Raw genomic sequence first — 72,089 nt, 5'->3', positions numbered from 1 at the left:
GTTCAGCTACAATTTGCCAGAAGGTACATCTGAGATGCAAGCCTAGATTTAATGATTTGATGAAAGAAAACCCTTCTCGGTACCACTTCATCATGAAGCTGTACAACTGGGGATACAAAATGCAAAACATGCACTGTGCACAATTTCTCCAATCACAGCCACAGAAGCCTGTAACTTCTTCTGGGTTGTCTGGGTGTCTTGGTGGCTTTCCTCACTCTTCTCCTTCTTGCACAGTCACTCAGTTTTTGAGAACTGTCTACTCCACACAGATTTACCACAGAGTGCCATACTGTTTGTATTTCTTCATAACAGATGTAAATAAAGTTCAAAACATATTCAATGACTTGGAAATGTTCATGTATCCATCCCTGTCTGAAGAACACTGGCAAAAAAAAAAAAAAAAAAAAGATTAGTTACAGGTATTATACCAAAGGGGTCCATCACTTATGCAACCCATCATCTTGGCTTTTATATTTTTAATTAATTTATATCAAGTTGTAGAGATTTACTTTCAGTTTGAGTTTAAGGAAGATAATTGTAGAATTTTTTTATATTGAGAAGCCTGATTTGCTTTTTGTATTTGAAATGCCATAAACAAATTAAAATGCGTGAAATGCCAAGGGGCCGAATACTTTTGCAAGCCACTGTATTGGAATACTTATAAATATAAAAATGATTGTTTTAGGGTTCTTCATATTTATTTCACTCTCTCATATATTTGTCCATCACCCATTTCATCCTCACTCTGGGAATCAGTGTCAATGCTTGTGCCGCTGTAAATCTTGCTATTCTAGGTCTGTTGGCCATGCTTCCCAGCAAAACAATAAAATATAATGATTAGAGGTGACAAATTACAATAACATCTGAAACTATCATGTCGAAAAGCTCATAGATCTTCCCAGGGGGTCATAAGTTGATCCGCACAAGTTTGGATTCTACTTGCCACACGGATCGGCCTATACTTGCAAAATTGTATGAACAAATGCAAGACAAATTGATCGACAAATTCATGATAGGAAACCTTTTATCTGATTAAAATTAGAAAAATGCTGCACAAAAATATATTCCCGGGGTCATAAATGACCTCACTCAACTTCATCATGGAGCTATGTAACTAGTGAGGCAAAATGCAAAACTTACACGATGCACAATTTCTCCACTCCCAGCTACAGAAGCCTATAATTTCTTCAGGGTTATCTGGGTGACTTCGTGGCTTTCCTCACTTGTCTCCTTCTTGCACAGTCAGTCAGTTTTTGAGAAATGCCTCCTCCAGACAGAGTTACCATATAATACCATACTGCTTGTATTTCTTAATAACTGATGTAAATGAGTTCCAGGACATATTCAGTAACTTGGAAATCCATCCCTTGACTTCTTTGAACAAAACTGACTGTAAAAGTGATGATTTACTTTTAATATTCATTTAAGAAATTTTGATATGCAGAAGCTTGATTTTTATTTATTTATTTTATTTGCTCATTGGGTTCATATGCTTTTTCTTACCATTGTAAGTAATAACGATCTCAAGTCAGCAGTCAGGTTCAATGATTGTCCTTCAGGGTTACAGTTCAGGAACAAAATGAGTTATAAGTTAGTGTCAAAAATAATTAAGTAAATTCCTTCAGCTTCTCAGTTTTCCACTTGGGGTCACTACAGCAGATGTGAGATCAATCTACATGTTGGCTTGACGTCTTTTACACCTTATGCCCCTCCTGATCTTAACCTTAAAGATTTTAGAGTTTGGTTTTGCATTAAAATTAAAGTTGCTGTGGGGTCCTCGTGGAATTATGTGATGTTTGAGTGCCTTTCAAGTGTGCGTTGTGAAGCTATGCCCCCCGTCCCCCTTATTTAAGGTATTCAAGTAAAGATGTTTGGTGAGGGGAGGTGATGGTCTAGTGATCTAGTGGTTAAGCGTTGGGCTTGAGACCAAAGGATCCTCGGTTCAAATCCCAGCCTGACCGGAAAATCACTAAGGGCCCTTGGACAAGGTCACATCGGGGTGAATGTGAAGCATTATTGTAAAGCGCTTTGAGCGTCTGATGCAAATGGAAAAGCACTATATAAATGCAGTCCATTTGGTGTTTCACACACAGATGCAGTACTCGCAAGACTCCTGCATTCATGCATTGCGTGAATCCTCTGGACCCATCAGTCAAATATGTTCTACTTTGGTCTCTCACCCACTCAGACTGCTGCAGTGTGCAGGAACGCATCAGCAAAGATGATGTGAGCGTGCAATACAAAGAAGAGCAGTGATAACAGAGGAGACAGGCACAGAGAGCAAAACACAGGGTGGAAAAAAGGAAGAGGAAGCAAAGAACAAGCAGAATTAAGAAGCAGCGCTGCAGCTCCTCACAGGAGTGAGGGGAGGTAAATCTTCACAGATTGTGCAGTGATGAGAGGAAAGAGGAGCAGGGCCGAGGGAATAACACTCTGGGATCCTCTTAGTTAGCTGTCAGGCCTCATATCTCATTATGAGTCAGAGCTGGAGGCTCTCAGGCAGTCAGGAAGAGGTCAGCGAAGCTCCAGAGATGCAGAAAAACACTCAAGCCCTCAACCGACTTAATAGCACAAAAATGGAAAGATATGCAGAGAGACGAGTGCAGAGAGGACCCTCACAGTGCACCACTGACTGCAGCCACTACAGGAAAATATTCCCATTTACATCCTTTATTAAGCGTTACCTCAGTTGTGGACTTTTCAGGAGGAGAGGATCTGTGGTGGTGTGAAAACATGTCAGGAAATAACACTTTTACTTTTTATGACAAGCGACACCACTCATACATATGATGCATAATATATTAAACTTTATTCATTTTCACATAAACAACAGCAGAAGGCTAAAGCAGTTTTTTTTATTAATACTTGTAGTTACTGTTGTGCACCTGCAGGGGGCAGGTGAGCTTCACTTGTGAAACAAACATGCTGGGACGCCCATTCAAGTTTATGTGTAGAATATATTTAAATGAGTCAGGTCTTGCACAAAGCCGGAGTTGCTCTTGGCTACTAAATCATCTCATTCCTGTCTAGTGTTATAATGTATTTATTGATCCTTAACAGCAGGATCACAGCTTTTTGGGCAGTTAAAATATGAAAATAACACATTATGACTTTGCTAACAAGCATTGTAACACAATATTCAAAAAAAGCTTCAGTCAGTGACAGTGAGGGGATGAGGGCAGACTGAATGTGCACAGCCAGCATGCAGCATCTCACACACACACCTCACACACCACAGTCAGCTATGCATAATGCAGCAGGCCGACTGTATAGACTTCAAATGCTCACTGGGATTTAGAGGCAGTGGAGTGTCTCTTGAATCACTAATATTTCGATATTTGCACAGATTTTAACCTGTGACTGTGCTTTTTTTTTTCTTTTTTTTTTTCATGCCATTATGTGGTCAGTGTGAGTAGAATGTAATTTATTTCACTGTATAATTGTGCAAAATCTGTTTTTAGTTAACATCTCTTGTTAAGTATACAGCCGGGGGTAGATTTAAGTTTGACATTCTCAAAGTCCCACAGCTCTGTTTCTATGCATGTGGAAACTACACTGCTATTAGTGTAATTGCTCCCATGCATTGTAGTACTTGCGTCTGTCTGTCTGTGCTTTCATCCATGTTTGAACCACCTCTGATTTGGACCCAACATGGTGAAATGACTGAGGGTCAGCCAAGGACAAAGTGACTGAATTTTGAGAAAAATCTCTTAAAGGTCACGGTCATAGGCCAAGGTCAACATTGGGGACTGATACTCATAGATATGCCATATATGACAACATATTATCACCCCTCTTTTGGTGGCATGACTTTGACCTTCAAAAAGGTCAAAGTCATAAGTGTTGAACTCAAACAGTCTGGAGCCATGATGGATTAAACATGGGCTAAACTAGCCTTCTTCTGCCTTTCATGGATATGCATCCTGGAGGCTCATGGTTTGAAACCTTGAAACCTTCTACTATTGTGTCACAGTTTTGTTTTAACCATGATTGAATTTTCAAAATATTCAAAATTTTCCATTGTAACATATAACATATTTTAGTTATCCTTCGCATTTTCATGTAGTTAGTAATGTTGTTGTACCTGCTGTGACATCACCAGAAGTGATGCGGTTGTACTAAAGTTACAGTTGTATGCAAAACTTTGGGCACCCCTGATAATTTTCATGATTTTCCTTTATAAATCATTGGTTTTCTGGATCAGAAATTTCAGTTAAATATATCATATAGCAGATGAACACACTGATATTTGAGATGTGAAATGAAGTTTCTAGTATTTACAGAAAGTGCGCAATAATTATTTAAACAAAATTAGGCAGCTGCATAAATTTGGGCACCCTTGTCATTTTATTGATTTGAATACATTTAGCACCAATTATTGGAACACAAAATTGGTTTGGTAAGCTCTTTGACCCTTGACCTCCTTACACAGGTGAATCCAATCATCGTGAGAAAGGGTATTTAAGGTGGCCGTTTGCAAATCTTTCCTCTAAACAACTCTCAAATGACCTGAAAACAAAGATTTTTCAACATCGTGGCTTAGGGGAAGGATACAAAAAGCTATCTCAGAGATTTCAGCTGTCAGTTTTCACTGTGAGGAACATAGCGAGGAAATGGGAGACCACAGGCACAGTACTAGTTAAGGCCCGAAGTGGCAGGCCAAGAAAAATCTCAGATAAGCTGAAGCGAAGGATGGTGAGAACAGTCATAGTTAATCCACAGGCCTGCTCCAAAGACCTACATCATGATCTTGCTGCAGATAGCGTCTCTGTGCATCGTTCAACTATACAGCACACTTTGCACAAGATGCTGGATGAGAGAGTAATACAGAGGAAGTTTTTCTGTGTACATGCCACAAACAGAGTCGCATGAGGTATACTAAAGCACATTTGGACAACCCAGCTTCATATTGGAATAAGGTGCTGTGTACTGATTAAACTAAAATTGAGTTATTTGGACATAACAAGGGGCGGTATGCATGGCAAAAAAGAACACAGCATTCCAAGAAAAACACTTGCTACCTACAGTAAAATTTGGATGTGGTTCCATCATGCTGTGGGGCTGTGTGGCCAGTGCAGGTAGTGGGAATCTTGTTAAAGTTGAGGGTCACATGGATTCCAGTCAATGTCAGCAGATTCTTGAGAACAATGATCATGAATCAGGAACAAAGGTGAAGTTGCACCGGAGCTGGATCTTTCAACAAGACAACGACCCTAAACCCTGCTCAAAACCTACTAAGGCATTCATGCAGAGGAACAAGTACAATGTTCTGGAATGGCCATCTCAATCCCCAGACCTGAATATTATTGGAAATCTATGGTGTGATTTTAAGCGGGCTGTCCATGCTCAAAAACCTGAGATGTTTTGTAAAGAAGAATGGTCCAAAATACCTTCAACCAGAATCCAGACTCTTATTGGAAGCCATAAGAAGCGTTTAGAGGCTGTTATTTCTGCCAAAGGAGGATCTACTAAGTATTGATGTATTTTTTCTGTTGGGGTGCCCAAATTTATGCACCTGCCTAATTTGTTTAAAGAACTATTGCACACTTTCTGTAAATCCTATAAACTTCATTTCACTTCTCAAATATCAGTGTGTTTGTCTGCCATATAATATATTTAACTGAAATTGCTGATCCAAACAACCAATAATTTGTAAAGGAAAATCATGGAAATCGTCAGGGTGCCCAAACTTTTACATACTACTGTATACTACAGGTGCGCTACAGTTGTTTTTGCAAACAATGCATGGAATAAACCCGGCCTCTATGTCATCAAGTGCATACTACATCACATCTGTGTGCAGTCATGATCTTCACACTCCTATTGGTCACGGACGGTTAGAGACCATGAGCTTCAGAGGTGCATATCCATTAAAGTGAGAGTGGAGCTTAAGTGTTACATGTTAGTCCAGGGTTAAAGTTGTTAAATTTTGGACATAACTGGTCAAATGTCAAGGCTACACAAACCCATATATGATGGCATCACTGAGTCGCAAACAGTTTGCAGGACTCTGTGTCAAATCTGTCAGGCACGGATCCTGATAGACTTTTGTAATATGTCATAAACATTCATACCTTTTCTGTTTTTTTAACCACTGAAGGACTTGCTTCCTCTGAACCCCGTTTCCTCCCTGACATTCCTAATGAAATTACAAAGACCTGATTTGTACTTGCTGTTAACTATGGAAACGTGCACCAGCTTTCCTGTAGTTTAATATCAGGAATCATGGTACACAAACAAGAAGGAAAGGAAACTTCCTGGTTGGAGAACCTGGAGTGTGTAGCTGTTCACTGTCTGTATAATGATGTGCTTGGGGGGGGAAAAGAAGTAATACTGTGCTTGTGTTGCTGCAGCTGTGTATGGTTCAGCACATCATGTTCCAAAAGAGAAGCACAACTTGTCCCTAAGAACCTGTTAATAATTCAGAAATACATCCTTAAAAGACAAGATGATCGAGGCTTCCTGATGAGCAAGTACTTCTGTTTTTTAGTGTACTCCCTGAAAATAAGATGACAGTTCAGAGAATATGTATCTGAAAAAAAAGGTTGAATGGGTTGTTGGGTTCAAATGTAGCATTACTGTGACTCGTCGTGTGTCATAGGCTGCCTGCGTGTTGTGAGCGAGGTTCAGATTTTGTGCCGGATCACTTGCTGTGTTACTGTACACATATGGCTATGCCAACCAGAAAAACACAGAGAGAGAGAGAAAGAGAGAGACAGAAGATCCAGCTCAAAGGACAGAAAGAGAACAGTAGAATAACAGGCGCTGCCAGTCCCCACAGGAAGCCCTGCTGAAAAGGGTTCAATGTGCTTTGACCTTGCAAGAACATAGGGACTACAGGTTGCTGGATCATGGCTTCAGCATCCAGAGCAGCACCACTGGACATGGCACTTCAACACTGGGGGTGTTGTTATGTTCAAAATCATAATGATAACTGCAGGGTCAATAGAGGTACCAAATTTGTGAAGTTGTAAGCTTTCCGTAAGGATTCCGTTGCAATCCTACGGGCTGTTGTCTACTTGATATCCTAGACAATCCGGCTATGTTTTGAGGTCAAACTAGTTCACAGGAGTTTGCATCCAATCTGGATCGAGGTTTTACAAACATGGACACAACTCAACTGGTGAGTCACCCAAATGGAGAACAGGAATTCATTAGAAAACCCTGAAAGCTCTCAGGAATTGCACTGGAGTTACCAGCTTTCACGGAAGGAGGTGTTTCACTTCAGAGAATCCTCTGAATATTATCTAGAGGAATCGTAGTGCACGGTTCTTGGTGGATAAGTAGCTGAGAAAGCAGACTATGATGGCACTGCGGGTAGACAGAGAGCCATTTGATACATGAATCTATGAGCAGGTGACACAACATCTGTGGTCTTGCAATCCTCAGTGGAATTAAAGCTTGTGATGGTAGCATGGCCCAAGCAGTGGGTCACCCCTTTGTGTCTGGTCTGCTTGAGGTTTCTTCCTCAAATCAACAGAGGGAGTTTTTCTTACCGCTGTCACCCGTGTGATTGCTCTGGGGGTTGATAAGGTTAGACCTTACTTGTGTGAAGTGTCTTGATGCAACTTTGTTGTGATTTGGCGCTATAAAAATTAAAATAAATTGAATAAATTGAAATTGAAAGCTGTTGACCTGACGCAACCATCTTGGAAAACTACACCAAGTTCCACTGCTACGAGAAGTTCACTGCTGACAAGTGATGACACGATATTGACAGAAAACTTTGCTGTGCTGTCCATTTGGGCTGGTTACTATAAGCAGTTGTATTTGGCTGATCCTCCTGCTGGGATGTTAGACCTCTACAATTCCAAAGTTCTGGTGCTTGGTCCCCAGTCAACTGCGACCTACCAAGTATGAGTGAGATTGAATAGATGGTGAAACATCTGCTGGGTGAACCTGCAGAGGTCTGTGCTATAAACTTCTTCAGTTTACAGCAGACAGATTTTCTCTTAAAATATCAAAATAAAAATTGTACACTTTTCTATGACCCTCCAAAAATGTGCTGGTCATTCTGAACAAACTGAACACCCTGGAAAATCTGATCTGTAGTTGCTGCAGTTTAGAAAATACAGCTGCATTTGAAGTAACACTCGGGACAAAAAAAAGGGTGTGGTCATTTTCAGACTGTTCATCCCAGATAGAGATTTTGGCTCATATCCCAAGATGTTCATTGGGGTCATATTAGTCTAGAACAGTTGAGTTCTCCTCTCCTAAATGATGTGCACATGTCTCAGCTAGGTCCTCTACTAGTTCTGCCTTTGACGCGGAGACATGTCTGAAAAAATCGTGAAGTCATGAGATCGTTGGACAAAGGAGATGTTCATCTAAATTTGCTGGTTCTGCACAGTCAGCTCGAAGCCCAGCTCAGGTTAAATTTCGAATCACAGCAATGGTCCAAGTACTCTTTCCAAGGCTTTGGATAATTAGTGGAGCAAACAGGAATAAACAGCAGAGCGGCGCTTTTATCAGAGGAGATGAGAACGCTGCTGCAGTTTGTGTTTTTGCAATCATGCTTAACGATTCCTGTGGACATCTGGGTAGAGGAAATTCCTCCACGAGATAACAAAGATGGTGTGCTTCGTACCATCACACTCGCTGGACCTTCCTGAAGTGAGCCCTGAGTGATAGCTTTGTGCTGTTTGTCTATATCTGATAGTGTATGTGCGGTTTTGACTGTGACATTCCTGACATGGTAGGCGGGTGCTGCTTGGACGCTCTGCAGGTCTGTTTGTTAGAGTTGGCATCAAAGGAGAGCCGTGTGGCACCAGGGCAAATAAAACATGAAAGGAAAAAGTTGGATAGTGCTCTTATGAGAAATAGAAGCAGATTATTGTCAGCTTTGCAGCTACAGTACAGTAAACACACTCCCACACGCTCACCAGGCCCAGACTACCATTTAGAAACCTCTCCTGAATTGGCCCTAATTATTGATGCTCTAAGTGCACACTAGCACAACTTCGACTTTGATTAAAATTTAACAACTGGCATAGCAATGTCAATCCCACCCTTCTTCAGCCTGCAACAAACTCCAGGGGGATTTATTCCAATCAGGACACTTCAAGGTGTTGTCAAACCATTTCCATGTTAACCCTCTGGGGTCCGAGGGCATTTTTTTGGACAGTTCACGCCTGGCATAAATGTTTTATTATTGCTGTTAACAGCTCTCCCTGCATCCCACAATCAAGTTTTCAGATATGGGGCCATCCTGGAGGTGACCTCTAATGAGCTACAGGGGTCAATAAAGACTTACACGGGGTCAAAATTTTAAACTCCTCCAATCATGAAAACTACACCACATTATTTGTCTGATCATAACAATTCCTAAAAGGTATAGTTTGGTCTATCTATGACTGAATGTTCTGGAGTTATGAGGTAAAAACAGTAAAAATGGTGACAACGGTCAGTTTCAATTTCTCCCTCAAAACTTGCAACAGCACTTACAAATGACGATAATTGGCTCATAAGCCAATTTCATTTATCAAGTCCACTGTTACTGGAGTTATGTGCAGAACTGTGGCCGAGAGTGCAATACCGCGAGGAGCCAGGCAGTTGTCTGTGCCCACACAAGTGCTGACCATGCTGGGCTTCCTGGCAACAGGGGCATTCCAGCGGGAGCTCGCCAATCGGTCAGGAGTATACCAGTCAATCTTGAGCTGAGTCATGCCAGCTGTGTGGAACGCAATCCTCTTAATGTCATCCAGGTACATCACATTCCCTTACAATACAGGTCAACATTACAACGCAATTTGCAGTGAGAGCTGGTTTCCCTAATGTAATCAGTGATATTGACTGTACACATATTGCTATAAAGGTGCCATCACATGATAAATTTGTTTTTGTTAATAGGAATCATTTTCATTCCATCAATGTTCAATAGATACGTGATGTGTAAATGCATTGGGTTAGGTTGAGAACAGGCTAAAGGCTGGCACATTGTGTGGTGGGTGGCTGCTTGCTGAGGAAATAGTTTATTTGTGTAGTTGTTATGAATAAAAACCAGTGCAGGTGCATTTGGCCATGTGCGCATTCAAATATGTTTGTTGCTATAAATTTTTATGTTTGTTTTGTGATGATGAAACTAGAGCTGCAGAGCTTCTTAACAGGCTCCCGAATGCCGGCCTGTGTTCAGTATTTGTCAATAAACTCACGTGTAAAGTTATGAATGTCACACACTATCAGCCGCAGCGCACTTTTTTTTTAACTTCAGTGTGTACGCGATGCTCTGAGCCCACAGCATTTACAGCCTCACACACACACTCCCACTCATTTCTTTTCCATTTCATATTTATCCCGTTTGACAGGGTACCAATTAAAATATCCCTGCATGTCTCCACTTCATTTCCATTCATCAGTAGTTCACACTATGTATAATTTCTTTTCTTTGTTCATGTGGAATGACCAGACACAGAGGGGAATCGCACTTCCCAGGGCCTGTTTCAATAAATTTGCATATTTAAATGAGGACATGGACAGGGAGGAGTTTGGTACTTCTGCATGTGTGCCCACTTGCACGTTGATTGGGATGCACAAACGGTACGTGCTTGGATCCATGAGTAGACACACTTTTATACGAAGTCTGTTAGAAAAGTATTGGACCTTTTTATTTTTTTCAAAAACTATATGGATTTGAATCACATGTGATTACATCAGACAAGCTTGAACCCTCGTGGGCATGCAAGAGTTTTTTCACGCCTGTCGGTTACATCATTCGCCTGTGGGCTGGCTTTGAGTGAGGAGTGGTCCACCCCTCCCGTCGGAATCTCTTTGTCTGAGAACTTCCTGAGAGACTGACGCTTTGCTTGATCAAACTTTTTTCAAAAACTGTGAGGCACATCGAAGTGGACATCATTTGAGAAATTCAGCTGGTTTTCTGTGAAACTTTTAACGGCTGATGAGAGATTATGGACTGTTGCTGTCGCTTTAAGGACTGCCCACAGAGCGGGACGTCGCGACGCGCCCTGAGCCGCCACTGTCTACTTGTTTCGAGCTGAAAGCTTCCAAATTTAAGCCTCTGTTGACCCAGGACATCGTGACAGAACAGAGAACTTTCAGAAGAGGGCGGAATCAGCAGTTTTGTTGTGTGGGCTGCCAGAAGAGGAGGTACTGCTGGCCCACCACCAGAGGGTGCCCTGTCTGGAGTGCGGGCTCCAGGCACCAGAGGGCGCAGCCGCCTCACAGGAGCAGCCAGGGTGACAGCTGTCACGCATCACCTGCAACAGCTGTTACCAATCATCTGATCGACAGGAGTATATCAGCAGGACGACGTCTCCACCTCTTTGCCGAGATATCGTTCTACCTGGAAGGTAATATTCTCAGCTCACTGTGTGACAGTAATCTTTTGTGACTTTGTGCGTTATATAACAGACTCCTTTTCCAACGAGAGGTGGAGGTAGTTTTCCTGCCGTGCGGATTGCTGGGTGCAAACGCGCCCTCATTTAACTGTACTTTGTTCCTCGCCAGCAGTACCAGGTCGAGCCTGCCCACACGACACCTTTGTGAATTGAATTTTGTCCATTGTTGTAATCTGTTGTATTCGTTGTGCACGTTCGCAACAGTAAAGTGTTGTTATTTGACCTATTCCATTGTCCGTTCATTTGCGCCCCCTGTTGTGGGTCCGTGTACTTACACTTTCCCAACAGGATATCTCGGCCAACGTCATGGATCCCGAGGGGCGTCAACCGGCTGTTGAACGGCCAATAGAAGAACAGGGCGCACAGGCGCCCGCAGGAGGAATGATCGGTGAGTTGCAGCGGATCCTCACCGTTTTCACGGCTCAGTTGGATTTAATGACCGAGCAGAACGTCCTCCTTAACCGCAGGGTGGAGGCTCTCGCCGCGCAGGTGGAGGCGCGCCCTCAGGGCGCTGCTGCGGCTCTCCCTCCTGTCGACCCTGTGCGTAACAGTGACGTTCCACTGGTCGTTCAACGACCCCTCCCACCTTCCCCGGAAGCATACATAAGCCCTCCAGAGCCGTACGGAGGTTGTGTGGAGACGTGCGCGGACTTCCTTATGCAGTGTTCGCTCGTCTTCGCACAACGTCCTGTCATGTACGCGACTGATTCTAGCAAAATAGCTTATGTAATAAACCTGCTTCGCGGTGAGGCACGCGCTTGGGCTACAGCGCTCTGGGAGCAGAATTCACGGCTCCTTCAGACATATGATGGGTTTGTGAGGGAGTTCAGAACAGTGTTCGATCACCCAAATAGAGGAGAGACCGCTTCAGCCGTGCTGCTGTCAATGAGACAGGGGCGCCGGAGCGCAGCTGCCTATGCAGTCGACTTCCGCATCGCGGCTGCGAGGTCCGGCTGGAATAGCACTGCCCTCCGCGCCGCCTTCGTAAACGGACTGTCGTTGGTCCTCAAGGAGCACCTGGTGGCTAAGGACGAACCGCGGGATTTAGATGGGCTTATTGATCTCGTTATACGATTAGACAATCGGTTAGAAGAACGCCGTCGGGAACGAGACGAAGGCCGTGGCCGGGCATGCGCCGTCCCTCTCCCTTCCGGTTCCGACCGAGTTCCGCCCTCCCCACGCTCCACGGCCCCTACGCTTCGTGTGGTTACAGCTCCCCCTGCTGACGAAGCTATGGACACGAGCAGGGCCACATTTAGGGCACCAGATAGACAGAGGAGGCTGGCCCACGGAGCGTGTTTTGTTTGTGGCTCGATAGAGCATCAGGTAAGGGACTGCCCCGAGAGGTTAAACACCAACGTCCGCCCCTAGAAACTGGGCTAAGGGTGGGCCGAGATATTCACGTGGGACACACCCATATTGCCACACGACTCCCAGTTACAATCCTTTATGAGGATTTAACCCTGAAGGCCCCAGCACTGGTGGACACGGGCTCTGAAGGGAATCTGTTAGACAGCAGATGGGCCAGGGAGATAGGGCTCCCTCTGGTGGCGCTTACCTCGCCTGTGCAGGTGCGAGCACTAGATGGCTCCCTACTCCCTCCAATCACACATAAGACACCACCAGTAACTCTGGTGGTGTCAGGAAATCACCGGGAGGAGATCGAGTTTTTTGTGACACCTGCTACCTCCCGTGTGATCTTAGGGTTCCCCTGGATGTTGAAACACAATCCCCGGATCGATTGGCCGTCCAGGGTAGTGGTTCAGTGGAGCGAGACCTGCCATCGGGTATGTTTAGGTTCCTCGGTTCCTCCCGGTTCCCAGGCTAAGGAGGAGGTCAGAGTCCCGCCCAATCTAGGGATGGTGCCGGTGGAGTACCACGACCTTGTAGATGTGTTCAGTAAGGATCTGGCGCTCACCCTTCCCCCCCCACCGTCCGTACGATTGTGTCATTGATTTGGTTCCAGGCGGTGAGTTCCCGTCCAGCAGGCTGTACAACCTCTCCCGACCTGAGCGCGAATCAATGGAGACCTACATCCGGGACTTTTTAGCCGCCGGGTTGATCCGGAATTCCACCTCCCCGATGGGTGCAGGTTTCTTTTTTGTGGGTAAAAAAGATGGCGGACTTCGTCCATGCATTGATTACAGGGGACTGAACGAAATCACGGTTCGCAATCGATACCCGTTGCCCCTGTTGGATTCAGTGTTCACGCCCCTGCATGGAGCCCGAATATTCACCAAATTGGATCTTAGGAATGCGTATCACCTGGTTCAGATCCGGAAGGGAGACGAGTGGAAGACGGCATTTAACACCCCCTTAGGTCACTTTGAGTACCTGGTCATGCCGTTCGGCCTCACAAACGCCCCCGCGACGTTCCAAGCTTTGGTTAATGATGTCTTGCGGGATTTCCTGCACCGATTCGTCTTCGTATATCTAGACGATATACTCATCTTTTCTCCGGACCCTGAGACTCATGTCCGGCATGTACATCAGGTCCTGCAGCGGTTGTTGGAGAACCGGCTGTTTGTGAAGGGCGAGAAGTGTGAGTTCCACCGCACATCTTTGTCCTTCCTGGGGTTTATCATCTCCCCCAACTCCGTCGCTCCTGATCCGGCCAAGGTTGCGGCGGTGAGAGACTGGCCCCAACCCACCAGCCGTAGGAAGCTGCAACAGTTCCTCGGCTTTGCAAATTTCTACAGGAGATTCATTAAGGGCTACAGTCAGGTAGTTAGCCCCCTGACAGCCCTGACCTCACCAAATGTCCCCATCACCTGGTCGGATCGTTGCGATGCCGCGTTCAAGGAGTTGAAACGGCGCTTCTCGTCTGCACCCGTTCTGGTGCAGCCCGATCCTAGTCGCCAGTTAGTGGTTGAAGTGGACGCCTCGGACTCAGGGATAGGAGCTGTGCTTTCCCAGAGCGGGAAGACCGATAAGGTCCTTCACCCATGTGCCTATTTTTCCCGCAGGTTGACCCCGGCCGAACGGAATTATGACGTCGGCAATCGAGAACTCCTTGCGGTGAAAGAGGCTCTTGAAGAGTGGAGACATCTGTTGGAGGGAACGTCCGTGCCATTCACGGTTTTCACTGACCACCGGAACCTGGAGTATATCAGGACCGCCAAGCGGCTGAATCCCAGGCAAGCCCGCTGGTCACTGTTCTTCGGCCGTTTTGACTTCCGGATCACCTACCGGCCCGGGACCAAGAACCAGAGATCGGATGCCTTGTCCCGGTTACATGAAGATGAAGTCAAAACGGAGTTGTCGGATCCACCGGAACCCATCATCCCGGAATCCACTATCGTGGCCACCCTCACCTGGGACGTAGAGAGAACCGTCCGGGAGGCCCTGGCACGAAGCCCGGACCCCGGAACTGGGCCGAAGAACAGACTTTACGTCCCACCAGAGGCTAGGGCTGCAGTCCTGGACTTCTGTCACGGCTCTAAGCTCTCCTGTCATCCAGGGGTGCGAAGAACCATGGCAGTTGTCCGGCAGCGCTTCTGGTGGGCGTCCCTAGAGGCCGACGTCCGGGATTATATCCAGGCCTGCACCACCTGCGCCAGGGGCAAGGCTGACCATCGCAGGGCTTCGGGTCTGCTCCAGCCGCTGCCCGTGCCCCATCGCCCCTGGTCCCACATCGGCCTGGATTTTGTCACGGGCCTCCCGCCGTCCCAGGGCAACACCACCATCCTCACGATAGTGGACCGATTCTCCAAGGCGGCCCACTTCGTGGCCCTCCCGAAGCTCCCGACGGCCCAGGAGACAGCGAACCTCCTGGTTCACCACGTCGTTCGGCTGCATGGGATCCCAACAGACATCGTCTCCGATCGCGGTCCCCAGTTCTCCTCGCACGTCTGGAGGAGCTTCTGCCGGGAACTGGGGGCCACGGTGAGTCTCTCATCCGGGTACCATCCCCAGACCAACGGGCAAGCAGAACGGGCCAATCAGGAGATGGAGCAGGCCCTGCGTTGCGTGACAGCCGCGCACCCGGCGGCCTGGAGTACCCATCTGGCCTGGATCGAGTATGCCCATAACAGCCAGGTGTCGTCAGCCACCGGCCTCTCCCCTTTCGAGGTATGTCTGGGGTACCAACCTCCTTTGTTTCCAGTGGTTGAGGGAGAGGTCGGTGTGCCCTCGGTCCAGGCCCACCTACGGAAGTGCCGTCGGGTGTGGCGTGCCGCCCGTTCTGCCTTGCTGAGGGCCCGGATGAGGTCAAAGGCCCATGCAGACCGTCAGCGGACCCCGGCCCCTGCGTATCGGCCAGGGCAGGAGGTGTGGTTATCCACCAGAGACATCCCCCTCAAAGTGGACTCCCCCAAGTTACAGGACCGTTACATTGGCCCTTTCAAGATCCAGAAGGTCATCAGTCCAGCCGCAGTGAGGCTTCAGCTGCCGGCCTCACTGCGGATCCATCCTGTATTTCACGTGTCCCGGATTAAACCACATCACACCTCACCCCTCTGTACTCCGGGCCCGGCACCGCCTCCTGCCCGGATCATCGATGGCGAGCCGGCTTGGACTGTACGCCGGCTTTTGGATGTCCGTAGGATGGGCCGGGGCTTCCAGTATTTGGTGGACTGGGAGGGGTACGGACCTGAAGAACGCTCCTGGGTGGAGAAGAGCTTCATCCTGGACCCGGCCCTCCTGGCCGATTTCTACCGCCGCCACCCGGACAAGCCTGGTCGGGTGCCAGGAGGCACCCATTGAGGGGGGGGTCCTGTTGTGTGGGCCGCCAGAAGAGGAGGTACTGCTGTCCCACCACCAGAGGGTGCCCTGTCTGGAGTGCGGGCTCCAGGCACCAGAGGGCGCAGCCGCCTCACAGGAGCAGCCAGGGTGACAGCTGTCACGCATCACCTGCAACAGCTGTTACCAATCATCTGATCGGCAGGAGTATATCAGCAGGACGACGTCTCCACCTCTTTGCAGAGATATCGTTCTACCTGGAAGGTAATATTCTCAGCTCACTGTGTGACAGTAATCTTTTGTGACTTTGTGCGTTATATAACAGACTCCTTTTCCAACGAGAGGTGGAGGTAGTTTTCCTGCCGTGCGGATTGCTGGGTGCAAACGCACCCTCATTTAACTGTACTTTGTTCCTCGCCAGCAGTACCAGGTCCGACACGCGGAGGCAGTGGCCACCTGGGAGTTCGGGACTTGGCGGCTCCAGTATTCCCAGGGTCCTGTGGCGGCGGAAACCGTGTGGTTCCGGTTCTACTTCGGAGAGGCGTCTCCTATCTTCGAGCCTGCCCACACGACACCTTTGTGAATTGAATTTTGTCCATTGTTGTAATCTGTTGTATTCGTTGTGCACGTTCGCAACAGTAAAGTGTTGTTATTTGACCTATTCCATTGTCCGTTCATTTGCGCCCCCTGTTGTGGGTCTGTGTACTTACACTTTCCCAACAAGTTTATCCGGACATTCCACTGTTAAAGGTGATTTTGTAATGAAAGAAAGTGCGGACGGGTCCGCGTGTCAGGACACAGCCGGCGCAGCGCAGCGGCACAGGAAAAACACCTCCGTTGGAAGCCTTAAGGACAAGTTGGAACATGTCCAGCTGTTAAACAATTTCTCAGATACTCACTCAACTGAAAGCCATCAAAAGACGCCTGGTTTTTACAAATGGTTATCAACATGGTGGTGTTTTTCCTGTGCCGACGCGCCGACCCGTCTGCACTTTCTTTCATTACAAAATCTCCTTTAACAGTGGAATGTCCGGATAAACTGCTGATCCCGACCTCTTCTGAAAGTTCTCTGTTCTCTCACGACGTCCTGGGTCAACAGAGGCTTAAATTTGGAAGCTTTCAGCTCAAAACAGGCAGACAGCGGCGGCTCAGGGCACGTCGCGATGTCCCGCTCTGTGGGCAGTCCTTAAAGCGACAGCAACAGTCCATAATCTCTCATCAGCCGTTAAAATTTTCACAGAAAACCAGCTGAATTTCTCAAATGATGTCCACTTCGATGTGCCTCACAGTTTTTGAAAAAAGTTTGATCAAGCAATGCGCCAGTCTCTCAGGAAGTTCTCAGACAAAGAGATTCCGACGGGAGGGGTGGACCACTCCTCACTCAAAGCCAGCCCACAGGCGAATGACATAACCAACAGGTGTGAAAAAACTCACGCATGCGCACGAGGGTTCAAGGTTGTCTGATGTAATCGCACGTGATTCAAATCCATATAGTTTTTGAAAAAAATAAAAAGGTACGTTAGCTTTATCACAGACCTCGTACATCTGAATTTTTTTTGTGCATACGACAGTTTGAGCGTACGCCATGTTTTCAGTAGGAAATCAACATTTAAACCTCTAGGAGATAATGAGCCCAAGGTGTGTAGAACTCAAGGTGGTAGAAGTGTTTCTGACTGTTTCAGACTGTTCTGAGGAATTGCACTATATGATGACTTGTTGCCTGATGCTTGTACAACTTCTCTGCCTGGTTTGATCATGTTATGATTTTATATTTTGTGTCTTTTTATTATTCTTTTTATTGCACATTGGGGGACTTTCATGAGAGGTGGGGATCAGCAGTTTTTCCAGACATTCCACCGTTAAAGGAGATTTTGTAATGAAAGACCAGCCGGCGCCGTGCGTCGGCACAGGAAAAACACCTCCGTGTTGATAACCATTTGTAAAAACCAGGCGGCTTTTGATGGCTTTCAGTTGAGTGAGTATCTGAGAAATTGTTTAACAGCTGGACATGTTCCAACTTGTCCTTAAGGCTTCCAACGGAGGTGTTTTTCCTGTGGCGGCACGCTGCGCCGGCTGTGTCCCGACACGCGGACCTGTCCGCACTTTCTTTCATTACAAAATCACCTTTAACAGTGGATTGTCCGGATAAACTGCTGATTCCGACCTCTCCTGAAAGTTCTCTGTTCTCTCACGACGTCCTGGGTCAACAGAGGCTTAAATTTGGAAGTTTTCAGCTCAAACCAGGCAGACAGCGGTGGCTCAGGGTGCGTCGCGACATCCCGCTCCGTGGGCAGTCCTTAAAGCGACAGCATCACGCCATAATCTCTCATCAGCCATTAAAATTTTCACCGAAAACCAGTTGAATTTCTAGAATGGTGTCCACTTCGATGTGCCTCACAGTTTTTGAAAAAAATTTGATCAAGCAAAGCGCCAGTCTTTCAGGAAGTTCTCAGACAAAGAGATTGCAACGGAAGGGGTGGACCACTCCTCACTCAAAGCCTGCCCACAGGCGAATGACATAACCGACAGGCGTGAAAAAACTCACGCATGCCCACGAGGGTTCAAGCTTTTCTGATGTAATCGCATGTGATTCAAATCCATATAGTTTTTGAAAAAAATAAAAAGGTCCGATACTTTATTGACGGCCCTTGTATACAGTGAGGAAAATAAGTATTTGAACACCCTGCGATTTTGCAAGTTCTCCCACTTAGAAATCATGGAGGGGTCTGAAATTTTCATCTTAGGTGCATGTCCACTGTGAGAGACATAATCTAAAAAAAAAATAAAAAAAATCCGGAAATCACAATGTATGTTTTTTTAATAATTTATTTGTATGTTACTGCTGCAAATAAGTATTTGAACACCTATCAACCAGCAAGAATTCTGGCTCTCACAGACCTGTTCATTTTTCTTTAAGAAGCCCGCTTATTCTGCACTCTTTACCTGTATTAATTACACCTGTTTGAACTTGTTACCTGTACAAAAGGCACATGTTCACACACTCAATCAATCACACTCCAACCTGTCCACCATAGCCAAGACCAAAGAGCTGTCTCAGGACACCAGGGACAAAACTGTAGACCTGCAGAAGGCTGGGATGGACTACAGGACAACAGGCAAGCAGCTTGGTAGAAGACAACAACTGTTATGATTATTAATCTCCCTCGGTCTGGGATTCCATGCAAGATCTCACTTTGTGGGTAAGGATGATTCTGAGAAAGCTCAGAACCACACAGGAGGACTTGGTCAATGACCTGAAGAGAGTTGGGACCACAGTCACAAAGATTACATTAGTAACACATGATGCTGTCATGGTTTAAAATCCTGCAGGGCAGCAAGGTCCCCCTGCTCAAGCCAGCACACATCCAGGCCTGTTTGAAGTTCACCAGTGACCATGTGGATGGTCCAGAGGAGGCATGAGAGAAGGTCACTGTGGTCAGATGAGACCAGAATAGAGCTTTTTGGAATCAACTCCACTTACCATGTTTAGGGGATGAGAGCAACCCCAAGAAAACCATCCCAACCGTGAAGCATGGGGGTGGAAACATCATACTATGGGGGTTCTACAAAGGGGACAGGGCGACTGCACCATATTGAAGGGAGGATGGATGGGGTCATGTATTGCGAGATTTTGGCAAACAACCTCCTTCCCTCAGTAAGAGCATTGAAGATGGGTTATGGCTGGGTCTTCCAGCATGACAATGACCCCAAACACACAGCCAGGGCAACTAAGGAGGGGCTCCGTAAGAAGCATTTCAAGGTCCTGGAGTGGCCTGGCCAGTCTCCAGACCTGAACTCAATAGAAAATCTTTGGAGGGAGCTGAAACTCTAAACCTGAAAGATTTGGAGAAGATCTGTATGGAGGAGTGGACCAAAAGTGTGTGCAAACCTGGTGAAAAACTACAGGAAACGTCTGACCTCTGTAATTGCAAACAAAGGCTACTGTACCAAATATTAACATTGATTTTCACAGGTGTTGAAATACTTATTTGCAGCAGTAACATACAAAGAAATTATTAAAAAAAATCATCCATTATGATTTCCGGATTTTTTTTTTTTTTTTTTTTTTTTTTTACATTATGTCTTTCACAGTGGACATGCACCTAAGATGAAAATTTCAGACCCCTCCATGATTTCTAAGTGGGAGAACATGCAAAATCGTAGGGTGTTCAAATACTTATTTTCCTCACTGTATGTGTGTGTGTGTGTGTGTGTGTGTGTGTGTGTGTGTGTGTGTGTGTGTGTGTGTGTGTGTGTGTGTGTGTGTGTGTGTGTGTGTAAATGATTATTTACTATTGAGAACTGCTGGTAATCTCATACACATAAAGTCCTTAGAGGATTGCCTTGCATCAGTGAAAAGCTGAATGTCCAGCAATTTCTTGCTTTTAAACTCGGACAAGATTGAAATGATGGTTCTTGGTCCAGCAAGACATTGGAATCAGTTTGACCAGCGAATGCTTGCCCTAGGCTCGTGTGTCATACATCACACTGACAAAGTGAGGAACCTTGGGGTAATTTTTGATCCTAAGTTGTCCTTTGACCTCCAACGGAGGGAAGTGCATAGGAATGCCGTCTGTGGACAGCAGGATGCTGGACTGACCGCGAGATGCCATGCCTGAAGCTGATGCAGAAGAGGTCTTGAATTCCTGTTTTCTGTTTCTTCTGCTCTGTAAAAATTTTGTAAAAACCTTGTAACTGTTAGAATTGCCTAAGCAGTGAGTCACCCGTTTGAGACTGGTCTGCTTGAGGTTTCTTCCTCAATAATATCACAGGGAGTTTCTCCTTACCACTGTCACCCATATGCTTGGTGATGGAAAAGTTAGACCTTATTTGTGTGACGCACCTTGAGGCAGCTTTGTTGTGATTTTGTGTTGTTCTCCCTGTGTTTGTTTGGGGGACGTCCCATCAAACCCAATCCTTGGTAAATGTTACTTTACCACTGAGTGCATTCATCATGCTGAAGGAATTTCAAATTTGATATAATTTTACTGATATCCCAAAATATTTAAAAGAGTTTTTTAAATGATGAACATTTTTTAGCTTTTGCTGAAAATATATATTTTTGTTATCCTGACTTCTGCAGAGACGTGTTGGCCTTCAAAGTTTTTATTTCTTCCTGAGAGTTTTCAGTGTATTGATTTTTATGTGTGTTTGTTTTCCTGCTCATTCCTCTGCGTTTTAAGATGTGTAGGTTATGTGGATCACTTCCTCGAGTAAGTTGCAGTGTTTCTCTCTGCGGTGCTCTGGATGTGGTTGGCTTCATGGAGACAGGAAATGCTGGTCGGTTCCTGAATTTGGACCTGATAAAACACGATCCTTTTTCACCACGAACCAGAACCACAGCTTTAAAATAATAAATGAGCCAATCTGCTATGATTAAAGGTCTGCTGGCTGCTGATCTAAAATCGGTTGATGAGCCAAAATGCACCTTAGAGATCCTGTTGTCCTCCTGCAAGAAGGGGGAGTTTTGCACCGCAAAGAAATACCTATATGGGGTTTTGTTGACATTCATATGGCAAAAATCACAAACACAGGACAGCAGGGGCACAGACACGAGGTTCGTCCTGAGTCATGTCTGTCAGACCGGATCCACACCACCCTCCCATGTGACAGAGCCAGTTTACATCAGTGGATGTTTTTGCCAACTCGGTCTGAGTCACTGTGTCTGCTGTTTTTAAAAACCATCTTGTGTGTGTGTGTGTGTGTGTGTGTGTGTGTGTGTGTGTGTGTGTGTGTGTGTGTGTGTGTTGGGGCAGGGCATGAAAAATATTGTTGCTTACCATATAAAGTGCTCAGTATGACATTTTTGGATTTTTGTTACATTCCCTTGTGTACAACATTCTGAGGTACAACTGCTGAGGGACCTGACTATTTTGATAGTTTGCATATTTGTGGTCATCGTGATGATTATTTTCTTTTCTCCTCCCAAATGATCGCTCATGGAGAAAGTTTCCTTCTGTCATACATTCGTTTCCAGCTGGTACAAGGTCATATTGTTCATGTCTGCACCTGTGACCTGTAGTACCGTCAGTATTATTAGACCGTTTAACCCCGTGCTCGCTCTCTGCTCTGGTGCACACTGTTAGTCACGACTCGCCGGCCTCAATCCTGCTCTCTGTTTTTCATTTCCCTTTTTATCTGAGCCTCTGGTGTGGTTGCTTTGCTGCTTTCACAAAAATCATGATTTTGGCCCTCCATAATGCAACCTCACATTGGCGGCTCTAGGATGGAGTCTAATGGGAATGCAGCCGCCGTACCCCCTTCCCCCTCTTTACCCTGAGTTCAGTCGCTACACAACATATCCAACCCCCCCCCCCCCCCCCCCCACAAAAACTCTCAACATTTCCCTCTGAAACACTGACATTTTCAGTCAGTTTCTCAGTTTTTCTGAGTGATCCAGTCCTTCGACCCCAAGATTCCAGAGCACCCGTGCAGTATTGTTTAGGCACTGCACTGGGATCAAATGAGCAGGTTCCCTACAATAACATACACGTCCACTGCACTGGCATTGCTCGATGCAATAGAAGTGATCAACAAACATGTGGACCAAAGGGAAATAATAATAGGTTTATTTATTGACCTAAGAAAGGGTTTTGACACGATCAATCACGACATATTGTTTCAAAAGACAGAACTGTATGGGATCAGAGGAGTGGCTCTGAATTGGATTAAAAGCTATTTAGAAAACCGGAAGCAGTTTGTTAAACTCAGGGACTGCTGTTCTTCGTATCTGGACATCATTTGTGGGGTTCCCCAGGGTTCTGTGTTGGGACCAAAGTTATTTATTTTGTACATTAACGATTTATGTAAAGTTTCGGATGTGTTCAGAGCAGTTCTCTTTGCAGATGACACAAATCTGTTTTGTTCAGGAGATAATTTGCAACAGTTATTATCTGATTTGGGAATGGAAATGATAAAGTAAAAGAGTTGGTTTGATATTAACAAACTGTCATTAAATTGGTCTAAAACTAAAATAATGTTATTTGAAAATGATCATTAAAAAAGACGCACAAATGCAGTTATATATATATATATATATATATATATATATATATACACTCAACAAAAATATAAACGCAACACTTTTGATTTTGCTCCCATTTTGTATGAGATGAACTCAAAGATCTAAAACTTTTTCCACATACACAATATCACCATTTCCCTCAAATATTGTTCACAAACCAGTCTAAATCTGTGATAGGGAGCACTTCTCCTTTGCTGAGATAATCCATCCCACCTCACAGGTGTGCCATATCAAGATGCTGATTAGACACCATGATTAGTGCACAGGTGTGCCTTAGACTGTCAATAAAACAATAAAAGGCCACAATAAAAGGCCACTCACCGCCTTCAGTGCTCGGTTGGATTTAATGACCGAGCATAAATATAGACGTTCCAATGGTCATTCAACGAACCCCCCCACCATCCCCTGAAGCATACATAAGTCCCCCGGAGCCGTACGGAGGCTGTGTGGAGACAAGCACAGACTTCTTGATGCAGTGTTCGCTCGTCTTTGCACAGCGTCCTGTGATGTACGCGTCAGACTCCAGCCGGGTGGCGTATGTAATTAATTTGCTTCGAGGTGAGGCACGCGCCTGGGCTACGGCGCTTTGGGAGCAGAATTCGTGGCTCCTAACAACATATACCGGGTTTGTGAGGGAGTTCAGAACAGTCTTTGATCACCCCAATAGAGGAGAGACCGCATTAACAGTGCTGCTGTCTATGAGACAGGGGCGTCGGAGCGCAGCTGAATACGCAGTCGACTTCCGCATCGCGGCTGCGAGGTCCGGCTGGAATACTACTGCGCTCCGCGCCACCTTTGTAAACGGACTGTCATCGGTCCTGAAGGAGCACCTGGTGGCTAAGGATGAGCCGCGGGATTTGGACGGGCTTATTGATCTAGTTATACGATTAGACAATTGGTTAGAAGAACGCCATCGGGAGTGAGACGAAGGACGTGGCCGGGCACGCGCCATCCCTCTCCCTTCCGGGTCCAAAAAGGTTCCGCCCTCCCCACGCTCCACAGCCTCAGCGCTCCATGTGGCAACAGCTCCCCCTGCTGCGAGCATCAGCAGAGAGACTGCCCCAAGCGGTTAAACACCAACGCCCGCCCTTAGAAACTGGGCTAAGGGTGGGCCAAGAAATTCACGTGGGACATACATGCATTTCTGCACGTCTCCAAGTTATGATCCTGAGTGGGGATCTAACCCTTCAAGCCCCAGCACTGGTGGACACGGGGTCAGAAGGGAATCTGCTGGACAGCAGATGGGCAAGGGAAGTAGGGCTCCCTCTAGTGGCGCTCCCTACACCATTGAAAGTGCGGGCACTAGGTGTCACCCTTCTCCCTTTAATCACACACAAGACACTACCTGTAACTCTGGTAGTGTCTGGGAATCATCTGGAGGAGATTGAGTTTTATGTGACTCCTTCTACCTCCCGCATAATTTTGGGCTTCCCGTGGAAAACACAATCCCCAGATTGACTGGCTGCCTGGGGTTGTGGCTCAGTGGAGCGAAACCTGTCACCGGGAGTGTTTAGGATCCTCGGTTCCCCCCAGTTTGACTGCTAATGAGGAGGTTAAAGCCCCCTCCAATCTGACGACAGTGCCTGAGGAGTACCACGATCTTGCTGACGTCTTCAGCAAAGATCTGGCACTCACTCTTCCCCCGCACCGTCCGTATGATTGTGCCATTGAATTGATCCCGGGCGTTGAGTTTCCGTCCAGTAGACTGTACAATCTCTCACGTCCTGAGCGCGAATCAATGGAGACCTACATCCGGGACTCATTAGCTGCCGGGCTGATCCGGAATTCCACCTCCCCGATGGGTGCTGGTTTCTTTTTTGTGGGCAAGAAAGACGGCGGACTCCGTCCATGCATTGATTACAGAGGGCTGAAAGAGATTACGGTTCGCAACCGATAACCGTTGCCCCTGTTGGATTCAGTGTTCACGCCCCTGCATGGAGCCCAAATTTTTACTAAACTTGATCTTAGGAATGCGTATCACCTGGTTCGGATCCGGAAGGGAGACGAGTGGAAGACTGCATTTAACACCCCATTAGGTCACTTTGAGTACCTGGTCATGCTGTTCGGCCTCACTAATGCCCCCGTGACGTTCCAAGCTTTGGTTAATGACGTCTTGCGGGACTTCCTGACCTGTCCCCTGACAGCCCTGACCTCCCCAAAAGTCCCCTTCACCTGGTCGGATCGGTGCGAAGCCGCATTTAGGGAGTTGAAACGTCGGTTCTCGACTGCACCAGTTCTGGTGCAGCCCGATCCTAGCCGCCAGTTTGTCATTGAAGTGGATGCCTCTGACTCAGGGATTGGAGCCGTGCTGTCCCAGAGCAGGGAGTCCGATAAGGTCCTCCACCCTTGTGCCTATTTTTCCCGCAGGTTGACCCCGGCAGAACGGAACTATGACGTGGGCAATCGGGAACTCCTTGCAGTGAAGGAGGCTCTTGTGGAGTGGAGACACCTGTTGGAGGGAGCTGCGGTACCATTTACGGTTTTCACGGACCATCGGAACCTGGAATACATCCGGACCGCCAAGCGTCTGAACCCCAGGCAAGCCCGCTGGTCACTGTTCTTCGGGCGTTTTGACTTCCAGATCACCTACCACCCCGGGACCAAGAACCAGAGATCTGACGCCTTGTCCTGGGTACATGAAGAGGAGGTCAAAACGGAGCTGTCAGATCCTCCGGAACCAATCATCCCTGAGTCCACTATCATGGCCACCCTCACCTGGGACGTGGAGAAGACCGTCCGGGAGGCCCTGGCACAGAGCCCAGACCCGGGGACATCCCACCAGAGGCCAGAGCTGCAGTCCTAGACTTCTGTCACGGTTCCAAGCTCTCCTGTCACCCAGGGGTGCGAAAAACCGTGGCAGTGGTCCGGCAGCGCTTCTGGTGGGCGTCCATGGAGGCCGACGTCTGGGAATACGTCCAGGCCTGGGCAAGGTGGACCACAGAAAGACTCAAGGACTCCTCCAGCCACTTCCAGTGCCTCATCGCCCCTGGTCACACATCGGCCTGGACTTTGTCACGGGCCTCCCACCATCCCAGGGCATGATGACCATCCTCATGGTAGTGGACCGATTCTCCAAGGCGGCCCACTTCGTGGCCCTCCCAAAGCTCCCAACAGCCCAGGAGACCGCAGACCTCCTGGTCCACCACGTTGTACGTCTGCATGGGATACCAACTGACATTGTCTCGGATCGTGGTCCTCAGTTCTCCTCTCAAGTCTGGAGGAGTTTCTGCAGGGAACTGGGGGCCGCCGTGAGCCTCTTGTCCGGGTATCATCCACAGATGAATGGACAGGCAGAGCGGGCGAACCAGGAACTTGAACAGGCCCTCCGCTGCGTGACCTCCGTGCACCCGGCAGCCTGGAGTGACCATCTGGCCTGGATCGAGTACGCTCATAACAGCCAAGTGTCCTCTTCCACCGGCCTCTCCCCATTTGAGGTGTGTTTGGGGTACCAGCCCCAATTGTTTCCCAGTGGTGGAGGGAGAGGTCGGTGCCCCCTCGGTCCAGGCCCACCTTCGCAGATGCCGTCGGGTGTGGCGCACCGTCTGCTCTGCCCTGCTGAAGGCCAGGACAAGGGCCAAGGCCCATGCAGACCGCCGGCGTTCCCCGGCCCCTGCATACCAGCCTGGGCAGGAGGTATGGCTTTCCACCAAGGACATCCCCTTACAGGTGGAATCACCAAAATTGAAAGACCGCTACATCGGACCGTTCAAAATCCTCAAGATCCTCAGTCCTGCCGCAGTGAAGCTACAACTCCCAGCTTCACTGTGGATCCACCCGGTCTTCCATGTGTCATGCATCAAGCCTCACCACATTTCACCCCTCTGCACCCCCGGACCGGCCCCGCCTCCTGCCCGGATCATCGACGGGGAGCCTGCCTGGACTGTTCGCAGGCTCCTGGACGTCCGTCGTAAGGGCCGGGGGTTCCAGTATTTGGTACACTGGGAGAGGTATAGACCCGAAGAACGCTCCTGGGTGAAGAGGAGCTTCATCCTGGACCCGGCCCTCCTGGCCGACTTCTACCATCATCCTAAACGTCACCCCGACAACCCTGGTCGGGCGCCAGGAGGCGCCCGTTGAGGGGAGGTCCTGTTGTGTGGGCCGCTGAAGAGGAGGTACTGCTGGCCCACCACCAGAGGGCGCCCTGCCTGAAGTGCAGGCTTCAGGCACGAGGGGGCGCAACCGCATCACAGGAGCAACCGGGAGTGACAGCTGTCACTCATCATCATCACCAGCTGTCACTCATCACCACCATCGCCACAAAAGCCGGGCAGCAACTCCACCTCGATGCCGAGATATCGTTCTACCTCTCAGGTAAACTCTCAGCCGTTTTGTGCCGAATGCACATTGCTTATGTCTGAACCTTTGCAGTTGTTGCTTGTGATATACTTACAGTTAGAAGCCAAGTTGTGGATGATAGCCGAGTTTGTGGATTTTGGGAGGAGTTGACGCATTTCGCTCCTCACTCCAAACTTGCTAAGTATTTCCATAAGGACTGCACGAACTGTGTTCCTGTGTTTGAGGTAGAGGTGTTTTTCCCACCAGAAGAGGGACTGTGTTTGCTGACTGTTTGCTGGGTGTGCACACACCCACCATTAAACTGTTTTTGCTTCCTGCCAGCAGTACCAGATCTGACAGCTGGAGACGGTGGCCACCTGGGGACTCAGGACTTGGCGGCACCGGTGTGTTCCAGATCCGTGGGCAGTGGAAATCGTGTGGGGCCCGGCCCTTCTCTGGACAGATGTCTTCTATCCTCGAGCCTGCCCACACGTCACCTTTGTATCTTTGACTTAATTCTAAATCTGCAATTGTGTGTATTCCGTTGTGCACATTCACAACCTTAAATTGTTATTTTTTGGCTCATCTATTGTCCGTTCATTTATGCCCCCTGTTGTGGGTCCGTGTTACTACACTTTCACAACAGCTGAGTATCCGTCCAGCAGACTGTACAACCTCTCATGTCCTGAACGCGAATCAATGGAGACCTACATCCGGGACTCATTAGCTGCTGGGCTAATCTGAAATTCTTCATCCCCATTAGGTGCAGGTTTCTTTTTTGTGGGCAAGAAGGATGGCGGTCTCCGTCCATGCATTGATTATAGAGGGCTGAACGAGATCACGGTTCGCAACCGATACCCGTTACCTCTATTGGATTCAGTGTTCACGCCCCTGCATGGAGCCAAAATTTTCACAAAACTGGATCTTAGGAATGCTTACCACCTAGTTTGGATAAGGAAGGGAGACGAGTGGAAGATGGCATTTAACACCCCCTTAGGACACTTTGAGTACCTGGTCATGCCGTCCGGCCTTACTAACGCCCCCGCTACATTCCAGGCTTTGGTTAATGATGTACTGCGGGATTTCCTGCACTGGTTCATCTTTGTATACCTGGACGATATTCTCATCTTCTCCCAGGACTTTAAGACTCATGTTAAGCATGTCCGTCAGGTCCTTCAGCGGTTATTGGAGAACCGGCTGTTTGTGAAGGCCGAGAAGTGCGAGCTCCACTGCACCTCTCTGTCCTTCTTGGGGTTCATTATCTCCTCCAACTCTGTCACACCTGATCGCCTAAGGTAGCTGCGGTGAGAGATTGGCCCCAACCGGTAAATTGTAGGAATCTGCAACAGTTCCTAGGGTTCACCAATTTTTACAGGAGGTTCATTAAGGGCTATAGTCAGGTAGTCAGCCCCCTTACACCCCTGACCTCCACCAAAGTCCTCTTCACCTGGTCGGATCAGTGCGAAGCCACGTTTAGGGAGTTGAAACACTGGTTTTTTGGTACAGCCCGATCCTCGCCACCAGTTTATTGTTGAAGTGGATGCCTCTGACTCAGGGATAGGAGCCGTGATGTCCCAGAGCAGGGAGTCCGATAGTGTTCTCCAACCTTGTGCTTATTTCTCCTGCAGGTTAACCCCCACCGAACGGAACTATGACATTGGCAATCGGGAACTCCTGGTTGTGAAAGAGGCCCTCGAGGAGTGGAGACATCTGTTGGAGGGAGCTGTGGTCCCGTTCGTGGTTCTTACCAACCACCGGAACCTGGAATACATTCAGACCGCCAGGCGGCTGAACCCCAGGCAAGCCCGGTGGTCATTGTTCTTTGGCCGCTTTAACTTTAAAATCACCTACCGCCCCGGGACTAAGAACGTCCGGTCTGACGCCCTGTCCCTGGTGCACGAAGAGGAAGTTAAAGCCAGGCTGTTGGACCCACCTGACACCATCTTGCCGGAGTCCACTGTTGTCGCTACCCTCACATGGGATGTGGAGGGAGTAGTCAGGGAGGCCCTGACCCGACACCTGGATCTGGGAGGTGGACCAACTAATCGACTGTACGTGCCACCAGACGCTCGGCCTGCCGTGTTGGACTTCTGTCACGGTTCCAAGCTCTCCTGCCATCTGGGGGTGCGAAGGACCATGGCAGTGGTTCGGCAGTGGTTCTGGTGGCCATTAGTCGAAAATGACACACGGGACTACATCCGGGCCTGCACCACCTGTGCCAGGGGCAAGGCTTCTCACCAACCGCAGAAGGGGCTCCTCCAGCCGTTGCCTGTGCCTCGTCGCCCTGGTCGCACATAGGACTCGACTTTGTCATGGGCCTCCCTGCGTCCCAGGGAAAGATAGTCATCCTGACGATAGTGGACCGGTTCTTGAAGGTGGCCCACTTTGTGGCCCTCCCTAACCAACGAGTCCCGGCCCCCGCATACCAGCCCGGGCAGGAGGTGTGGCTTTCTTCTAAGAACATACCTCTGCAGACGGACTCTCCAAAGCTAACTGACCATTTTATTAGACCGTTTAAGATTGTCAAGGTGATCAGCCCATCCGCGGTGAAACTGCAACTCCCAGCATCACTACGTATACACCCTGTCTTTCACGTGTCCCGGATTAAACCACACCACACTCCGCTCCTCTTTCCATGACAAAAACTCCTGTAACAGTGGAATGTGCCGTTCATTTCTAAACTGGACAGTGTCTTGATCCGGTATGTCGTCTGACTAGCACAGGAATTGTGAAAAGACGTGGACATCAGCACTTTTTCGGCACATTGAGACAGACGTGCAGAGGAGTTCTGCGCGTCACGGTGGAGCCGCATGGCGCAAAGCAACGCCGTGATGAAGCCTCACAGGACATGTTGGGGCATGTCCAGCTCATGCTCAATTTCTCGGATAATCACACGACTGAAAAGCAACCGACAGCCGTCTGAAATCCACCTGAAAGCCGTCCTGTGAGACCAACACTGAGGTGGTTTTGTGCCACGTAATGTACGGCTCTGTGGCGCGTCCCTCCGCTCCTCTTTCCATGACAAAAATTCCTGTAACAGTGGAATGTGCCGTTCATTTCTAAACTGGACGCTGTCTTGATCCGGTATGTCATCTGACTAGCACAGGAATTGTGAAAAGACGTGGACATCAGCACTTTTTCGGCACATTGAGACAGACGTGCGGAGGAATTCCATGCATCGCGGTGGAGCCGCATGGCGCAAAGCAACGCCGTGATGAAGCCTCACAGGACATGTTCTGGCATGTCCAGGCTCATCCACAATTTCTCGGTTAGTCACACGACTGAAAACCCACTGACAGCCGTCTGAAAGCCATCTCAAAGCCGTCCTGTGAGACCAACACGGAGGTGGTTTTGTGCCGCGTAATGAACGGCTCCATGGCACGTCCCTCCGCTTTTCTTTCCATGAAAAAAACTCCTGTAACAGTGGAATGTGCCGAAAAAGTGCTGATGTCCACGCCTTCTGCCTTTTTGTGAAAGTCAGACGACGTCCCGGATCAACAAAGCCTTCACGTTGGAAATGATCTGGTTGTTCCAGCGGGGTTGGAGCCTGTGGATCGGCGCTCGGAGCGCGGCATGCTCTCAGCAGTTGTGGGCGATCTTTAAACCGTCTGGATCACTCCTTAATCTGTGTAATCCCCATAAAATCGTCCCTGAAAGCCATATTAATTTTCCGAACGGTGTCCACCTGGAGGTCTCTCACAGTTTCTGGAAAAAAACTGATGCAGCAAAGCTCCAAATCATTCAGACATTTATTCGCAATAAAAAAACAACGAGAGGGGTGGACCACTGCTCACGCAAAGCCTGCTCACAGGCGAATGACGCAACCGACAGGCGTGAAAAAAGTCACGCATGCACACGAACGTTCAAGCTTGGCTGATGCAATCACACATGATTCAAATCCATATGGTTTTTGCAAAAAATAAAAAGGTCCGATACTTCTTGGACAGACCTTGTAAACTTGTCAGCCATCTGTTAGTCAGCTATTTTCATAGGTACGAGGGCTGTCAATAAAGTATAGGTCCTTTTTATTTTTTTCAAAAACTATATGGATTTCATTCATATGTTTTTACGTCAGACATGCTTGAACCCTCGTGCGCATGCATGAGTTTTTCCACGCCTGTCGGTGACGTCATTTGCCTGTGAGCACTCCTTGTGGGAGTCCAGCCCCTCGTTGGAATTCCTTTGTCTGAGAAGTTGCTGAGAAACTGGTGCTTTGTTTGATCAAAATTTTTTTCTAAACCTGTAAGACACATCGAAGTGGACACGGTTCAAAAAATTAAGCTGGTTTTCGGTGAAACTTTTAACGGCTGATGAGAGATTTTGAGGTGATACTGTCGCTTTAAGGACTTCCCACAGAGCGAGATGTCGCGCAGCGGTCCCAGGCGCCGTCCTCAGCCTGTTTCAAGCTGAAAACCTCCACATTTCAGGCTCTATTGATCCAGGACATCGTGAGAGAACAGAGAAGTTTCAGAAGAAGTCGGTTTCAGCATTTTATCCGGATATTCCACTGTTAAAGGAGATTTTTTTAATGAAAGACGTGCGGACGGGTCCGCGCGTCAGGATGCAGCCGGCGCGGTGCGGCGGCACAGGAAAAACACCTCCGTGTTGATAACCATTTGTAAAATCCAGGCAGCTTTTGATGGCTTTCAGTGGAGTGAGTATATGAGAAATTGTTTAACAGCTGGACATGTTCCAACTTGTCCTTAAGGCTTCCAAGCCGACGCTGCAATCCGCCTGCATGTCTTTCATTAAAAAATCTCCTTTAACAGTGGAATATCCGGATAAAATGCTGAAACCGACTTCTTCTGAAACGTCTCTGTTCTCTCACAACGTCCTGGATCAATAGAGCCTGAAATGTGGAGGTTTTCAGCTTGAAACAGGCTGACGACGGCGCCTGGGAGTGCTGCACGACGTCTCGCACCGTGGGAAGTCCTTAAAGCGACAGTATCACCTCAAAATCTCTCATCAGCTGTTAAAATTTTCACCGAAAACCAGCTTAATTTTTCGAACCGTGTCCACTTCGATGTGTCAGGTTTAGAAAAAAGTTTGATCAAACAAAGCGCCAGTCTCTCAGCAACTTCTCAGACAAAGGAATTCCGACGAGGGGCTGGACGACTCCTCCCACAAGGAGTGCTCACAGGTGAATGACGTCACCGACAGGCGTGGAAAAACTCACGCATGCGCACAAGGGTTCAAGCATGTCTGACGTAAAAACATATGAATGAAATCCATATAGTTTTTGAAAAAAAATAAAAAGGACCTATACTTTATTGACAGACCTCGTATAAGTGGCCTCCCCAGTGCCGTTGCTAAGAAAGGCCTCCAATGCGCAAGAGTTTTGTTTACTTCTGGCCATCTGCTTCAAACGTGCCAGAGTCTGCCGCACCAGAGGAGAAATGCTCCCAGCCGTGGCATCTGTAAACATCTCCAATGGAATATTGCGGTCCCGAACACCCGCTTCCACCGCAAGGCTCTCCTTCATACCTGCTCCATCAAATGGTGGTACATGATAGCTGCCATTTTTGAGGTAAGACACTGAAGTTTTGGCAACTAAAGTAAAGCCACCTTGACGCTGCGCAATTTATTGTCAGTGCATCACACTTTGTCCACTTGATGCCATGTTATAAAACATATAGCCTATGTCATATCATTTTGTAGCCTATGACTCATTTGCTCTCAGAACTTGGCTAATGAAACCACTGTCTCATCGCTCCCAGAGTCACAGTGAAATTATCTACAGCTACAGCTTGTCTTGTTTGGATCGTGTGGTGGAGAAGTTCTCAAGGTCTCAGAGGTAATTATTTTAAATATATTTGGATGGTTTGGATCGTAATTGATTGGTGAAACAGTTGCATTTTCATTCCTTCTCATGTCATGAGTGAGATAATTGTATCTGTAGTTATGTTTGTTATAGATGTGACATCTCGACAAGTTCATGCAAGTTGCACAAAATTTATGCGTGCCAAAAATTTTGAAATTTCTAATTTTTTTGTGCACTGGCATGCAGCTGTGCACAGTTCACTCACAGTTTACAACAGTTTACTATGAGTTCACTTATTGGTACGCAAGATTGTGCAGCAGTGCGGGGATCAAATTCATGCAAGTGTCAAGCTGCCTTTGTGTAATGACTAACATTGAAAGATTAGTCAGCTAAACAAGATTAGACTGTTTTATGAAACCGGGCCAATGTCTATATATTGGTAGTCCAGTTCCTTACCTGACTGAGATACCTGCTCTATACAACTAGAACAGGAACCAGAACCTGGTGAAAATAGTCCAACATTTGGAAGCAGTTAAAAAAAAGAATAGGACGTGAGCCATCTCCACCCCAAATGTCAGCTGTTGTTAGCTGTGTTTTTTCCTCTTGTTCTGCCTCTAGGTTTTCCTAAATTTATTAACCCTGATTTCCATTTGTGTCTGTTCAGAAGAATGATTCATTGTTATATGTAGGTTTTAAAAGTACAATGTGTAGGAATTAGTGCTGTCTAGTGGTGAGGTTGCAGGTTGTCATTATGTGGTCAATGGCCATGATTTTATTTCGCTTCATGTTTTCACTCACCCACAGACTTACTCCCATTTTGTGGTGTACAGTAGCTCTGTGGGAATACCCCCAATTTCATTGTACCCCCTCCCCCCATACAGTGACAATAAAGAGTATTTTATTCTATTGTATTCTTTGGCAATGGGGATTTATGTTCTCTTGTCTTCCCTTGTGATAAACAACATGCATGATTAAAAAAATATATTACAAATCTTGAATTGCTATTAAGAACGACCTTTTCCCTGAGAAAATATCACATCAACACCACATGACAATGTGCCTGATTGTTAGACACAATATGATTACTTCAAATAGATTCCAGTCATGATAGATAAACCGTCAGACTTGGAGTATTTTTACACCACCCGCCTGGTTGCTCTCCTCCTTCGCTGTAGCAATCGCCCTCATATTACATTTTTCTTGAAAAACCTCTGATTCTATATTCTGTTCCTGCTAATAAACACTCCTAAATTCTACACACAGCGGCTTTAAACAACTGTTATTGTTTGTTCTCACTATTGTGAGAATTTTATGAATTAATTAATAAAATCTAAGTTGCAGCAACATCATATTTTCCTTAAAATACATATTTGCAAAGTTCCTTCTTCTCCCCACCAAATTAAACCCTGTGAAGCCGCCACTGCATCCATGACATTTTTCATGAGGTAAAAATGTTGATTACATTGGATCACTTATAAGAGAAGAAAGGATTATTACTGGAAGAATAACACAGAAAAACAAGAGAATGAGAAGGAGTGATGGAGGCATAAGGCTGAGAGAATAAGACGTTTATTTTCCATGTTATAACAGACTCCATCACCTCCTGTCTGTCTCTGAAATGGTCTCATTCAGTACAAAGTTTATACATTCCTGACTATCAATATAAACCACTTTGAATCCTCTAACAACTGAGCTTCTCTTTTATTCATTTCCCTTTTTGCTGATCTCTGCGTTTAGGAATTGGACATTTAATGCCCGCATTAAAGGACTAAACCGCTGCTTAGTGGTTCCAGAGTTAACAGCCAACCTTGACCACATGACTGAAAATGTCTGCAGCCACAGCGCCAAACATAACTGCAGCAACATGTGCGTCTTCTCTCACCATTGTCAAAACTCTGTCTGTCTCTCTCTCTCTCTGTAATTTCCATCTCTTATCTATCGGCTGTGTTTATCTCTGTTGTTATGTTTCTCTGTCTGTCTGAGTCCTGCAGATTCCTGGTAACGCCGGCCCGCCATTCCTGGTTTGTTTACTGTTGGCGGAGGGCACACAGATATTCAGTGTTCTAGCTGAAATCTGATGTGGAGTTATGTAACATTAACACCAACTAAACATATGGCAGGTGAAAGGTTCAGCGGCCCACACATAAACACTCATCTTTTCTGTGCAAAGAAACAAATTTACAAAGTATGAATTTTTTTTTCTTCAAACGAGCAGGAGTGGCCTCTGTGACCACCATGCCTCGGCCTTCTACACGAAACAAGCGTGCAGCTTCAACCACACCTGTTCCTAATTTCCAGCATGCATGAGATAAAATTTTTCCCTGCAACAATCTCAGACATGTGCAGCATGGTTTCCTCACAGCGAGAAGGACCTAGGATCACTTCTCATCTGGTCCTCCCTGTATGGAGTTTGAATGGGTTCCATCCAGGTGTTCTGGCTTCTTCTCACATCCAAAGACGTTCACGTTAGTAACTTTAAATTGTCTGGAGGTGTGTGAAGGTGTTTGTTTGTCCACACGAACCCCTGCAATAGACCTGCAGCATGTCCAGGGTGCATCCAGGCTCTAGTCCAGTGTCCGCTGGTATAGGCTCCAGCCCCCAAGACCCCTAAATGAAATAAGCAGCTGTAGAATATGAATGAATCTCACACATGTCCAGTAGGTGGCAGACATTTCTATGGTATACTTGTATTGTATTTTTTAAAAAGCAGCTTTTTTGGGGGTGGTATTGTGTTACTCAGTATAACCTCATTATTATGCTGTTTTAATGTGATGCATAAGCTGAAAGTGCTTTGACATCTTCTCTGCTTTGTGTACTCATGGTCTCGTCAGATATAGCAACCCTGAATAAAGAACGGGAGCAACACAGAATGTGGTTGGAAGTTTGTTATGGGCATGAATTTTGTGGTAATTTTGGGCTTATAAAGATGTCTTTGAACTGTTCTTTTGCCAGGATGACTCTAAAACTCAACAAATGGGTGCATGAGTTTGAATTCAGCTTGGATCTTCTCTCATCCACACAGGGTCAAAATTATACATACAGGCTCAAATATGTACATACACCCCCACTAATATTTGGTTAAATGTCCCTTAGCAAGCTGCACCTCAACCAGGTGCTTTTGGTAGCATCAGAAAGCATCTAACATAATTCTGGTTGGATATTTGACCGCTCCTCTTGGTAGAATTGGTGGCGTTCATTTAAATTATATTTGCAAACTGTTAAAATACTCTGTGTGCTTCTTACCCTGTGTGCTGCTATACAATGCTGGAACTTAATTTCCCTGAGAGTCTTCCCAAGGGATGAATAAAGTTCTATCTAATCTAATTTAAATTGGTTGGTTTCCTTGCACAGACCCAGGTTTTAAGTGTAGTACACAAATTTTCAATAGTGTTGAGGTCGGGCTTTGGGAAGGCCTTTCCACATTCGTGTGTTATCCAACCCAGAACCTGTTTTGATGTGTTTGGAACATTGTCTTGTTGGAACACCCAACTGTGGCCAAGTTTCAACTATCTAGCTGTTGATTTGAGGTGACATTGAAGAATTTGAAGGTTGTCCTCCTCCTTCATTCACAGCCCCACAGCATGAACCTAACACCATCATGTTTGACAGTTGGCACGGTGTTCTTACATTGAAAGCCTCACCTTTACTTCTCCAAACAACCTCTTGATATTGTGGCTTTGTCTTTGTCTCATCTGACCAGAAAACGTTTCTCCGGAAGGTATTTGGCTTGTCCATGTGGGAAGCTGCCAGTTTCGGTCTAGCTTGAACGTGTCGATTTCGGGGAGGGGCTTCAATCTTCATTGACACCCTCTCAGCCCACGGCAATGTAAAACTCACTTCACTGTGGACAGTGACACTGGTGTTCCAGCAGTTTCCAGTTCATGGCAGGCCTGAGTCTTGGTGGTTCCTGGTTGTTTCTGAACATCCTAACCATTTTTTTCTCATCCGAGGATAACAGTTTGGGTCTTCTTCTAGACCTTAGCAAAGTGGTGACACATCCAATAGGTACTTACATACAATTGTTTGAACTGATGATCCTGGATTCTGCAGTTGTTTAGAAATGGCTCCAGTGGCTTCATTAAGTTCCTTGGACTTTCCCATTGTTCTGAGTATTGGTCAGTCCAATGAGTGCTGTCAAATACAACGTTTTTATGCTGGTAATGAGAAATTACCAGTGTAGTAAATCACGATCACTAACGAGGAGTTAATAGACTTTGATCTTGTCACATTAACAGTCAGTGTAGAACCTTCAGCACCACTTATTAAAATTGAAATGAATGTATGTATAATTTTGACCCTGTGTGGATTCAAGAATAGGCAAAATATATTCACAGGAAGAGCACATTAGTTTTCATAAGATAATGTATATTCAATCAGAAAAGGTAGCAAAAGTTAAAAATCATAGCATTAACGGGGGCCATCTTGAAAATGGCAGCCATATTGAATTTTTATGTGAATCACATTCTTTTATGAATTAGTGGCCTATTAGGTAAACACATTCAATATTTGATGCTTGTATGATAATCTGAGCTTTTTTCCTTAGTTGTCTGCCTTACTAACAACTAAAACTAGCAGAACAGAAGCACAGAGGGGCGGGGCTGAGGAGTGGAGTCAGTTCCTGTGGTGTCTGCATGCGAGATCTTCTTTTCATACCATGCTGTCAAAAAGAAGCAAATATTATCATGTACCTGCCAGAAAGCAGGTTTCATGTCAGCGTGCCAGGCTTCCTCTCTGCATCTTTGTTTTTCTGGCTTGTTTTTCTCATTCCTTTCCATCATTTTGAGCGGCGGCGGGTCTCAAAGACAGTGAGCTAATACTTTGGTCTGGTTGAATGGTGGAAAAGTGTGAAGAGGAGGGAGGAGAGAGGGTGAGGGCTGAAGGAGGTGTGGTTGGAGCCATTGGGGAAATGGAAGGGTATTAGTGGGGGTGGTGAGGTGAATATAAAAGCGGTGCTGTTGAGGAATTAGGTAATATCCCTCCGGAGAAAACACGCAGAGAAATATTTCCTCACACTATCACTATCTTTACGGTAAGTACGGAAAATGAGCTCTTTCAGCTAATGATAGATGAAAGTAGTGGCATTAACAACTTTTATTCAAAGCACCAAGCTGAACTGAACTTTTCCAGGGTAATGTGTAATGCTGGTTTGTGCAGCACAGCAGGCCTAAAGGTACGAGTTTGTCTACTGTAGCCTCAGGTTGGTTCTGTGCAGCTTTAACATTATGCTGAGGGCTACATTCCACCCGCAGGGACTGAGGCTGTGAGCCCCCCAGAGTCTCCACGAAGACCCAGACGAGCATAAAACTGCAGACGCTGCTGTCAGCAGCTGGAGGGAGAGCATGTGTGGTTGTCCTTGCAGGTCTTTGGAAGTTGATTTTTAAACTTTTGGGCCTCGGGGTTTCTGTTTCCATGCCCGCTGTGGGGCTGCAGCTGACTGAAGCCAAGACATGCCTGAGGGGCTGGCGTTCCGCCCTGTGCGTGTATGTCAGTGAGTGTTGTATAATGAAAGCTGCTATTGATGCTGAAACAGAATCTCATCCAAATTCTACAAGCACAAGATGTGGATGAAAGCTTTTCTGCAACGAGTCCAAGGTTTGAGTGTTCAACACATCTGGTAGTGCTGTTTGTGCAGGTGTCTTACGCCTTTGCTCTACGTGCTCACATTTGTGCTTGAATGCATGTGTATATGTATGCATATGTATACATGTGCAATGCGACGGTGCAGCAGGCTTTTACTTTTCTGAATGTCTTAGATTCAGTTTGCTCATATCTCATCTTCCAAAGTGTACAGATCAGGCTGCTGCATGATGTCTGGGGACCTTCTGCCCTTGAAACTAAACTCACAGCATGCATCAAAACGCAGCATTTGAATTGTGTAATGTCACATCAGGCATTAGACATTCTGAAATTGCGATAATTAATCTGTGCAAACCAGCAACCTAATTTGCTTAACCATACGCATCATTATTTCTGCATCAACACAATAAGTATGTATATGTTTTGAATATCAGGTCTCACACCACCCTAATTGGCAGATTTCTTATAAGCTGTCATTTTTGTCATTAAAATATACATGCATTCTGAGTGTGAAGTCTTGATCATAAAACATGTTCAAGTAGTTGCTTTGGGAAAAAAATTGCATAATCTTTAGCGATATACGTATATTATATGCAACGCTAATGTGAAATCAGCTCTTCTATTACACAGAGATACCCACAGCTTAACTTTGAGGTCCCACAAATGTACTGTGATTTAATTCTCAATGTGCACAAGGAAAATCATTTTTATCATCATTACATTGTAAATACAAGCATTAGGCACCTCATCTGCTCCGCAAAAGAGTAGATTTGTGGTAATTATCAAGTGTCTACTTATATTGGATGCTAATGAGTTATCATGATCACAAGGAAAACTACTTCATCTATATTAATATGCATCAAACAGCTAAAATGTATTCAGCTCATCTTCCCCCACTGGGTACCTATGGTGTAAGTTTTAAGTGTCTGCCATATGCTCTTAATACGTTTTCATGTTTATGAGGAAAATGACTCATTGACTTTCAAATATATGCATCAATCATAAAATCCATTCAGCTCATCTACTACCACTGGGTACCAATGATGTAAGTATCAAGTGCCTGCCGTATATTTTTCTTGTTCATAAGAAAATCACATCATTGTCATTAACACACAAATATATGCATCAGCTTCTCTTCCTCATTGGGCACTTATTGTAAGTATCAAATGTCTGCTATATATTGCTATTGACCTATGATGTAAGTATCGTGTCTGCTATATGTTGTTAAGTTATCATAGTTACATCATTCTCATTAACATACAAAAACAATCATAAAATTTATTCATCTTATCTACCCCCACTGGGTACCTATGTTGTAAATATCAAGTATTTACTATGTACATATTACTATTGATTTATCACATTCACACAAGTGTGTGCACTGAACATGGCATCTTGTCACCTGGATACTGCAAAGTCGCACAAGCTAAACAATTCCTACCGGCCAGAAACACTAACAGCTGCCTGCCCACCAATAAACTTTTTTTTTTCCACTTTCCAATTATCCCTGGTTACTATTTTCTTATTTAATCACAAAATATGAGCAAACGTTTCTTGCACCCACTCCATTCATCTCACTCCCATATCGAAGTCTTATTTTGGTGCTGACTTGACTTCTTCATCTTTTTTTTTTCCTCTCCTCTCTGCAGCACAGAGGCAGACAGACGAGCATCAGGATGAGGAGCCCCCTGCAGTGTCTCGCCCTCTGTGCCGTGCTCTCTCTGTGTGTCTGCTACGGTACACGTCCTCCTCTCGTCATCACCTTTAAATCACTCAGCAGCTCTGTCTGTACTTGTAACCTGCAAAATATCAGTCTCAAAATAAGTTACTCATCATTTATGCTTAACCCGGTTCCATGTTTTTCCCGTAGACTCTCATGAAAGCACAGAATCCCTTGAAGGTGATTGAAATTGTCATCTCTGGTTGAAGGAAAAACATGCATGTGATTCTAACAGCAATGCTTTCGATATATATATATATATATATATATATATATACACTAAAGTATGTGAGCCACGTTGATTAACATACGTCAGCTTTTTATGTGGCCCACATGTGCAGCACAGTGGGCATGCCTAACCTCGTTAAAGCTGCCGGTGTTGTCTAGTAAAGTTATTTGGTTCCAGATTTGTTCGTGAGCCCGAACCGAGCCAACTCCTTTATTCCGCCACAGAGGGGTAACGCCTACAACCTCCCCACCAGAGGAAACTCCTACAACTACTACAACTACATGAGGTAAACACCCACGCAGATGAAACCGTGCATGCTCGAGCATCATTAACGCATTCTTAATTAGCCTATTAAACGTAGCTATGTACCCAAAGCCGATTATTAAGATTAAAACAGACTGCTGTGTGTGTGGTTCTGACCCTCTTCCTCTAATCATATCCCTCTATCTGTGTCTAGGAGAATAAAGTCTCCGGCTGAGAGGCGTGCGGAGACCTGTGAGGACTACTCTCCCTGCCGCTTCTACGCCTACAGTCATGGCTACCAGCAGGCCTACCAGAGATACTTTGGGTCCAGGAATCCGGCCCAGATGGCAGCCAGGCCCCGTCGATACTGAGCTGATGCTGTAAATGCTCATTACCGATACTAAAAATGCTCGTTATCTTCTCCATACGAGTTCATTAATGGTGAGGTTTGCTATCGTTCTTGTAGTACCTTCTCAATATGTAATCCCAGAAGGATTAACATTCTCACGAATGCTAATCCGGCATGACCCGTCATTATGCATTTGTAGAATGTTATAAAGCCGTCACTTGTCTAATCTCAGGATAACTTTTATCCACTATTATCACACCTTCCCATCATTTATGAGCTTTATGGGACGTGCCTGAGTGAAGTGGAGTCTGTTTTGCCATGTTATTTACTCATATCCAGGCCAGCAGCAATGTCTGCTTTAATTACTGCACTTTTGAAAATTAATAAAATTCCCTTGGTTGGGTTTTTATATTAATCCTGTTTGTGCTGTTTGTTTGCCACATTTGAGTGTTGGGTATTTAGTGCCCGTGTGTGCCAGTGATTGGAATCTGCACTGATGGGAAACCCCGGCTAAAGGTCCAACCACATATTTGTTCCATCCATCCACTAAACAGCTGATTGTGATTAGTTTAACTCTTCCGGGAGGTAGACGAGCTGATCGGTGAAATCACCTGTTTGAGGTGCACAGGTGGAAACACATGGCAGGACTTTTTTTAGTCACTGAAGCCAGGGTTACCCACCTCTGAAAACTGGTTACAGAACTTTACCTCTTCAAGTCTTTGAATGAATGAATGAAATTTATTTCAGCAACACAGCACATAGTCACATCGTATCGAAACAAAACCGAAACAAAACCAAAATTTGAACCAGTGTAAGCAACAAAAACTAGAAATGATTGTTTTAGCACTATGAAGAAATATTAAATCAAAAAATGTATTTTTTTAAAAATATTCCACTCTGGAATGGTGACCGTTAATTACGTTTCATTTTAAAGCATGTTTTATTGTGGGAGGAAACCGGAGCTTTTCTTTTAATTTCTTAATTCAGAGTGAGTATTATATAATGAGGGTGGCACAGTGGCTTAGTGGTTAGCACTGTTGCCTCACAGCAAGGATATCCTGGGATCGATTCCCACCTATGGCCGTTCTGTGTGTTGTTTGCATGTTCTCCACTTGTCTGAGTGGGTTCCCTCTGGGTACTTTGGCTTCCTCCCACATCCAAAAGCATGCAGGTTAAGTGGATTGGTGACTCTAAATTGTCCATAGGTGTGAGTGTGTTTGTCAGTCTATATGTGGTCCTGTGACAGACTGGTGTCTTGACCTAACATTGGTTAGCTAGCTAACCTTGTAGGCAAAAGTGCGAGCCCCTCATTGACAGTCGACTTGAAAGGATTTGAGGTGGAATAGTATTGTCTTAACAAAAGCTGGCAAAGGCAAGCCGTTAACTGTGTGTTTAGTTGTTTTAAAAGCTTTTTTTTTGCATTTAGTGAGGTATATATGCACATATTTCTGTCCGTAGGGATCCTCTTGATGCTGTTCGACATTTCTAATGATATTCCTGCCTATATAGTGTTGTACAGAAACTGTTTACTTTAACCCTCTGGAGTCCAGGATATAATTGGGCATTATTGACTAATTTTGGTTTTATCTTCATAATTTACCTTTAAAAAAGTTTAATTTGCCTTGTTTGGTGTCATTTTTATCAACACAACCTCACCTGTGTGACATTATGGGGGGGGGGGGGGGGGGGGGGGTTCATTCTGCTATTCTATATTAACACAATAAACCTAAATTCACACAAACATAATTTGAACAGGAAAAAAAAAAACATTTTTTACTGTGAAAACCACAAACATGTTTAACAAACCATTTTTCTAACTTAGGATGCAAATATAAATTGTGAATTTCAAAAACATATGTATAAATGTAGCATAAACAAAGTTATATACAAATATTTACATTAAAATGCAGGAAATGTTTTTTTTTTTGTACAACTATTTACATGCAAAAAGATGCCACACAAATTATATTTGTGCCACTCAGAAAAACAAAACAAAACAAGACTTCTCTGACTTGTGTTTGACATGTTATTTGGACATGGGAATGACCTGATACTTTGTCATTCCTGTTGCTCCCTACTTGGATGCAGCGTTTGTATTTGGTGACTTTGTCCCCCTCAAAAACAACCCCATGTGGGGTCGCTGATCAATCCACGTGGAATCCATGGTTTTGATTGGTTTTACGTTATACTTTTTTCCACAAATTATAAAGGGGAAGATGTTTTTTCCACCCCCGGCCACAGAAGATAAATTAAGAAAGACGTTCACATGCACACTGAATGCAGTGTGTCCACAACCAATTACGTGGGTTCATGATCAATTTTGGTTTGGTTTAGAACATGCTTTTAACACCAAATAATAAAGGGAAAGTCATGTTTTCATTCCCCTTGTACTTGCTGTGTCCAGAGAAGACAAAAGAGGAAGAGAAGTCCCGTTCACATGCATGCTGGACAAGTGCAGCACTGAGAACCACTCCACACACATTTCCATAATAAATCAGGAAAAAGCATTCTGAAAATTATTAACCATTATTCAAGTTTTACTGGGTATATCAACAAATTTTTAAAAGTGGTATATAGGTTGAAATCTGCACTTTCAACAAACAGTCAAACTGAAACTGAAAGTGTGGGAAATTTGACTTTGTGCAGGTCATGTGACTTTGACGTGTATCTGCATCCAATGACTCCAGAGGCTTAAAGGGTTAGCTTGCCCCTTACCATTACATTGTATAGCCGATTATCCCAACCCGATCTCATGCCAAGTTCATGAGGGCATCATAAAAAATGATTCAATCTCTTAGTTTGTAATACCATCGTGAAATATAGTACATTTTTGTAATGGTATCACAAAAACATTTCATGATGGTATCATGAAATTTGGGGTGACTGTGTGTGTGTGTGTGTGTGTGTGTGTGTGTGTGTGTGTGTGTGTGTGTGTGTGTGTGTGTGTGTGTGTGTGTGTGTGTGTGTGTGTGTGTGTGTGTGTTTGTGCGCGCGCGCGCATGTGTGTGAAGAGGGATTTCAGTTATGGTTAGGGTTAAAACAGTCAGTGACTGGTGACTGTGTCATTAAAATGTACTACATTTCATGTCATGTAACAAACTAAACAAAACGTGAGACTGGTCTAATTATTCTATGGCAGTGTTGCATTCTTTATTTGTTTTATCAAGTACAACCTCGTACAATATAACATTCTCACAGTATGACACAGCAAAACAAAAATGAGGATTACCAGTATGTATATATGAATAGATCAAAATTAAAAACACGAAACATAAAAGGTGATTTCGTGAGTATTCTTTGAAAAATACAACAGAGAGATGCCAGCAGCTACAACAGTCAGCTATGACGTGTTGCAATCTTTGTTGGAACATGTTAAATGATATGAAAGATGTAGGTTTTTGTGTGTTTTGTCGTGGGTTCCAATCATTTACAGCAGCAAAACAAAAAGAACGATAGCCAAAATCATTCAGACTTTTTGGAAGGTGGAATGCTAGATTTTAAATGATAATTGCTGAAATGTGTCAGAGGCTTGAAAGGTTATGAGGTGTCTTCCCCACTTTTATAGACTTATAGCAGCCCAAAGGATGTTTGTGGCGGCCTGGATTGAAGGGACGGCCAATTCACCAGTTTATAGAGAAGGCGGGGGTGAGTGGTAAACAGTGCGCACTTTGGTGGCATTTTATAGATTTTTATAGATTTTCTTAGAATAGTCAAATAGGATGCTGATTGTGTTGTTCTTTTTTCTTACAATAATATATTTAGCAGACTAAGTGAAGGAAGCCTTCTTCCGGTGCAGAAAACCAAGTCAAGCTTTGTTTTTTGCCAGAAGATTACCGTTGTGTGTGTTAAATGAGAAAAATGAAACAAACAGCTTTCAAATTTCAGTGCCAAGTCATGAGCACTGATGATCTTTGGTGGTGGTGGTAATGGGGGGGGGGCAACTGGAGATTGGATTTTTACAGCCAAACAGCATATATTTTGTCTTTTTGGAGTTGAGAGTCAGGTCAAGATTATGGAAGGGCTGGTCATTGGAGGTAAGGTTTTGTTGAAGAGCCCATGCAGCAAAGTCGATTGTTGAATATTAAAGGATTGTTAACTGAGTGAGAGGTCTCTACAGGGAAATATCAGACCAAGGTGCTGACAGTACGGACCGAGCTCTGTCTCAGAGGTCTACAGACAGTTCCTTTGACTTCATGCTTGGTTTGTGCTCTGACATGCACTGTTACCTGTGAGACCTTATATGTAGACAAGTATGTGCTTCTCCAAATTGTGCAATCAACTGAAATTACACCAGGTGGACTCCAATTAAGCTGTAGAAACATCTCAAGGATGATCAGTGGAAACAGGATGCACCTGAGCTCAATTTTGAGCTTCATGGCAAAGGCTGTGAATACTTAGGTACATGTGATTTCTTAGTTGTTTTTTTTTTAATAAATCTGCACAAACCTAAAAAAAAAAAAAAAAAAAAAAAAAACACACTTTTTCTACATCATCATTATGGGGTATTGTGTGTAGAATTTTGAGGAAAATTTTATTTAATCCATTTTGGAAAAAGGCTGTAAAAAAAAAAGTGGAAAAAATGAAGCGCTGTGAATACTTTCTGGATGCACCGTACATACACACAAACATAAAAAGTAATAAAACAAAAATGCAAGCAAAGAAACAATAAAACTCCACATCATGTACCCTCTCCATTTGGAAAAGAGATATGGCTTCTTTTTTGACAAACCATGTGGTGGTTTTGCATCGACATGCAAGAGTCCATATATGAGGGCTGTCAATAAAGTATAGGTCCTTTTTATTTTTTTCAAAAACTATATGGATTTCATTCATATGTTTTTACGTCAGACATGCTTGAACCCTCGTGCGCATGCATGAGTTTTTCCACGCCTGTCGGTGACGTCATTCGCCTGTGAGCACTCCTTGTGGGAGGAGTCGTCCAGCCCCTCGTCGGAATTCCTTTGTCTGAGAAGTTGCTGAGAGACTGGCGCGTTGTTTGATCAAACTTTTTCCAAACCTGTGAGACACATCGAAGTGGACATGGTTCGAAAAATTAAGCTGGTTTTCAGTGAAAATTTTAATGGCTGATGAGAGATTTTGAGCTGATTCTGTCGCTTTAAGGACTTCCCACGGTGCGAGACGTCGCTCAGCGCTCTCAGCCGCCGTCGTCAGCCTGTTCAAGCTGAAAACCTCCACATTTCAGGCTCTATTGATCCAGGACGTCGTGAGAGAACAGAGAAGTTTCAGAAGAAGTCGGTTTCGGCATTTTATCCGGATATTCCACTGTTAAAGGAGATTTTTTTAATGAAAGACGTGCGGACGGGTCCGCGCGTCGGGACGCAGCCGACGCGGTGCGGCGGCACAGGAAAAACACCTCCGTGTTGATAACCATTTGTAAAATCCAGGCGGCTTTTGATGGCTTTCAGTGGAGTGAGTATATGAGAAATTGTTTAACAGCTGGACATGTTCCAACTTGTCCTTAAGGCTTTCAACAGAGGTGTTTTTCCTGTGGCAGAGCGTCGCGGCGGCTGCGAGCCGACGCGCGGACCCGTCCGCACGTCTTTCATTAAAAAAATCTCCTTTAACAGTGGAATATCCGGATAAAATGCTGAAACCGACTTCTTCTGAAACGTCTCTGTTCTCTCACGACGTCCTGGATCAATAGAGCCTGAAATGTGGAGGTTTTCAGCTTGAAACAGGCTGACGACGGCGGCTGAGAGCGCTGAGCGACGTCTCGCACCGTGGGAAGTCCTTAAAGCGACAGTATCACCTCAAAATCTCTCATCAGCCGTTAAAATTTTCACTGAAAACCAGCTTAATTTTTTGAACCGTGTCCACTTCGATGTGTCTCACAGGTTTAGAAAAAATTTTGATCAAACAATGCACCAGTCTCTCAGCAACTTCCTAGACAAAGGAATTCCGACGAGGGGCTGGACGACTCCTCCCACAAGGAGTGCTCACAGGCGAATGACGTCACCGACAGGCGTGGAAAAACTCACGCATCCGCACGAGGGTTCAAGCATGTCTGACGTAAAAACATATGAATGAAATCCATATAGTTTTTGAAAAAAATAAAAAGGACCGCTACTTTATTGACAGCCCTCGTATAGACCTCTGTGACATATGTCACAAAGGTCTGAAACCAGGCCTTTTTAGCACTAAATCTTGTTAATAGCAGGGTAGTTTCAACATGTTGGCTCACATGCACAAAAGTGTAAGACTTTGAGTACATAAAAAGCAATTTTGCACAATATGGTCACTTAAAAATAGATTCTGTTCTCATTTGCATAGTAAATATTAGCATTCATTTGTAAGTTAAACACTAGTTAAACTTATCTAAATCAGTTTTCGTTTGTTGCTTTAATCTCAGGAGGAATTTGTGCATTTCACAGTGCATCAAGCCCAGAGGTCAAAGATATTAAAATACAAAAATAAAGGCCAGCTGACTGTGTAGATCCCAGCACACCACAGGATTCACAAGACAGTCATAGAGGACACTTACCTTGCCACAAAACCACAAATGTGCACATATAAATTTGTCCTGGAATTGAACTCTTGGAGTGTGTCTATGAGATACAAAAAGGATTCCACACAGTGAAATTACAGACTGTATAATGCTGTCAAATATAGTCCACAATCTAAATGCCCAATTAAATGATGACTCGAAGAACTAGAGAGATATTTTTTCATCTGTAAGTTGCAAAGCAGCTCCTGCACTTTATTGTTCATTCTCAGTATGCTCTGTAATACCCCTTTTCAGGTTTTACATGGGCAGAAGGGGTTTGAATGCAAATTGATTTTCATGCATGCAGAAACTGGCTCCACATGCAGTTTATTTTAGGTGAAACACTAACTGCACTGCACATTTTAAAATCACAATTCCACAGGTCTTCAAACACAGCCCTTTTGTTTCTAAAATGTTGCACTTGGCTGTCTTTACATAGGAAATCACTGCGGTTTGTAATAAAAGTGAAAGCTTGCAGATTAAAAGCATGCCACATATTGTGGGATTGTTGTGTGTTTTCTGCATCATGCACTCAGTGACCTGACTTTTGAAATGTAGGCTTGCTGTGAATTGCTGCCCTCTACGGGCTAAGTGCTGGAATTTCACGTCTGTGTGAGCTTTGCTTTTCATATTATGCACAATTTCTCCAAGACAATGCAGATGATCAAGTGCCTTCAAAAGATACAGAAACTTTTAGCCAAAAATTCACATTACAATTTAGGACATGCATCTTCAAAAATGATAGTAATGATAATTATTTCTTTAAAAAAAAAACACTTTCTACATAAGACTTTCTGCCACCTTAAGGAAAAGAACTGCTGTTTGCCCTGTTGCCCTTCAGGAAAGAGTTATCCTTCTATGATTTTCCCTCAGCCTGTGCAGGTGTGTCACATAGAGCACTGAGGCATAGGCAATTCTGTGACATATGTCACAGAAGTCTAAAACAATCTATTTCAAGCCTTAGTTGTGCATATAGCACAACAGTTTGAAATAAATGGTAAATAGACTGCATTTATATAGCACTTTTCCATCTGCATCAGACACTCAAAGCACTTTACACATCAATGCCTCACATTCACCCCGATGTGAGGCTGCTGCCATGCAAGGCACCCGAGTATCCTCCGGTCCAAAGCCCAATGCTTAACCACTAGACCATTACCTCCCCAAACACACACACACACACACACACACACTGCTACAGACTTTGAGGATGTTTAATATAAAACCCAACCTAAAAAAAAGGATGTAAAAGGATCATAAAGAGCGATTTTGCGTAATCTCATGCTTTAGCTTTTTAAAAACTGACTAAAAATATAAGATATAATATAATATATTGTTGTTGTGTTCTGTATTGTAAACCTTTTTGGTAGAATGGCTTAAGCAGTGGGTCACCCCTTTGAGTCTGGTCTGCTTGAGGTTTCTTCCTCAATATCATCAGAGGGAGTTTTATCTTACCGCTGTCGCCTGTGTGCTCGCTCTAGGGGTTGGTAAGGTTAGACCTTCCTTTTGTGAAGCTCCTTGAGGCAGCTTTGTTGTGATTTGGCGCTATATATACTAAATAAATTTAATTTGAATTGATGAGATTGAAAGACTTCAGAGGGCTGATGCACAAACACCATGTGCACTCTACACACTGTGATATAAATGTGCACGTAAATATGTATATCTATGTCTGTAATGGTGTTTGAACTGTGTGACTTCATTATGATGTCATTCATGCCAATCAGTCACAAATATTTTGCTGATAAATGAATGTTTCAGATCATCCAACTAGGCTTCTTGAGTGTTGAGATATAGAAAAAGGTATTTATCAGATCATGTTATCCTACAGCTTGATCTTTGACCAAGTACACCAAAATCTAACCACTTCTCGATGTCAATCCATGTAATATTCCCACAAAGTTTGAAGGAAATCCATCCAGCCGTTTTGAGATATCGTGTCTACAGTTGCACACACCAGGGTGATTCTTTAACTACAGGCACTATTGGCCTTGTAAATGTAATTTCCACCACACCATTGCCTTACAATATAAAGCGCCTTGGGGCAGCTGTTTGTTGTGATTTGGCGCTATATACATGTGCTCTGATGTCACTGTTACCCAAACAATCTTTCATACAAACTGTTTAAAGGGACATTACAGTGTTGTGGTGGAAATTACGGCAATAGTGTGGGACAACTACATTTTGTTTAAAAAAATCACAACAGTTGTATGACATTGAATACCCCAATTATGTTTTGATTATTTTACTGATATTTTATTCAGAGATATTTTAAACATTAGAAAAAACGTTTTTTTACCATTCATTTTTATCATTGAAGATCAAAAGTCTGGGTGTGGGACAAGCACAATATATAATGATGCTGAAAAAAGGTGAAAAAGTCATCATAGACTACTAGAACAAATTTCTTAAAACACTTTCATTGTAAAGATAACTATAAAAGTGTGAAATTTCTCCTTTTCTCTGTTTTTCATACAATATGATCAAAGGACATAATAAGTGCCCGTAGTCTAAGAATCACCCACCAGTGAAAACAAAACCCTGCTTTGCCACTTCACTGGCGTGCAAGGTAAGAAGACACATTTAATGCCACTCTTATTTTTGACCTCATTTTGGTACTTATGGATGAATTTTGAAGAAAAAAAAAAACATTTTTAGTTGTAGAGGAGAAAATGTGGATACACATGCAAACAACTGATCACTGAGATCATTTGGTTTATCGCCAGCAGTGAACAAAACCTCATATGGTGCAAAAGATTTTCACAGGAAAATCACTTCCAGATGCTGTTATTTGTGAATCTGTCACCTTTAATTTCATGCCACTTGGGTTTTACAGCAAACAGCAGAGTGTAAAATCTTATTGCATTGGTGTGTGTGGATGAATCTATGAATACTCACTTCAGTAAGTTTTGTCGATGTGTGATACATGATTCCCCAACCAATCACATATCCACATGACAGTGAGGGCCGCATCTCAATCCCAGCGCATATTTATATGCGCGCATGAATGGCAGAGAGACAAAGTGTGCCTTCAGTGAAAAGCAGAAAGATGAAGACTTTGGTCGCTCTGACTCTCTGCTCCCTCACAGTCATCTGCCTGTATTCAGGTAAGATCTGTTTCTGAAGAAAACAATATAAATGTTAAGTTTGCTCAAATTTGCATGGAAAAACCAACTTCTTCCAAATTAAAGTGGAAGTGCCACAAAAATACTGGCCTATTCTTTGTTTCAGTTTGGTGAAGTTAAGTTCAGAGATTTTGTTTTGGCTTTAAAATGCATCAATTCATTTTTCTTTTCTTTTCTGCTGCATCTCACAGGCTGCACCGCTTCGCAGCCTGACAGTGACAATGCTGCTCAAGATGGTAAGGAAAATACAATATTCCCTAATTTCTTCAAAATTTATGAAATGTTGAGCTTGAGCTCAGTTATTTTTTGCACAAAAGTCATTTTGTTAATAGTTTTAGGTTTTGCTTAATGGGAGCAAGAGGAGATTTTTTTAAAAAAGGTCTTCTCAAGCACAAGCTGTGTGGGGTTTTTTATTTATTTTATTTGTTCATTTGTTTTCTTCTGTCACATTTTATTCTCTGTGGGCTCATTTTCACTGCACCTGCAAGTCTTGCACCTCTATAACAACAGCACAGTTACATATAATGTCATACATAATAAAAGAATAAAAAAGGCAAGTAAATTTTTTGTTGATAATTGACTTTTTTTTTATTTAAATTGAATTGAATTTTTACTCTCTCTCTCTCTATATATATATATGTGTGTATGTATATATATATATATATGTGTGTATGTATATATATATATATATATATATATATATATATATATATATATACGAGGTCTGTCCATAAAGTCTAGGTCCTTTTTATTTTTTTTCAAAAACTATATGGATTTCATTCATATGTTTTTACGTCAGACATGCTTGAACCCTCGTGCGCATGCGTGAGTTTTTCCACGCCTGTCGGTGACGTCATTCGTCTGTGAGCACTCCTTGTGGGAGGAGTCGTCCAGCCCCTCGTCGGAATTCCTTTGTCTGAGAAGTTGCTGAGAGACTGGCGCTTTGTTTGATCAAAATTTTTTCTAAACCTGTGAGACACATCGAAGTGGACATGGTTCGAAAAATTAAGCTGGTTTTCGGTAAAACTTTTAACAGCTGATGAGAGATTTTGAGGTGATACTGTCGCTTTAAGGACTTCCCACAGTGCGAGACGTCGCCCAACGCTCTCAGGTGCTGTCGTCAGCTTGTTTCAAGCTTAAAACCTCCACATTTCAGGCTCTATTGATCCAGGACGTCGTGAGAGAACAGAGAAGTTTCAGAAGAAGTCAGTTTCAGCATTTTTTCTGGATATTCCACTGTTAAAGGAGATTTTTTTAATGAAAGACGTGCGGACGGGTCCGCGCGTCGGGATGCAACCGACGCGGTGCAGCGGCACAGGAAAAACACCTCCGTGTTGATAACCATTTGTAAAATCCAGGCGGCTTTTGATGGCTTTCAGTGGAGTGAGTATATGAGAAATTGTTTAACAGCTGGACATGTTCCAACTTGTCCTTAAGGCTTCCAACAGAGGTGTTTTTCCTGTGGTGGAGCGTCGCGGCGGCTGCGAGCCGATGCTGCAATCCGTCCGCAGGTCTTTCATTAAAAAAATCTCCTTTAACAGTGGAATATCCAGATAAAATGCTGAAACCGACTTCTTCTGAAACTTCTCTGTTCTCTCACGACGTCCTGGATCAATAGAGCCTGAAATGTGGAGGTTTTAAGCTTGAAACAGGCTGACGACAGCACCTGAGAGCGTTGCGCGACGTCTCGCACCGTGGGAAGTCCTTAAAGCGACAGTATCACCTCAAAATCTCTCATCAGCTGTTAAAATTTTTACCGAAAACCAGCTTAATTTTTCGAACCATGTCCACTTCGATGTGTCTCACAGGTTTAGAAAAAATTTTGATCAAACAAAGCACCAGTCTCTCAGCAACTTCTCAGACAAAGGAATTCCGACGAGGGGCTGGACGACTCCTCCCACAAGGAGTGCTCATAGACGAATGACGTCACCGACAGGCGTGGAAAAACTCACGCATGCGCACGAGGGTTCAAGCATGTCTGACGTAAAAACATATGAATGAAATCCATATAGTTTTTGAAAAAATAAAAAGGACCTATACTTTATGGACAGCCCTCGTATATATATATATATATATATATATATATATATATATATATATATATGTGTGTGTGTGTGTGTGTGCGCACCTCTGCACCCAATTGCCAAGTTTTCTATATTTTCCATTTTTTTGAATGGCCATGGTTTGTAGAGGCTCTGCAGATGCCCAAGTTGTTGTTTACCTTTCCTAACTTCTGGGTTTCCCTGGTGACTTCATGTTTGATGTCACAACATTTTGAACTGTGAGTAATTCCCTTCGCCAGTCTGCAGAAATGCTGACTTCTGGAAACAGGGCAAAAAGGGCCCAAATGTCTGTCTGACAGCCCTCGTGCACTTGATGATTCAACAGTGGGACACCCCACAACCTGCATGCACACTTACAGTGCATCCAGAAAGCATTCACAGTGCTTCCCTTTTTCCACACAGCCTCATTCCACACACTCACACTCTTTCATCTTCAAAGGCTTACTCCCATTAAGGGTCACGAGTTAGGTGAACTGGAAACTTTAAATTGTCCATTGCTGTGTATGCGGGTGTGAAAGTGTTTGTCTGTATGTGGCCCTGTGACAGACTGGCATCCTGTCCAGGGTGTATCCCGCCTCATGCCCTATGTCTGCTGAGATAGGCTCCAGCCCCTGTGATCTTTAACTGAAGTAAGTGGCAATAGAAAAATGGAGCCTTATTCCAATTTTTTTCCTTCATTTTCTACATGCAATACCCCATGACAATGTTAAAAAAGTTCTTGATATTTCTGCAAATTTATTAAATATTTAAAAAACTAAAAAAATCACATGTATATAAGTATTCACAGCCTTTGTCATGAAGCTCCAAATCGAGCTCAGGTGCATCCTTTTTTCACTGATCATCCTTGAGATGTTTCTACAGTGTAATTGGAGTCCACCTGGGGTAAATTCAGTTGATTAGACTTGAACTGACACACACCTGTCTACATAAGGTCCCACAGTTGACAGTGCATGTCAGAGCACAAACCGAGCATGAAGTCAAAGGAATTGTCTGTAGACTTCTAAGACAGGATTGTCGCGAGGCAAAAGTCTGGGGAAGGGTACAGAAACATTTCTGCTGCTTTGAAGGTCCCAATGAGCACAGTGGCCTCCATCATCCATAAATAGAAGAACTTAAGATCCACCAAGACTCTTCCTAGAGCTGGCCGCCCGTCTAAACTGAGCAATCGAGGGAGAAGGACCTTAGTCAGGGAGGTAACCAAGAACCTGATGGTCGCTCTGTCAGTGTTCCAGCATTCCTCTGTGGAGAGAGGAGAACCTTCCAGAAGGACAACCATCTTTGCAGCAATCCACCAATCAGGTAGAGTGGCCAGACAGGTCACTCCGTAAAAGGCACATGGCAGCCCATCTGTAGTTTACCAAAAGGCACCTGAAGGACTCTCAGACCATGAGAAACAAAATTCTCTGGTCTAATGAGGCAAAGATTGAACTCTTTGGCGTGACTGCCAGGCATCATGTTTGGAGGAAACCAGGCACCATCCCTACAGTGAAGCATGGTGGTGGCAGCTTCCTGTTGTGGGGATGTTTTTCAGCAGCAGCAACTGGGAGACTAGTCAGAATTGAGGGAAAGATGAATGCAGCAATGTACAGAGAGATCCTGGATGAAAACCTGCTCCAGAGTGCTCTTGACCTCAGACTTGACCTCAACAGTTAATGGGCAAAACTGCCCAAAGATAGGTGCGCCAAGCTTGTGGCATCATGTTCAAGAAGACTTAAGGCTGTAATTGTTGTGAAAGGTACATCAAAAAAGTTTTGAGCAAAGGGTGTAAATACTTTTTGTACATGTGATTTCTTCATTTTTTTAAAATTTTATTTTAATAAATTTGCAACAAAAAAAAAACTTTTTTCATGTTGTCATTATGGAGTGTTGTGAGTAGAATTTTGAAAGGAAAGATGAATTTACCCTATTTTGGTATAAGGCTGTAACATAACAAAATGTGGAAAAAGTGAAGCGCTATGAATACTTTCTGGATGCACTATAGCTTCAAAGCCTTCTCTTGCAAGGAAAAAGGGCTGTGAAAAGCAACAGTCAATAAATTTTAAAGTTGCCTTAACTTATTTTTCTGCCAGTCAGTGCTACACGATCTGCATTTTTAGAATCAAAACAAAGTTGGCTGTTCTTCCCCAAACAATGCCTCCAAACCACCCATCCCCACTCAATTGTGAGAATAACAGGTCCAACAGCTCTCTATGTGGTAAAAGCCAAACATGTGGATTCTAGCTTGACCACATTCTTTATCAGACTTATTTTTAGCCTCGTAATGTGTTTTTTAGGTATTATCCAGGAAAGTACCTGCTGTCTGCCAGCTTGAAAAAAGTCAAGAGCTATGTGGTGGGTCTATTTATTAACATGGGGAGGGGCAACAGTTTCACAGCGCAGGACTCACTTGCACAAAATGTGTGCACACACAGTCAGACCAAGAAGGTTAACAGGGGACAGAAAAGCTGCGAGCACAGAGGGAGTGCAGTGTCATTCTCTACACATTGCACCATGTTTACAAAGAATAGTTGTTGTCTGCTACTGTATATTAATGTGTAAAATGTCATTTAGGACACCTTTAAACTGACAGGCGCAGGTGACTTCTCAGGGACATGAAAATATTTTTTTAGGTTGGCGAACTTTGGACAGTTTTTGTCTCCAATTTTTTTCTAAGAAATTTAATGAGGTACGTTAGCTTGCTGAAAATTAGCTTGTGTGTGTGTGTGTGTGTGTCGCTCAGGTGTGCTTGTGGAGAAGGAGCAGGCCTCTACAGTGATGCGGCAGAAGAGAGCTTTAGGAGAGTTGTCTCTGGCTCAGCTGGAGAGGTACAGAATGTCACATTCTCTTCTGAAATCCTGTGTACACACACACACACACACACATATGCATGTATATATCAGCATAATATATGGTGACATAAGTGTTTGTGTGTGTCTCTCAGTCTAAGGGAGGTGTGTGAGCCTAACGTGGCTTGTGATGAAATGATGGACACCGATGGAATCATCGCCGCCTACACAACCTTCTACGGACCGATTCCTTATTAGACCACAAACAACAACAAATCACTTCATTTACCTTTCTTGACCTTTTGCTGTTGTCATTTAGTTCATCTCTTTCCCTGCGGTGAAGCATGTGTGGCCATAACTGTAATATGGAAGAGACAAACAAGCAGCTTTTTATTTTCCATCTCTGAGACTTTGCTTTCAGTTGTTCTCTAGTGCAATAAAATGTCAAATAAATGAATCTGGCTCAGGGAGGGGCAGTCTTCTGCTGGGACTGGTTGGGGCTGAGGGAGAGAACCAGGAAAAAGACATGCTGTGGAAGAGCAGAGATCAATCACTAATGATTAAATGTAGAGTGGTGCATACAGAGCAAAAAGAGAAAGAAACACTCAGTGCATCATGGGAACCCCCCAGCAGTCTAAGTCTATAGCAGCATAACTAAGGGATGGTTCAGGGTCACCTGATCCAGCCCTAACTATAAGCTTTAGCAAAAAGGAAAGTTTTAAGCCTAATCTTAAAAGTAGAGAGGGTGTCTGTCTCCCTGATCTGAATTGGGAGCTGGTTCCAGAGGAGAGGAGCCTGAAAGCTGAAGGCTCTGCCTCCCATTCTACTCTTACAAACCCTAGGAACTACAAGTAAGCCTGCTGTCTGAGAGCGAAGCGCTCTATTGGGGTGATATGGTACTATGAGGTCCCTAAGATATGATGGGACCTGATTATTCAAAACCTTATAAGTAAGAAGAAGAATTTTAAATTCTAAAATTAACAGGAAGCCAATGAAGAGAGGCCAATATGGGTGAGATATGCTCTCTCCAGAGTAAGGATCTGGTTAGACACCATGTTTCTAAGATTTGTGGGGCCAAGTACAATAACTTCAGTTTTATCTGAGTTTAAAAGCAGGAAATTAGAGGTCATCCATGTCTTTATGTCTGTAAGACAATCCTGCAGTTTAGCTAATTGGTGTGTGTCCTCTGGCTTCATGGATAGATAAAGCTGGGTATCATCTGTGTAACAATGAAAATTTAAGCAATGCTGTCTAATAATACTGCCTAAGGGAAACATGTATAAAGTGAATAAATTGGTCCTAGCACAGAACCTTGTGGAACTCCATAATTAACCTTAGTCTGTGAAGAAGATTCCCCATTTACATGAACAAATTGTAATCTGTTAGATAAATATGATTCAAACCACCGCAGCGCAGTGCCTTTAATACCTATGGCAATAATAAATTTTTATGGTCAACAGTATCAAAAGCAGCACTGAGGTCTAACAGAACAAGCACAGATATGAGTCCACTGTCTGAGGTCATAAGAAGATCATTTGTAACCTTCACTAATGCTGTTTCTCTACTATGATGAATTCTAAAACCTGACTGAAACTCTTCAAATAGACCATTCCTCTGCAGATGATCAGTTAGCTGTTTTACAACTACCCTTTCAAGAATTTTTGAGAGAAAGGAAGGTTGGAGATTGGCCTATAATTAGCTAAGATAGCTGGGTCAAGTGATGGCTTTTTAAGTAATGGTTTAATTACTGCCACCTTAAAAGCCTGTGGTACATAGCCAACTAATAAAGATAGATTGATCATATTTAAGATCGAAGCATTAATTAATGGTAGGGCTTCCTTGAGCAGCCTGGTAGGAATGGGGTCTAATAGACATGTTGATGGTTTGGAGGAAGTAACTAATGAAAATAACTCAGACAGAATAATCGGAGAGAAAGAGTCTAACCAAATACCGGCATCACTGAAAGCAGCCAAAGATAACGATATGTCTTTGGGATGGTTATGAGTAATTTTTTCTCTAATAGTTAGAATTTTATTAGCAAAGAAAGTCATGAAGTCATTACTAGTTAAAGTTAAAGGAATACTCGGCTCAATAGAGCTCTGACTCTTTGTCAGCCTGGCTACAGTGCTGAAAAGAAACCTGGGGTTCTTATTTTCTTCAATTAGTGATGAGTAGTAAGATGTCCTAGCTTTACGGAGGGCTTTTTTATAGAGCAACAGACTCTTTTTCCAGACTAAGTGAAGATCTTCTAAATTAGTGAGACTCCATTTCCTCTCCAACTTACGGGTTATCTGCTTTAAGCTGCGAGTTTGTGAGTTATACCATGGAGTCAGGCACTTCTGATTTAAGGCTCTCTTTTTCAGAGGAGCTACAGCATCCAAAGTTGTCTTCAATGAGGATGTAAAACTATTGACGAGATACTCTATCTCACTCACAGAGTTTAGGTAGCTACTCTGCACTGTGTTGGTATATGGCATTAGAGAACATAAAGAAGGAATCATATCCTTAAACCTAGTTACAGCGCATTCTGAAAGACTTCTAGTGTAATGAAACTTATTCCCCACTGCTGGGTAGTCCATCAGAGTAAATGTAAATGTTATTAAGAAATGATCAGACAGAAGGGAGTTTTCAGGGAATACTGTTAAGTCTTCAATTTCCATACCATAAGTCAGAACAAGATCTAAGATATGATTAAAGTGGTGGGTGGACTCATTTACATTTTGAGCAAAGCCAATTGAGTCTAATAATAGATTAAATGCAGTGTTGAGGCTGTCATTCTCAGCATCTGTGTGGATGTTAAAATCGCCCACTATAATTATCTGAGCTAAGCACTAAGTCAGACAAAAGGTCTGAAAATTCACAGAGAAACTCACAGTAACGACCAGGTGGACGAGAGATAATAACAAATAAAACTGTTTTTTGGGACTTCCAATTTGGATGGACAAGACTAAGAGTCAAGCTTTCAAATGAATTAAAGCTCTGTCTGGGTTTTGGATTAATTAATAAGCTGGAATGGAAGAATGCTGCTAATCCTCCGCCTCGGCCCGTGCTACGAGCGTTCTGGCAGTTAGTGTGACTCGGGGGTGTTGACTCATTTAAACTAACATATTCATCCTGCTGTAACCAGGTTTCTGTAAGGCAGAATAAATCAATATGTTGATCAATTATTATATCATTTACTAACAGGGACTTAGAAGAGAACAGGGACTTAGAAGAGAAAATACATACATAAATAAATAAGTGTTTCCTGTGAACACCTAGTGACTATTACACCTCCACTTCATCCCTGTCTTATTTAATGACAGTTTGTTTCGGTCAAACCATATTTTCAATGTGTTAATTTCTTCAGTGATTTTCTCCAGAACTATCTGCCAAACTAGAAAACTGCTGCATCCTAGTAAGAGCAGAATACTACTGGAATGAATTTGAATAAGGAAAGTTGTCTTTTTTTTTTGTTTTTTTTTTTGTTTTCCTTCACTAAGTGGATGCTGTGTTGTGTGGGCCGCTGAAGAGGAGGTACTGCTGGCCCACCACCACCAGAGGGCGCCCTGCCTGGAGTGCGGGCTCCAGGCACCAGAGGGCGCCGCCGCCTTATGAGAGCAGTCAGGGTGACAGCTGTCACCCATTACTGGACACAGCTGACTCCACTCAGCACGGGGGTATATCATCAGGACGGCGTCTCCACCTCAGTGCCGAGATATCGCCTTAAGACTGAGGTAACGTTCTCTGCATTCATATTCTGAATAACCAGCTAAAACTTGTTAAACCTTTTCAGGACTGCTGACTACTGATAGCTAAATTGCTTGGATAGTACTCACCTTCCTGCTATATATTGACAAGAGGTGGAGGCGGCTTCTCCCCACTCCGTTACTGGGTGCTGTCGCATCCACACCTGTGTGTTGTTGCTCTCTCCCGCCAGCAGTACCGGATCCGACGAGCGGAGGCAGTGGCCACCTGGGAATTCGGGACTTGGCGGTTCCAGTATTTCCAGGGTTCGGTGGCAGAGGAGATCTGGGTGGTTCCGGTTCGACTGAGACGGACGTCTCCTACCTTCGAGCCTGCCCACACGACACCAGCGGATTCGACCCCAAATTGTTAATTGTTGTATTCGTTGTGCTCGTTTCACAACAGTAAAACTTGTTATTCACCTTTCTCCATTGTCCGTTCATTACGCCCCCTGTTGTGGGTCCGTGTACCTACACTTTCACAACATGCTGTACTCACTGCAGTTTATTGTCTGGAATAGTCCCAGATTGCATTTCAGAGCTTCTAGAATTGAAACATTTTCGTGCAGGTGGTGTTGGGTGTAATTTTGGGTTTTGGGGCTTGGGCCACATGTAGAACGAATCAGTTTTTAAATTAAGCTTTCAATTCATATAGTGTCATCTACCTTTTTTTTTTTTTTAAAAAAAAAGGTTACTTTATACTTTTATAATTTAAGTAGGTTTTGGAGCACATACTTTTTCACTTTTACTTGAGTAAAGAGGTCAAGTTGATACTTCAACTTTTACCAGAGTGTTTTTAAGCTGCAGTATCTATACGTCTACTTAAGTAACAAATGTGTGTACTTTTGACACCACTGTGCACTGCTAGGAAGAACACTCGACGGACCGAGCCAACTGGTAAGTCATGATCCACGTGCACACAGGAGTGGAAGTATGGGAAGGGGGCGCTAGGGAGTGCTAGAGCTCCCCCTGGATTTGTCATAGCACCCCCCCCCCCCCCCCCCAAGAAAATAATTCCCCATTTATTTATTATTTTTTATTATAATTTCATCTCATGTTTTTAAGGCCTTGTTAACACTGAAACTAAACTTCTGCTATACAATCTTTTTCTTTGTCATTTTCAAAAATTGTTCCATTCAAGAAATATCTCCGTTCTCACAGATCCAGTGAAACCATGTGAAAATGCTGCAGTACATATGCCAGGCCTGTGTGTGGCGCTGTAACGCTTCTACAAAAAATGGGGAAGAAGATGTGGAGCTAACAACAAAAGCTAAAACTTTAGAAGCTTGCTCACGGATTAATAAAGTCTTTTAATCTGAACTGTTGCGAGGATTCATCATCACAGATGAAAACTGTTCTCCACATGACACCCTTGTTTTGGAAGGGTTGGAAAATGCGTTGATTCGTTATGATGGAAGTTGGGTGATTCTTTAACTATGGGCACTATTGGCCTTGTAAATGTAATTTCCACCACACCATTGCCTTACAATATAAAGCGCCTTGGGGCAACTGTTTGTTGTGATTTGGCGCTATATACATGTGCTCTGATGTCACTGTTTATCTCCATAGAAACTACCCAAACAATCTTTCATACAAACTGTTTAGGGACTTTACAGTGTTGTGGTGGAAATTACGGCAATAGTGTGGGACAACTACATTTTGTTTAAAAAAAATCACAACAGTTGTATGACATTGAAAAAAAGGTGAAAAAGTCATCATAGACTACTAGAACAAATTTCTTAACACATTCATTGTAAAGATAACTATAAAAGTGTGAAATTTCCCCTTTTTTCTGTTTTTCATACAATATGATCAAAGGACATAATAAGTGCCCGTAGTCTAAGAATCACCCAGTTACTTGTTAAGTGTTTTTTGTTTTGTTTTGTTTTTTGAAGAGTTTTTAAGAAGCTCCTCAGTGTCTGTCTGCTCTGGGTGAGTTTTTCAGCTGGAGGACGCCAGCATTTTGTCCTACCACCAACAAGAAGAAAAAAAAAATATCCTAAATTAGACTGTTAAACTGTGAACAACATGTTACAGAGGCAGGGCGATGACATCATCTTTTCATTTTCCACAGTAAGACACTTCTGGCATTTTCAGATTTATGTAAAGAAAATAAACATTCATCAGCAGAACTGATTGTTTACACAAATGAGTGTAAAGTGACGTTCAATGACATCACGTTCAACAGTGTCATGATAATAAATTTCATTTATAATGCACCTTTCATTAATAAAAATCTTAAAGTGCTACAGGGAAAAAAATAAAAGCAAGGATAAATAAGAGAATAAAAAAATAAAATCTTAAGATAAAAACAGTCACCAGAATATAATAAAACCAAAATAAAATAATAGAATAAAAAGACTAAGATGCAACAGATTCAAATTATTCAGACGTGTGATAGGCCTGTCTAAACAGGTATGTCTTGAGGCTTTTTTAAAAGCTTCCACAGTTTGTGGAGCCCTCTGGTGGTCGGGGAGGGAGTTCCAAATATGAGGGTCAGCTGAACAGAAGGCCCTGTCTCCCATTGTGTGAAGTTTGGTGCGAGGGGGACAGAGAAGATTAGTGTTGTATGAACGAGGGAACAGGAGGATGTGTGGGGAGTGAGGAGGTCTTTGAAGTATGTGGGGGCATTGCCATGGATGCATTGGTGGGTCATGAGAGCAATCTTAAAATGGATTCTGTAGGTGATTGGGAGCCAGTGAAGGTTATGGAATATAGGTGTGATGTGTTCCTGTTTACATACTATCATCAGAATTGTAGTTGCACTGTTTTGAATGTATTGAAGCCTTTGAAGGTTTTTTCCAGAGATCCCAAAGAGCAGGGAGTTAGAGTAGTCATGCCTAGAGGAGACAAAGGCATAGACGAGTTTTTCAGCATCAATGATGATGTCGTACTGCAGTGAGTGTAGTTTCAGTTTGCTGAAATGGTTCAGTTTTTGCTGCCCAAATATCCATGAGTGGAATTGGAAAGAAGTCAAGTCTGTGTCGCCTAAAGAACCAACAGCAGTAGGCACAGACAAACCAGTGACCCGGTGTCACTCCTGGCAATTAACCCCTAGAAAACACGGCCTCTGGACAGCAACCAAATCATTGATACTTTTCCTCTTAACCACAACAACAGGCATATTGTACTTTTATGAAGATATCAATGGTAGGTGAAAGATTTTCTCTCTGCCTGCAGTGAGCATTTTTTTTCCTGAGGCTGTAGCCTGCATGTGTAGGTCTGTGAATACTTGAACTGAATAGGTTTGTGTGTGTAGTTTTGGTCATTCTTTATGTCATTAGTGACTGTCACAGATCAGAATGTGGCTATGTGTACGCATGCCCGTGAAAGTGACAGCGGTGGTGGACTTCCGGTCGGGAAGTTTAAGTTGGGTGAAGCCCTGAGTGGTGAATTTTGCTGTGTAATCCCTAAAATATCAAGGCATAAATGGGCTTTTGATAATGACAAGAGGAAAGACGAAAAAATCTTCTAGAATCACTGAGATACACACGGACGAAGAAGAGTGGGGTAAGCTAACACCAAGGGCTAACCGAGCTAACAGAGGTGCATGCGGAGGAGGAACGGGCAGTGCACAGGTCCCCCGAACCCAGGAAAATGTCCGAGCTGGAGACTGTTATGCGTGAAATTAGGGAATTTCGCCTTGAAACAGTGGAAAATCTGAAAGATATCAGGGCAGAAATAAAAACGGCCAATAGCAGAATTGATGAAGCGGAAAGACGTATTGAAGGGACTGAGGACCAAGTCCAGTGCATTGAGCAAGCGACATGTGAGCTGATCAAGATCCAGAGAAGGCTGGAGGAGCGGTTGGTGGACCAGGATGGACGGGGCAGACGCGAAAATATACGTCTGCACAATATCAGAGAACGGGCTGAGGAGAGGCGCGGAGTCAATGTGCACATTCGTGGAAACTTTACTCCGGGGAAAAAACTCGAGCTGCCACCGACATTTGCACTCCGAGTGGAGAGAGCACACAGAGCACTCGCACCACGTCCCCCCACAGATGCCCCTCCACGCTTGATTATTGTGAAGCTGTCAAGTTATAAATGTAAAGAGGAAATCATAAAGAAGGCGTGGGGAATGAGAGGCTTCATGCTTGAGGAGCAATGTGTGTACGTGGATCATGATTATGCACCCGAAGTCATGAAAAGGAGAAAGGAATATGCTGAAGCAAAGCGAGTGCTGAGAGAGAAAAAAATCAGATTCCAGACGCTCTTTCCCGCAAAGCTTCGCGTTTTCTATGAAGATGAAACTCAATTTTATACCACGGCAGCAGAGGCAACTAAGGATATGGTGGCGAGGGGTCTCCAGGTCCGGATCATCAGACCCGTGGACGACCCCCTGGAGAGGCTGTCTCGTCTGATGTGGCGCTCTGCTCGAGGAGGGGACAAACCGGACCAGGCAGCATCTTTGGGATATAAGGAGAAACTGCAAGCCTTCAACTACAGAAGAGCAGGGGGAAGAGGACCAGTAAGCCACTGGACCAATAGGACCTTCTCTCATCAAGACAACAGTGTGGTGTTATGGAAATTATGTTGAAAATGACTGTGTGTATATGTTTACAACAGAGAGGGAGCCTTCCTCTATTTAGTTAATTTATCAGTCGGGGAGTTTATGTTTATTTCAAAGTGGACAAAAAGTGGGAGGAATGAACAGGGCCAAATATGGTCACAAGGGCCGCCTACCTTACGGGGTTAGGGGTTATCCCTCAGAGCTGGTACTTTGCTCTACAAAGGTCTCCTTTTGGACCTCATGTTTGGAAGTCTTGACTATACTTAGTTCAAAGATGTTCTTCTGTATTCATTACTGTTCCAAATGTTTGTTTTACGTAGCACATAGGGTGAAAGGAATAACGATATTTATATTACACTCAACAAAAATATAAACGCAACACTTTTGGTTTTGCTCCCATTTTGTATGAGATGAACTCAAAGATCTAAAACTTTTTCCACATACACAATATCACAGTTTCCCTCAAATATTGTTCACAAACCAGTCTAAATCTGTGATAGTGAGCACTTCTCCTTTGCTGAGATAATCCATCCCACCTCACAGGTGTGCCATATCAAGATGCTGATTAGACACCATGATTAGTGCACAGGTGTGCCTTAGACTGCCCACAATAAAAGGCCACTCTGAAAGGTGCAGTTTTATCACACAGCACAATGCCACAGATGTTGCAAGATTTGAGGGAGCGTGCATTTGGCATGCTGACAGCAGGAATGTCAACCAGAGCTGTTGCTCGTGTATTGAATGTTCATTTCTCTACCATAAGCCGTCTCCAAAGGCGTTTCAGAGAAATTAGCAGTACATCCAACCAGCCTCACAACCGCAGACCACGTGTAACCACACCAACCCAGGACCTCCACATCCAGCATGTTCACCTCCAAGATCGTCTGAGACCACCCACTCGGACAGCTGCTGAAACAATCGGTTTGCATAACCAAAGAATTTCTGCACAGACTGTCAGAAACCGTCTCAGGGAAGCTCATCTGCATGCTCGTCGTCCTCATCGGGGTCTCGACCTGACTCCAGTTTGTCGTCATAACCGACTTGAGTGGGCAGATGCTCACATTCGCTGGCGTTTGGCACATTGGAGAGGTCTTCTCTTCACGGATGAATCCCAGTTCACACTGTCCAGGGCAGATGGCAGACAGCGTGTGTGGCATCGTGTGGGTGAGCGGTTTTCTGATGTCAGTGTTGTGGATGGAGTGGCCCATGGTGGCGGTGGGGTTATGGTATGGGCAGGCGTCTGTTATGGACGAAGAACACAGGTGCATTTTATTGATGGCATTTTAATGCACAGAGATACCGTGACGAGATCCTGAGGCCCATTGTTATGCCATACATCCAAGAACATCACCTCATGTTGCAGCAGGATAATGCACGGCCCCATGTAGAAAGGATCTGTACACAATTCTTGGAAGCTGAAAATGTCCCAGTTCTTGCATGGTCGCATACTCACCAGAACGTCACCCATTGAGCATGTTTGGGATGCTGTGGACCGGCGTATACGACAGCGTGTACCAGTTCCTGCCAATATCCAGCAACTTCGCACAGCCATTGAAGAGGAGTGGACCAACATTCCACAGGCCACAATTGACAACCTGATCAACTCTATGCGAAGGAGATGTGTTGCACTGCATGAGGCAAATGGTGGTCACACCAGATACTGACTGGTATCCCCCCCCCCCCCCCCCCCCCAATAAAACAAAACTGCACCTTTCAGAGTGGCCTTTTGTTGTGGGCAGTCTAAGGCACACCTGTGCACTAATCATGGTGTCTAATCAGCATCTTGATATGGCACACCTGTGAGGTGGGATGGATTATCTCAGCAAAGGAGAAGTGCTCACTATCACAGATTTAGACTGGTTTGTGAACAATATTTGAGGGAAATGGTGATATTGTGTATGTGGAAAAAGTTTTAGATCTTTGAGTTCATGTCATACAAAATGGGAGCAAAACCAAAAGTGTTGCGTTTATATTTTTGTTGAGTGTATGTAACATAGAATGGCATCACAGAGTACTCATATAAAAGTAGCCTCATACAATGTTAATGGTCTCCTCAGTCCAATCAAGAGGGGCAAGGTGTTGAGCAAGATGAAAAAAGAGGGTGTAGAAGTGCTATATTTACAGGAGACCCATATGACTGATAAAGAACATGAAAAACTCAAGAGAAATGGATATAATCAGGAATTTTCATCTTCATATCAGTCAGGGCATAGAAGAGGGGTTTGTATATTAATATCCAATAGAATAAGTTTCGAAATGCTTAAAACTATAAAGGATAAGGAAGGTCGATATGTAATAGTTATAGGTAGACTAGAGGGAGTTCTGGTTACATTGCTCAATATCTATGCCCCCACAGGCTCGGATTGGAGTTTCTTCAAACTCCTCTTTGAGCTGGTGATAACTGAGAGTGAAGGAGTGTTAATAGGGGGAGGTGATCTAAATCAGCGTCTTAATTCGAATTTAGATTCAACAGGGAAAACCCAACAAAAGACCACTACTGGTAAAAGAATTTCTAAATTATTGTCAGAACATGGGATTTTAGATATATGGCAGGACCTAAATCCACTCAAAAAAGATTACACCTATTATTCAGCTCCTCATGCTCTGTATTCACGAATTGATTATTTTAATTAACTCAAAAGATCGTTATAGAGTAAAAGAATGTTATATGGGGGTTATGGTCCTATCTGATCATTGCCCAATATTTTTAAAAATATTCACAGGGACTGAAAAGAAAACAACAGTATGGAGACTAAATTCAAGTTTGCTCAACGGTCAGATGAAAGAGGAAATTGAGAGGAATATTTGCGAATATATTAAAGAAAACGATAACGGTGAAGTGTCTCCACCTATACTATGGGACGCATGCAAGATGGTATTGAGGGGAAAGCTGATAGCAAAATCTGCTCACATAAAAAGAATGAGACAAGCCGAACTAAAACAATTACAAGCAGATTTGGAAAAAAAGGAAGAGAGGCATAAAAACAAAGTTGATGATAAAACTAATGAAGAATTAAAGATAATACGGGCAAAAATTAATGACATTTTTTCTCAAGAAATCCAGAAAAAAATGATTTACACAAAGCAAAGATATTATGAGGCGGGGAGTAAATCTACAAAATTACTTTCGTATAAACTTAAAAAGCAATAGACATTAAGACAAATTTCTAAGATGAAAGACCCTAAAACAAAGCAAATGGTATACAAAACAGAGGATATACATAGATGTTTTGAAGATTATTATGCCAAGTTGTATGCACAAACAGAAAATAACAATGAATCTCAAATAGACACATATTTAGACAAGTTACATTTGCCACAAATAACAGAGGAGCAGAATAAGAAATGAATTGCTCTAATAACGGTGGAAGAAATCAATTCAGCCATTTCTAGACTTAAATCTGACACCACTCCTGGTGCAGATGGTTATGGCTCCGAATGGTATAAAGTATACAGGAAAGCTTTAATCCCTTTATTACAAAAACTTTCAATTGGATTTTACAGGGTGGGACAATTTCAGCTTCTTGGAGGGAAGCAATCATTTCCGTTATTGCAAAAGAGGGTAAGGACGTAACAAATTGCTCTAGCTACCGACCTATTAGTGTACTTAATGTGGATTATAGAATTTTACAGCAATTTTGCTCGAAGAATGGAGGACATATTACCAGATATTATCAGTTTAAAACAGACTGGATTTATAAAGCAAAGGCAAACACATGACAATATTCGCCGTACATTACTTATTATGCAACACATCGAAGAAAGAAACCTGGAGGCCGCCATACTGGGAATGGATGCAGAAAAAGCATTTGATTCCGTTAAGTAGGAATTTTATTTAGAGTAATGAAAAAATTTAACTTTCATGATGGTTATATTGAGATTGTTCGATCTCTGTATGTGGACCCAATAGCAAGGATCAAAGTCAATAGTAGTCTGTCAAAAGTAATCAAATTAGAGAGGGGTTGTCGTCAAGGCTGCTCAGTCAGTCCGTTATTATTTGATATTTTTTTGGAACCGCTAAGCCAGAGGATAAAACAGTGTGTCAATATCAAGGGAATAACCGTATCAGGAATAGAGCAGAAATTAGCGTTGTTCGCAGATGATGTCTTGATCTACCTGGAGAACCCAAACTCATCACTACCAGTCCTGATGTCATTCTTGGCAGAGTTTGGAAAGCTGTCAGGATATAAAATTAATGTGCAGAAAACCCAAGCTCTATCATATAATTATATACCAAACCAATTTATAAAACAAAATTATCCAATTAATTGGGAGCAGCAATCAATGAAGTACCTGGGCATTCACCTTACAAAAGATGTTGGACATTTGAAAATCTCAAATTATGACAAGGTGATGTCTAACATCAAAGCAGACTTTTCAAAATGGAACTTAATCCTTTCTTAGGCCTGGTGTCAAGAGTTGAGGTGATTAAGATGAATATTTTGCCACGGTTGTTATATATATTTCAAAATCTTCCTATTGAATTAACTGAGAGGGACTTTAAAGAATGGGACAAATTAATATCTAGATACATATGGCAGGGGGCAAGACCACATATTAAATATAGAACTTTACAATTGCCAAAAAAACATGGAGGTCTAGCTTTACTATGCCTCAAAAGCTAATATCAAGCTGCTCAGTTGAAGGTGTTGATGGGTTTGTGTGATCCAGAATATGTAGTGAAATGGAAAGATATTGAGGGGAAAATGGAGCCACCAGTACAAGCTCTGATGTGTGATTTGCAATTACAGGTAAACTGGAGACAAAATGTGAACCCTTTGCTGCGGGTTTCTCTGGGAATCTGGTCTGAAATTTTGAAAAGTGATATTTAGTTGAAAAATGCAGGCTTTTGAGATGGATTGCATATAATACTGATTTTGTACAAATGCATTGGACAGCACATTTAAATTGTGGGGAAATGGTTCAGAATGCACTGGGAGATAATCAAAAGAGATGATGTAATGAGTTTCCAACAAGTAAAAGATGTCTTTCATCTTGGAAATGAGGATTTCCATAGGTATCTGCAGCTAAGGCATTATTTAAAGTAAGAAACGAAAAATAAGGATATGAATATTACTTGGTCAAATATACTCAAACTTATCCTAGATGCTTATAAATCAGAGTTAAGTTGCAAAGGTTATTTCAAAATTATATACAGCTTTAGAGGAGTTTAAGGGGTATGCCACAGGATATGTCAAAGAAAGGTGGGAGAGGGAAGCAAACATTTTAATTTCAGAGGGGGACTGGGATCAAATACTCCAATATCAATGGAAACACAAGCTCTTTTTTCTGAGAGAATATGGCTGGAAAAATGTAATAAGGTTTTTCTTAACACCCGGCTCAAAGAAAATATGTAGACACAATGTTGGAGATCATGTGGGGAAGACAAAGCGGATCATTTCACATCTTTTGGGGGTTGCCCTTAATGACTCAATATTGGTCTGAAATCAAAACATTATAGATGAAGTAGTACGGGTCAGAATCCCGTAAGTTTGAAATGTTAATATGGACTAATATATGAAATGTTACATTTAAGAAGAAAGATGACTATAAAATTATGAGAATCATGCTTTAGCTAGTAAAAAAGCAATCACCAAAAGATGTGAACAGATCGGATCCCAAAGGTGGAGGAATGGGTTGATGTCATGTTAAATATATACACTATGGAAAAAGTAACGGCATCTGTTAGATTGGAAGTTGACAAATTCAATAATGTATGGAAAGGATGGATACAATACATTAGACAATATAGATCTGACTTTATATAGGATTTTACCACATACATATTAAGTAAGAATGGGGGAGGGGGGTACAGAAATGTGTAAATGCTGTAGGTGAATCTGCTTTCTATGTTTTCAACATATTTCAATGGACTTTCACAAAGTGGACTTATGAATAAGATTATTTCTTTACACCCGGGTTCTCTTCTCCCTCCCTCCTTATCTTTCCTGCTTCTGTGGCGTGTTGTCTGTGAGGCTGCAGCTTTGCTCTTCTGGAAAACGACAAAAATGGATCTGTTAAAGGTGGTCTCTGAACGCAATTGACACTATATTTTCTACAAGACATTCGGGGGCGGAGGACCCGACCTGTCCTGCCGGATGCATGTGAGGGGTTACGTGATGGACTCGTGGAGGAGATGGCAGTCATGTGCCTTTACATGCTTTCTGTGGAAGACATCGAGATGTGTATATTATTCGGCTTGGTGGTGACCGGCTTTCTGCTGTGTGGAGCGGACATGGCGCTGGTTTACCGGAAAATCAAGAAAGTGGAAGCAGCTTTGATTGGGCCTTCCAGGCTGCCCTACATGATTGATTCGATTGGGAAGGCAGTGGCTGCGCAGTCGGCGGGTGTTAACCGCACGCTGGAAAACATCTCGGGTAGGATTGCAGCTCTGGAAACCTGCTTTGACCGTCTGTGAAGACCACATTCTACATTCAGATGCATTGAGAGCCACTCTGTTCTCAGAACTGTGGAATCTTTCAGGCATCTGCTAATCTGGTTATTCATTTGGCCTCCCCAACACAGCTGCACTTCAAGGTCGCTGTGATAAAAAAAACCTCCTCAGAAGATCAACACTTAAGCCTTGCTCCCTGGTCATCCCCCCTCCCCTCAGCTTCTCCAGCTCTGACGTTGACTGTGGACAGTGGACTGCCCTCAGGGCTGAGCCCCTCCTTCTCCAGCATTGTCGGACAAGTGCCGTTGACGGCGCCAAATAGGCTGCCTCCGGAGTGTTCTGATAAACGGACCTTCAAATCTCGGTTGTCGTCCTGCGTCGTTTTGTCTGTGTGATTATTGTTTTTCTTGTGCTGATTGGGGATTTTTTTCCTCATTGCTGCTGTGTAACGCAGCGGCTATGAGGGTTTTTTTTTTCTCTCCTTTTCCCTCGTGTTTTGCTTTGTCAATATATGTTTATGTACCAGGCCGGCCTATGTGTGTTGGTGTTATGTGTGTGTCATTTGTTATGGGTCGGTCTTGGTTTGCTCAGCCCATGCTGTTGACCAAGGCAGGGATGTACACTCTGGAGCTGGTCCCTGGGTGCCTAATGGGCGACTTCTGCTCCTACTGGCAATTAGGATGGGTAAATGCAGTAGACAATTTCATTGTGCAGGGAACATGTTCTTCTGTGCATATGACAATAAAATTCTTTTGAATCCTTTTTTTTTTTTTTGGAATGCTACAGTTCTCGCTTAATTTAAAGGGAAAAAAAAAAGTTTTCACAAATGTTAATTATTTTTTGGGATGCTACCAAGTTCAATCTGTGCAAATGTTTATGTGTAAAACTGTATCCTTTTGAAAACTAAAATAAGTATAAATTGAAAAAAAAGAAAAGAAAGTGACAGCGGTGTAGTATAGCACCTGCAGAAAAAAATCTCTGGAGCCGCCACTGAGTGGAAGTCTTTAAAAAATTGTGATGAACAACACAGAGGAGGAATGAGGAAGAAGAGAGAATAAGAGTCTGATGGACAGGAGCTCCTGCAGCAACTATATGCAGTTTCTCCCAGAAACAGTGTCCATCAGGCTACGTTGAAACAACGCATGACATCACTGTCCCAACTACATAACGTGTTGGCTGCTATCTGGGATTGACGGTGCCGGAATATTTCATGAATTCCCCTACTTTAAGCAAAATAAGTAGTCAGTGTCAAGGATAAGAATGTTTAATCGTGAATGACATAATTTCAAACCAATTTCCCAGAAATCTCTTTCTGTGAGTTTCACAGCCTGATCGTAAAAAAGGTCTTTTTGTATATACTGGATTTACTGGCGCACGTCTTCGACACTTATCTTTTCAAACACAGAGACACAAATGCAAAAACCATGAAGACAATCAATCATCAATTCAATAAATTTTTTTATATAGCGCCAAATCACAACAAACAGTTGCCCCAAGGCTCTTTAATATTGTAAGGCAAGGGCCATACAATAATTGTAAAACCCAACGGTCAAAACGTACCCCCTGTGAGCAAGCACTTGGCTACAGTGGGAAGGAAAAACTCCCTTTTAACAGGAAGAAACCTCCAGCAGAACAGCTCAGGGAGGGGCGATTCTTCTGCTGGGACTGGTTGGGGCTGAGGGAGAGAAACCAGTAAAAAGACATGCTGTGGAGGGGAGCAGAGATCGATCACTAATGATTAAATGCAGAGTGGTGCATACAGAGCAAAAAAGAGAAAGAAACAGTGCC

At 43.9% G+C, this 72,089-nt stretch overlaps 2 protein-coding genes across 14 annotated transcripts; both read left to right on the top strand.

Annotated features, from left to right (window-relative positions):
* The first annotated feature begins 37,968 nt into the window (after positions 1 to 37,968).
* On the top strand, positions 37,969 to 41,627 carry mgp (matrix Gla protein). Of its 13 annotated transcripts, XM_034190627.1 has the most exons (7): positions 38,039 to 38,123; positions 38,222 to 38,264; positions 38,344 to 38,453; positions 40,326 to 40,408; positions 40,542 to 40,571; positions 40,798 to 40,906; positions 41,078 to 41,337. In XM_034190627.1, exons 3-7 carry the CDS (start codon positions 38,434 to 38,436, stop codon positions 41,232 to 41,234), a joined length of 399 nt encoding a protein of 132 aa, XP_034046518.1. In that variant the 5' UTR covers positions 38,039 to 38,123; positions 38,222 to 38,264; positions 38,344 to 38,433; the 3' UTR covers positions 41,235 to 41,337. The 13 variants fall into 13 exon arrangements, with proteins under 13 accessions (XP_034046526.1, XP_034046520.1, XP_034046521.1 ...); XM_034190630.1 differs by lacking the exons at positions 38,222 to 38,264; positions 38,344 to 38,453 and adding an exon at positions 38,584 to 38,588 and having other exon boundaries at positions 37,996 to 38,123; XM_034190628.1 differs by lacking the exon at positions 40,542 to 40,571 and having other exon boundaries at positions 38,016 to 38,123; positions 41,078 to 41,627.
* Positions 41,628 to 50,122: 8,495 nt separating this feature from the next.
* Positions 50,123 to 56,127, top strand: bglap (bone gamma-carboxyglutamate (gla) protein). The gene is made up of 4 exons (XM_034190639.1): positions 50,123 to 50,824; positions 51,034 to 51,078; positions 55,625 to 55,709; positions 55,826 to 56,127. The coding sequence occupies exons 1-4, from the start codon at positions 50,725 to 50,727 to the stop codon at positions 55,926 to 55,928; spliced, it is 333 nt and encodes a 110-aa protein (XP_034046530.1). The 5' UTR covers positions 50,123 to 50,724; the 3' UTR covers positions 55,929 to 56,127.
* The last annotated feature ends 15,962 nt before the right edge of the window (positions 56,128 to 72,089 follow it).

The sequence above is a fragment of the Thalassophryne amazonica genome, chromosome 16, assembly GCF_902500255.1.
Source record: "Thalassophryne amazonica chromosome 16, fThaAma1.1, whole genome shotgun sequence".
NCBI lineage: Eukaryota > Metazoa > Chordata > Actinopteri > Batrachoidiformes > Batrachoididae > Thalassophryne > Thalassophryne amazonica.
The sequence above is the reverse complement of the archived record's forward strand: the minus strand, read 5'-3'. Positions and strand labels throughout refer to the sequence as shown.

What these genes read in the sequence shown, in the direction of transcription:
- bglap (XM_034190639.1), top strand. Translation starts at nt 50,725, where the DNA reads ATGGCAGAGAGACAAAGTGTGCCTTCAGTGAAAAGCAGAAAGATGAAG. An exon ending in AGTCATCTGCCTGTATTCAG is followed by an intron (nt 50,825 to 51,033) that starts GTAAGATCTGTT and finishes TGCATCTCACAG; the next exon opens with GCTGCACCGCTTCGCAGCCT. An exon ending in TCTCTGGCTCAGCTGGAGAG is followed by an intron (nt 55,710 to 55,825) that starts GTACAGAATGTC and finishes TGTGTCTCTCAG; the next exon opens with TCTAAGGGAGGTGTGTGAGC.
- mgp (XM_034190625.1), top strand. Translation starts at nt 38,613, where the DNA reads ATGCTGAAACAGAATCTCATCCAAATTCTACAAGCACAAGATGTGGAT. An exon ending in TTTTCTGCAACGAGTCCAAG is followed by an intron (nt 38,687 to 40,325) that starts GTTTGAGTGTTC and finishes TCTGCAGCACAG; the next exon opens with AGGCAGACAGACGAGCATCA. An exon ending in CTCTCTGTGTGTCTGCTACG is followed by an intron (nt 40,409 to 40,541) that starts GTACACGTCCTC and finishes TTTTTCCCGTAG; the next exon opens with ACTCTCATGAAAGCACAGAA.